General features: G+C 40.9%; 1 protein-coding gene across 2 annotated transcripts; it reads right to left on the bottom strand.

Moving 5' to 3' along the window:
• Positions 1 to 1,111: 1,111 nt before the first annotated feature.
• Positions 1,112 to 38,186, bottom strand: MMP2 (matrix metallopeptidase 2). Of its 2 annotated transcripts, none has more exons than XM_074157825.1 (13): positions 37,891 to 38,186; positions 33,283 to 33,509; positions 31,639 to 31,787; positions 29,379 to 29,507; positions 27,609 to 27,782; positions 21,099 to 21,272; positions 18,130 to 18,303; positions 16,823 to 16,978; positions 14,889 to 15,042; positions 8,991 to 9,127; positions 6,988 to 7,147; positions 3,295 to 3,404; positions 1,112 to 2,130 (listed from the first exon to the last, which is right to left on the bottom strand). In XM_074157825.1, the coding sequence occupies exons 1-13, from the start codon at positions 38,032 to 38,034 to the stop codon at positions 2,027 to 2,029; spliced, it is 1,992 nt and encodes a 663-aa protein (XP_074013926.1). In that variant the 5' UTR covers positions 38,035 to 38,186; the 3' UTR covers positions 1,112 to 2,026. The 2 variants fall into 2 exon arrangements, with proteins under 2 accessions (XP_074013926.1, XP_074013927.1); XM_074157826.1 differs by having other exon boundaries at positions 14,889 to 15,012; positions 37,891 to 37,953.
• Positions 38,187 to 72,089: the final 33,903 nt, after the last annotated feature.

Here is a 72,089-nt window from a genome sequence, read left to right on the forward strand (position 1 = left end):
ATTGCAACACTCAAAAGGAGTTCCTGGCAGTCATTAAAGCTACAGAATATTTTTCAACTAGAATATTTTCAATGCTAGTATAGGAAGATGTTTATGGTCAGGACAGACCATACATCGCTGCAATGGCTCAATAGATCCTGCAATCCTGAGGAGGTTGCCAGGTGTCTGTAAAAACCAGAACACTAACATTTTGCAATTACAACTACATTGTTATGTACCTTATTTTGTTGATTCTGGTACAGGACTAATTGGGAAGGTGATTAGTGATTCCTGAAGAGAATGGGGGTGCTCAGGAGACAGCCATCTTTTCTTTTGGCGTAGGTGAAAATAGCACTGGCTCATCCAGGTGAGAATTGTCTGTAGTAACCAAAAGCTTCCCAAAGCGGGAGTTATATCTGGATAGCGTGCAATGGAAAAGTCAGTTGGCAAATGCAGCCACTTCGGAAGCGGTGTCTTTTCAGAATACCAGTAAAAAACCTCTGCCTAGAACAGGAAAGCACTGAGTGTAAACTTGAAGTTGTAGAGAACATGAGAAGAAACCCGTTGATCATTAGTTCAGGTGTTAGTTGGTCACTAGCCAGTTCTGTGAATCATGAACCCAATGTGAGAGATGTATTGAGGAGGATCTGGGTTGACCACTCACGTGATGCAGTCCATTGACTCTCGTAAAGAATTTCACCTTAATGAAGCTGGGTGAGATCCTCGGCCGGATGGTGTCTGATCTCAAGGACAGGGGGAAGGTTTTACATCTCTGTTTCTCAACTGTACACTCCCTACAGGATAAATATACTGCTGTGTCTGTGCTGACTCCTCCTGTCTGGGTTGTGATGAGGAGGATGATGAGGAAAAGGAGGGTGGAAAATAGGCATGTAAACTGTTCTGAGAAGGCAGTGGGCTTTGTGGACGCATGGGACCATACCATCTCTTTGATATTAATTGCTGCAGTCACATCTTAGAGCTAACAGAGAAAGTAAGCTAGGCTTCTAAATCAATCCAGTATGCAGTTATATACTGGGTAATATTGTCTTTCCTGTGACAGGTATTTCACTGTAACATGCTACTGAATTTCTAATTTCAAATGATAGGAGGAAGCCTGGCCATGAGAAGTGTTGACAGTGTAATTTGATTTTATTCATATTGTTGGCACTTCGTGTGTGGGACATTCTTTTCTGTTTTATTTTTTTAATGGGAAACATTCCATCAGATTGTGAAAAGAACATTTTCTGTTGCTCAATAGATAAGCAAAAAACCTAACCGAACAAACCCCCAATATTATAAAGAACAGAAAAATAAAACAAGTTAAACAATAGTACTTGACTTTTATGTATAACGCGTTGACTTCAAAAATCTGAGTCATTCCATCCATATAAACAAGTTGTATAGTAGTAACAAAGTGCATGAAGCAAATTGCTAAATTTAACTAAGGTATTAAAATAAAAAGTACTTTAAAACAATACTTTAACACAGTTTCTTGCCATGATTCCATCATGCATTAACACAAATCAAATCCTGAGGCAACCTGTGCCTTTGACAGTCTTTCTGTAAATATGTAAATAAATGGATGTAATGATCAAACTCGCAAAAGGGTGAAAAACGCAAGACAAATCATCTATTTATAACAGAGTTGTATTTAAAAATAAAAAAAAAAAATAAATCAAAGTGCACTGCTGGTACATCTCATTTGAGCCTATTTGGGATGTGTATAACACAGGGGCATGATCCAGTCTCCAATGGTTTCAATGGTTTCAATGCCTTGTTTAAGCACCAGGGGAATAAAGAATGATGGATGTTCTATTACTATGACTAGCATGAAAACTGAAAACTTGTACCAGAATATATACGTAAACATCTTTTGTGTACTGAGGAGGCAAACGCTCTTAAATTATCTGATGTGTACAGTACTGGTACTTAATGTTTTGGTGCCAGTACCAGACTGGTCCAGTAATTAGCATTCAGATCTATTTCTAATTACAGATAAGGCATATAACAAAAAAGTAAATATTTGGTTATTAATATCTCGTACAGTTTAGCAACCCAACCAGTCAGAATTTATCTTGCCAATTTTAACAATCTTCAAACTCTTGTCTTCCATTTGTAGATAGTACTGATCTTTGAAAAAGTAGGTGTATCCTGTGAAGGCAAATAAGAAAGCATACTCAGATTATGTGGCATGTCATTCTCGAGCAAAGCTTTTTTTTGTCTGTTTGATTTCATAAAGCTTAATGAACTGAAAGACTCATTTTCTGAAATATTTATACACAATGAAAAAAGATTTATTTAAAAAATACATAAAAAATCCTATCCTGGAGAAGAGAGATCTTCTTAAATGGAGCCTGAAGTCAGGTTACTATTTTGTGAGCCAAAATTTTCTGGGAAGAAATATTTGCTGGCAAAATAGATGTTGAAAATGTAATCAAGTCGAGGCTCATGTGATATCAGTGGTGCTTCCAGACATTTATGCATATCTGTGCAAAATATGAGGTTGCTTAAAACTATGGGCCAGGCTTTCAGCTGCAGTGGGTAAGAGGTTAAATAAAAGGGCAAAATACAACCTATTTGTGCCTGTGATCAAGGAGGTTATCGCACTCAAGTTCTGGCTGTGCTAGAGCAGGATGATGCTGAAATGATGCTGCGGCCGCATCCTGGTACCGAGGAACCTATGGAGCTGTCAAGAAGTTGGGAAATTTCCAAGCCCCAGGGACTGGCCCAATCAAGCCTCCTCCTGTGCGTCAGGCATTGGGTGGCAGGAGTCGCTTTAGTCTGTCTCAGACTACGCTAGAAAGACACTAGAAACACTAGACTACATGAGAAAGCTCCACAGAGCTAATTTAAAAACAAAACAAAACAAAACAAAACAAAAACAAAAACAAGAAAAAAAGCAAGGAGAAAAGTGGGAAGATTCTAATAAAAGCTGTTTCTTGCCTTGTTAAGCTTTGCAAAGTGTTCAACTTCAAGGAAGTAAATGATAAAGGATAGATAGAGATTGAGATTAAACAAGCTTCATGAAAAGGGAAATCAGCATAACTGTTATTTGCTTGGGTAAAAATATTCAGGAGAGGTCATATTTGCTAAATGTTGCATTTTAGAAAGTTTAAACTGTGATTAGTAGGGTATTTATCAATGATATTTAAAGAGAAAATAGAGGAAAAAAAGTTTGTTTGAACCAATAGTTTGCAAAGCTGAATGGGAATTTGGCTCCTCCTCATGGACCACAAGAAATTAAAGTCTCCAGTAAGTTTCACAGCAGACAAATAAGAGACCGTTTGAGTGATTTAGGTCAGAATTGCAGCTTACCACTGTCAACAAGACCCAGGACAGCATCCAGGTTATCTGGAACTCCATTCCAAGAGTCAGCAATGAATTTAGGGGATGCAAGCTCCATTTTCTTCTTTTCTTCATTGTACCTGAAGAAAATGATATCCCTGCATTACAAATCTGTATTTAATGTTAAAATTTGATGTAATTTTTCAGGGAGTCTTCAGCAAATGTGACTACATAAAACAATCAAACAGAAACATAATAACAGAGATTGTGACATTGTCATTATAATTATTCCCCCACTCCATTAAAACTATGTGAAATTTTATATCTTTCCTTTAGGAAATGCAATTCTTGCTGAATTAAAAATGCACTTTCTAAGTAAAACCCCTTTCAGAAATGTGGCTTTAAAATTCCAAACATAATTCCAGGAAAGGTAACTTTTTTCAGGCAGCAGCTAGTATCTGAAGATAGCAGATTTTAATGTGGAATGCCTATCTTTTAAAAATCTTATTTGAAATATGCTTGTAGTCTATGTAATTGGTGGATTGCTATTAAATTACTTATTACTTTCCCTAGCATTTAATTAAAAAATCCTATTATTTTTCATGCAGTCCTGTCTCTCACTCAGTGGTGATCAGCAGATAAATGCCAAGTTAAAAATACATGCTTTTCTTTGGAGGGAGAAAAAAAAACAACCCCAAACCCCAATGGCTTTCACAGCCTGTGCTTTAAAGAGGAAAAGCTGTGCTGCTGTAAATCCACCAAACTCCATGGAAGTCAGATCTGGTTTGCAGTGGCCTTCAGATGGGAGTGGATCTGTCTGTATCCACCTCTGCGGATGATCAGTTCTCTCATTTACTCTTTCCGCTGTAGTATGCAAAGATGGATTTGTGCTAAGCCAGTTTTACTCTTCCACAAACAAGTAATCCAGGATCTTCCTTTCCATATATAGGGAATAAATGCCCCAGGGATGAAAGGTCCTTGAGAACGAAGATGGAAGGAGCAAGACTGTGGCCTCGTTTCCCCATTTTTTGGATTTCTAGATGGGAGTCAGTGCTGAGCAGGAGGAGTGGAGATGTCCTGGGGAGCATGTTTGGGAGACAGTTTGAACCAGGCTTCCAAAGCATGTGGGGCCTCGGTCCCCCCCAGCAGCACCCCTGCAGGAGCCGTGGGCTTCAGGGAGGTCGTCTGTGACTAGTACTGGAGGGAGGGAGGGAAGCATTTGTGTTCTTGATACTATTTCTCTATATCTATACGTGTCTTGAGTTACTTTTCCCCCGTTGCTATATGGAACTACTTGGATTGTGTCCAAAGTTACACCAGTACAAATGGTCAAAATCAATTATAATGACTAATGTAAATTACTTATTTTTTTTTTTCCTTGGATATTTAAAGAAAATCTAGTACCACAGCTTTAAAAGTTCAGCTGTGGAATCTGAGCCACCTCCTCTTCCTCTCCTTCACAGAACTTTGCTTTGCTTAATAATCTTGTTTTGACAACACTAAAATAGCTTGGGGCTGGAAAGAGGGAGAGGAGAAGGCTTCCAAAAAATCCATTTAAAGTGAGTGTGATAATGGCACAGGAAGGCCTATGGTATGTAACTATTTTGATTCCATGTGGCAGAGTCCTTGTATAAAATAAAACAGCCACGTACTTAAGGGTTATAGCGTCTGTGTTAGACGGAGGTGCGTTTTTTTCTGAAATATTTGTCAACTGCTTACTTCCTTCTTTACACAGACAGAAATCTCTTAAGCTTATTTTGATTCCTTAAGAATAAATTATGCATTCTGCGGTGACTGCAATTGATAAGGTACTTTGATAGAAATACTGTCTGTGATTAGAGCGATGAATTACTTGGAGGCCCTGGAGTACAGTTAATCAAAACAGTCATTGGTACAGAGGAGAGAAGCAGCTTTTTGCTAACTCATGGTCTATAGGGTTTGGTAGGAATCCCAAGTATTGCAGATGGCTGTATTGGAGCTCCTTGCAAACGTTTAAGATGGTCTCTGCAAAATGACATTAAAAAATTAATAGCATTCTTTAGCTTTTAAGTAGTTCTTTCTTTTTTTTTTTTTTTTTTTTTTTTTTTCCCAGGTAATGGAGAAGAGTATTGTCCTCAGAGTAATTGAAAGAAAGTTATGATCAAATGGCAATTGTGAAAGGGTATTTTATTTACTTACAGGAATCCACAGCCATTAGGATATAAAAAAGACACTCATGCAGTTTGATCATAACATTAAATTAATGTTCACATAAAATGGACTCAATTATGGAGCTTGGAGAATCTTTTAGATTTCTGGTGATTGTTTCTGATGTTTAACTTTCCTCTAAATTGTCAGTTAATGAATGGTTCAGCTTTCAGCTGTTGTTTAATGCCTGCATTCCTGACTTCAAGTCCTGTTCCTGGAAGAGACCTCTGATGGTGAAAGCAGGAGTCAGTGTCTCGGGTTTGTTCTCGTGCCATTCTGACAGGCAGCACGGAGGTAACTCACAAAGCTTCCCAAAGCATCAAAGTGTGTCTGCTTTTTAAGATGATCTTTTGTGCCAGATCTTCCTGCCAGTTATGATAACGAATTTCTATTAAATATAAGTAGCAGACTTTTCATCAGATGCAATGTAGGATAGTTATTTCTACCATAGTAATAGCCTTGAGACATTTTAAGGACATTCCTTCCTAATCTAAGAGTCCAAGATTGTTCCTGGACAGACCGTGGCAGCAAGTCACCTGAGTTTGGTTGCTTATGTTGCATCATATTTTGCTTCTCTACAGTCCTTCAAGCAGAACCTTAGTGCAAATACAGAGTTGCACGCATTTGTGGAATACCACATTTGTTGGTGTTCTTTGCACCAAAAACTTCTCTGAGCATTTACTGGAAACACGAAAAGGATCGTAGAGACGGTCAAAAGGAATTGAAGCTAAGATTTTTCCCAAAGCGCTAACAGATACACTTCTCGTGGTCGGTTCACATCTCCTCAGTGCCAACCCTGTTAGTAGAGCAAATGTGCTAGTGGCCGGTACATCAGCTGCTGAAAGGTTTTACAGCCATCCCCAGTGTGCTTTGCTGGTCACACTGCTCTTCCTTTCACATCCAGGGCCTCCAAACCTGATGGCTTAGTGAAAGAATTTCAAAGGCAGTCTGCTCAGTCTTTGGCTTCAAGAGATTGGAGATCAGCCCCTTTTTAAGGAATTCATAGATTCATAGATTGGTCCAGGCCGGAAGGGACCTCCAAAGGTCATCTAGTCCGACCTCCCCGCAGTCAGCAGGGACACCCCCAACTAGACCAGGTTGCCCAGGGCCTCGTCGAGCTTCACCTTGAATATCTCAAAAAAAAACTTCCTGTCAGAGTTTTCTCCCAGCAGTTGTGAGCTGGCAGTAGGGACAGCTTGCCCCTCTGAAGAGCCTGAGACTGATGTGGGGCAGTTCCTGGTATGTAGGGGTTGAGGGATGGGTTGTTAGTGGTGAGCAGCCTGAAAGAGACTCCCAGATATCCTCTTCCCTTGTAAGCTGTTTTCTCAAATAGGTGCTAGTTTCCTGCTGCTGCTGTACCAAATCCATACTCCCTGGTTCAGCATCCTTGCTCACCGCTGCTGTCAGCGTGGATTTTATATTCTCCAAAGATGAAACCCCCATGTTTGCTTCCTGCCTCCTGAAACTCAGAGGGCATTCAATCCTAGAGACACAGCTCGGCTGACAGCATCCCACCACCCCTTCAATGCATCTTACTTCCAGTATCTGTCTCCAGCAAAAATGTATGTCCTCTTGTTCCTGCCCCAGTTAAAAGCTGCATCAACACGTTGCACATCAGGGGGTAGTCCCAGGTTGGTGAGTTTCTTTGGATAGCCCCTGTCCAGGTTACTGGCTGAATAAACCCAGTACTCATTTCCTAGGTAGGGGAGAAAACAAAGCAAACAAAGACTGTGTATTAATCAGATACAGAGGAGGATTTCTTCTTTTATGCTTTGGTACGGGGCTTTTTATTGCACTAACTGTACTACTAGTCTTTCTGGTGTTATACCATCTGTGAAGCGCTAGATTAGACTGCAGCTGTAGTGTCATTACAATTGCTGCTGTTGCCTTTTAAATGTCTTAAATTGCTTCCTGGCAAAGGACATCACCTCACCATGCTCTTCCTTTCTCCTCAGCTGTCTCATCTTTGAGGCAGACACTTAGTACAGCTGGGGTTATGTTAAAACAGGTAGTTAATAGTGGCAAGTTTTTGTGTGATGAAGATGGTCTGAAACCAGGCAAGGGCACCTGAAGTTCAAATGCAGCAGCTTATGTTCACCCTCCATTGGTTTTTTTGAGTGATTTTTAAAAAAAAATATTTTTGGGGGGCAATTAATGGGAATTTTTTGCCCAGAGTTCCTATTTCTGTTATCTTTTGTCATATGAGATTTTCTAATGTCTCTTCAAATCTGTACTAGTGGAAGATGTACAAGTATTCTGTGTTCTTTACATGGAATTATAATTTACTTAGTAAACACCCTCACTGGATACACTGAAAGCCATGGAAAGATTCATTCATGAAAGGACATTTCTTTGATTCTGTGCTAGTGTGAAAGAAAGTCAGTCAAGTATTAATATGAGAAAAGTGTAAAGTGTAGCGCTTGAGTTCCTGAGAAGGCATTTCACTGTTCAGGAGCAAAGGGTGGGTCTCAGTACTAAGTATTTTAAGGTAGTTGGATTACAGGTGACTTTCAAACCCCTGTTTGTTTGATAGTTATTTTTGTTTTGTTTTATTTTTTTAAAAAGCAGGTTAGTTACATTTTCCTGGAAATTACAAAGACAGAGGGAGAGGTGTAGATGTAATAGTATTATAAAAAGTATACACAATATTTAAAGCATTTTGGCTTGGTTGAAATAAAACTTTTTTAAGCTTTATTTTTTTTCCTCCATGTAAACTAAAGCAAATGGCCTTTGAGACATGTGGAATAGATTATCGTTACTTTTACCCTCCTGTAAAAATGTACAGCAGCATTGGCCATATGTTTTTTACATGATTGGAGATGTTTAGTCATGTTTTTAGTAGATACTGGAGCCCGGTTTTTGCTGGCGCAGTTGTTCCTGGTGAGAAGAGCCTCCCAGCTCTGCTAATTTGGCCAGTACAGCTGAGCCATATGTGTGATTTAGGAGGGACAGAGGAAGGCTTCCTGTTACCCTCCTCGCTCACACGGCCGCCCGTATCCTCTGCCTGCGGAGCCGCCGAGGCAGACACTTGGAAGGCAGAGTGGAAGTCAGTCTTTGGCAAAAGAGGAAGACACAAGGAAAGGCACAGGGTGGGAAAAAAGGTCTAATCTTCTCAAGCAGCATTTACAGAGACAATAGCTTAAAGTGAGAGGAAACAGAAGAAAAACAGATCAGTGAGTGATGAAACAGAGCTCTCAATGTTGTTGCTTTTTGTTTTAAATAGCGTGTCTAGTTTAGTCTTGCTTATTGTTGTATATATCTTTCTATTATTATTTCTATTATTTCTATTCTAATGTTGTTTTTACATCTTTCTAGGGGTTCAGAGCTCCCCTTTGTTGTTATGGAGGCTGTTCAGAGTCTTTCAGATCCCGTCTTAAAATCCTCGGCACGGGATGTCTGAGATCTGTCACCCGTACCCTCTGGCTGTATTGGCTCTGAGGCAGGCCAGTCCCTGGCCCTCTTACAACTCGGAGGAAACCCAGCCCGAACATGACTTTTATGCAAATGCCTACTTTCATTTTAAAACTTAAACCCAATACCTGAAAAAAACACAGCCTTCTCATCCTGAGGGGCCTCGTAGACGGCATCAATTTTCTCTGGCAGATCAGGCCAGAACGTAGCAACAAGAAGAGGACCTGTGGGTTTTCCTCGGGGGTTTACAGTCCTCCACATGAATCTGAGCAGAACAGAAAATTGTACGAGATTTACAATGAACTAATTCACCAGCACATCTGTTTCTCGTCATTTCTGGCAAAGGCCGCGTGAGCGTGCGCATACACACATGCGCGCGCGCACACACACACACACTAGCAGCAACACACACTTGTGACTGTTTTCCTACAGTGACTGAAAAGCCAAATCGCTCATTTAGAAGCATGTTGCTAAAACAGTCACACAATAAGCTGCACGCTGGACTGCAGGTGAAATCGCTCGCACTGATTGCTTTGGAGTTCCTGTTGCTTTTTGCATCAGGGCAAAATGTGTCCCGTGCTGGGAGTATACAAATAAACTCATTTACAAGGCATTTAAACTATTAGAGCTCTCCTGCTGTTGTGTACGGAGCAGATGGATGAGTGGCTGACAAAAGCAGGGATTTGTATTCCGTGAATTGCTCTTGCAATTACTATTGTAGTGACTAAAAGTTCAAATTTAATAACGGTATATCAAACTGCTTGGAAGTGAGCTTGGCTGTAAAAGAAACTGCTAGCACTAAAAATATTCATTAGAGAAATGCAAAGGGTAATTTATTGCCTATTTTATGTAAAAGTAGGATCATCATTTGATTTAAGCTTTAAAAAGCTGTAATTATCTTTAAATGGCAGAGCTTTGTGCTGAGGGCTTTTGGTATTAAAAATGACACTGCTATTTCCTCCTTCATAGAACGAACAACTTTTTTCCACAACAGAACAAAAGTTTTGCCATGGTCATAAAATGCAAAATCAGCAGACTGGTGGAATCACTCTTGCACCAAGCTATAGCTATTAAATTCTCAGGTCAAACAGCTTTTACCATTATTATGTTGCTGAAGCTCAAGGCGCTACATTTTACTTTTGGCAGAGTATAAATAGTCATTACCCATTCCTACCCAGAGTAATTATACCTTTGAGAAAACCAGGATCTGCAATTGAATTTTGGTTTTGCCTAAAGCTTGGAGGAGCAGTTCGAAATTCATTTAATAAATTGCTGTATTTGTAGCAACAGAAGTTTGCATGCAGAGCTAGCTAGGACAAATAAAAGATTTTGAAATGCATTTGCAAGTATGATTAGTTGCTGCATACTGGATTATGATAATCTATCGTGTTTGATACGAGGAAGAGTACAACGGGCAAGTGCATTGGGTTTTTTGTCTCTTAATAAAAAATATGTATTAATTTAACCTGACATATTGTACTAATAATTAAGATAGTAATATGTTAACTTACTCTCATTTTGCGTACATATATGTATTTTTAACATGTACAAAAATATCTCTGGGCGTAGCTCATAATTTTCATTTAAAAGAGCATTTATAAAGCATTTAGCTAATTACTCTTGCTCTTGACACGTGAAGCTCTGTAAAAGGTAATAAGGTTTGTTTCATGCAGCTCTTCTTAGACAGAAAAGCAGATCCAATACGATGTGAAAAGGCAATCCATATAACAAATCTTTCTAACGCTGCATTCATAAAAGTAGCTTCTTTAAAAATCCAAGTTACAGAATTCTCAATCAAATTTGGACCTGATTTATGGCTGAGTCAGCACTAATAATTACTATATGCATGAATTCCAAACTTTCCAGAGCCAGTGGAGACTTGAACACTGGGTTTTTATTAAAGCACATATTTCAAGGGACTTGTTAAAATGGTGAGGTTTTCTCGTAGAAAGGGAAACTTTGTCAAAGCTGAGTTTTCTTTTGTTTTTGAATTGGGTAGGAGGTATTTTTATTTCTACTCATCTTATTGAGGAAATGGTGAAATTAGTTCTTTGGCTTTCTCATTTCACTCTGAACATGTTAAAATGTTTTGACTCATTCAGGTTAAATTTTAATATTACATTTACAGAGAGATTTAGTACTTTGTTACAGTACGTATTACATTATATTTTAACGTAATCAAGATTTTCTATTGTTGCTGTTGTTATTATTCCTATTACATGCCATTATGTAAAGGGTCTTTTTTAACGTGTTGGTAAACTTCAGAAGCTTGGATTTTTACTCACTTTCAGAACAGAAGCATCTGCATAAATACTGTACTCAGGCACACTTGTTGCTTGGAGGATTCTGTGCCCAGTGGCTCTATGGCCAGCAGCACCTCCAGTTAATTCCCTTTTATTTCCTTGGTTTGAGAGGGGAGGTAAAAATACTTTTTGGAAAGAATCTGATCTGACCTCCTTTTTGTTATTTAGTCCTTTTGCCTGTGTAATATGACAGTTGGATGCTATGGTCGTTTTCATGAATCATAAAAGTCACACAACACATGATAGACATCTGTTTTTTTGAATTCCTAAAGTGAGTCATAATGCTGCTTTGCCTGATATTTGGAAAGCTGCGAGACTGACAGGCAGAGCCATTCCAGAGCAAAACAATTCAACGATTGTCTGCCTTTGCTGCCTGTTAGATAAAGCATGAGTCAGTTTGAACAGATTGGTTTGGTATTTGCATAGTTCTTTGACCAACTGCATCTGAATGTGAAATACTTCTGTGTTGTTGGGATTATATAGAATACTGAATCGCTTTGCTGATTTAGGAGTAGATATTAAGCTGCTCCTTGTTGGATCAAGCCTTGCGCGGTTACCAGTTTACAAAAGCAGAAGCAAGGTGGAGGTCTGGCTGAAAACCGAGGCCCACAAGTGAGCAAAGAGGATGGGAATGCTGCGAATACTGTGGGAAGGGTTTTGTACTGCTGGGAGAATGCTTCTCCTTTTGGAGGCGCCGAGCTGAGGTGGACACCTCAGCTCCCTGATGGCTCTGCTAGCGAAAGCGGGCACTGGTTTTGGCAAGTTCGTTAGCCTGGGGCAGCGGGGTCTGCTCTGGGCAGCTTGTTGATGCAAGGGTCCAGTGCTGGCTTTTTGTGAGCCTGATCTGTTGGTGCTGTCAGGTCAACAGGCCGAGAAAGGGCTATTTCTTGCCATTAGGGATCACTGGACTGCAAGGAATCAGCCTGCCACTGAGGGGGCCGAGAGGAATAGCACAAAAGGTATCACAGGTATCCCCACGGACAGGCGGAATGAACCCTTTTTGCCCATAGCAGCTGTATTAGAAACGGGGAACGTTAGTTCTTACAACCAGGGTTTTTAATCCCAGTTTCTACATTGCTAAAACACAAAGCCTATGAAAGATGAAGTCAAACTTCAAACCCAAAGCACCGCTACCTGGGTGTCACACAGGTGGGAACTAGAAGGAAATGCACAGAAGGAATTGCTGTATACTATAGACTGTAAAATTACCTTCTTACCCATGACTTTTTGTTATGAAAAGCTGGTGAGTAGAGTCAAACTGGGCAGCGTAGCCATAAAGCCTTCACGTCTCCTTGCTGAGTATTTAAATCTGGAGGACATGGCTGGTCTTCACACCACAGCAGATACAGATAACTATTAAATTGGTGTTTTGTGAGGGGGGGTCTGGTTTGTTGGTTCTTGCTCCCTTTTAAATTTCAGCTCTGACATCTGGAGCAACAAACAGCTGCTATATAATACTTCTGTCAGCTTCAGATGCTTGTGGTCTTCTTATCTGATAGGAGACGGTGTTTGATTTGGGCACACGCAATGAACTTATGTGGGCCTAGATCTTCAACGGCTTTGGGAGAATGTTCAGGGTAACTGGGGATAAACGATTTCAAATTGGGCGTTGATTTATGGAAGGGATAAAGGAGCTTTAGTGTCTCTCACCGTGCTGCTGCCAAGTCCCGTACTCCTTAGGAGATGCTCTTCATTGCTGAGCAGCTGGGTAATACGGGCCCTGGCAAAGGCAGTGGGAGCTGCAGCTGCGCAGCCACCTCATTTTATCAGGAATGTCTCTGCTCTTTCATCAAAAATGCCTTTGTGTGTCTTCTGCCTTGGAGCCCTTGCACACATGGAGCCTATCCCAGTCACCAGTGTCCTTGATGTGTTATTGCAGCAGCCACAAGTCACGTAATACTGTTATTTAATGATTTTGGATAAAACCTGGATTAAAGCACTCAGGGTTTAATCACGAGATTTTGCTCACAGATTTCCATAATTATGTCTTTACGAACACGGGAAGGGAGCAGATCCTCTTTGGACTAGGCCATCATAATGAAAGCTATGCTGAAACTGAAGATTTGCTGAAAGAATGTCTCCATGGTAGAAGAGGCATTTGAGATTATTGCCACTAACTTCGGATGAACTATTTTTTTTGGAGAGGTGTTTTCAGAAGCTGAGATTGGAAATTTTCCTGCAATCAGATTTGAAGTTTTACCCCAGAGTGCAGACTATATGAAATGAAATCAGGAAGGACAGTGACTCCGGAGCTCTACTTCACTGGAAGTGATGGGATTTCCATTGCTGAATTACTTGTAGGTTGCTGAAATCCTTGTACATTTTGCTACAAAAAGCATCCGAAAATATTTTATAGGGAATGAATCCTTCTTTGGCAGGCAGTAGACTGGCTAATGCATGTCTTCCATTGCTAATTTTGTGATTAACATTACAGATGGGTAAGTCTCTACAGATTTTGGGGGGTCATATCTGGTTTGCATAAGCATTTAGAACTTTGGATGTGTTGTGTTTGAGGTGTGTGTCACTTCACCCTTTTGAGCAACCCTTGTGTGACTCCACAGAAGCCAGTGGGGCTGACACCAGGGTTAATATTTTGCTATCAAATCTCTAAAATTGGGCAGAAAATATCATGAAGAGAGGCTTTTTTTGTGAGGTTTGTGGCATTTCCTTGTCCTGATTTTAGCTAGAACTACCACCAGCCCAGTCTGTCATAGCATCTTGGCATGTGCAATTCCAGTGTAGGCCAGAAACTAAAAACCACCACAAAACTGCCTAAAATAATGACTGAAGGTCAAAATTCCAGACTCTCAAAGTTTGAGAATAGCTCTAAGAAAAGATGAATTTATGGCATAATCATCTCACCTGTCTCTAATTACAGACAATCTTTTGGACGTGAAGGTGGTTGGGAGTAGTCAGCATGGATTCTCAAAGGGGATGTCAGGCTTGACCAACCTGACAACCTTCTGTGATGAAATGACTGGCTTGATAGATGAGGGGAGAGCAGGTCAGGAAGGTTTTTGACCCTGTTTCCAGTAAGATTCTCGTAGAGACACTGTTGAAGTATGGGTGAGGCAAGCAGACGGTGAGGTGGACAGAAAATTGGCTGACTGGCCAGGCCTAGAGGATGTGGTCAGTGGTATGAAGTCTAGCTGGAGGCCAGTAACTAGTGGTGTACCTCAGGTGTCAGTACTGGTTAGAAGACTGTTTAACAGCTTCAGTAATGATCTGGATGATGGGGCAGAGTGCAGCCTCAGCAAGTTTGCTGGTGACCTGGAACTGGGAGGAGTGGCTGATACAGCAGAGGGTTGTACTGTCATCCAGAGGCACCTACACCCGTGGAGAAATGGGATGACAGGGACATCACACAGTTCAGGAAAGGCCAGTTCAGGATCCAGCACCTGGGAGGAACAGCCCCAAACACCACTACATACTGTGGGCCAATGGGCTGGAAAACAGCTTTGTGAAAAAGGACCTAGGGGTCCTCGTGGAAACCAAGTTGACTATGAGCCAGCAGCGTAGCCTTGTGGCACCACATTATTTAACCATAAAACCAGAATTTGCCATCTCTTTCCCTTAGGAGTTTATTAGGACACTTTGCTGTCTCTGAACACACAAAAGAAAGGGCAGAGTTTGTGTCTGATAATAAATTTCTAGATTTTGAACAATAGGTCTGACAGATCCCTCCACTTGAGGCCCCATTCATAAGCACTTCATCTCACTTACCTATCTTTGAAGAAAAACGTTTCTCCCCTGATTTGTGCGACTCCATCAAAGACAATGTCGTGCTTGCAGAGCTCTGGAGTGACAGGTCCCAGGGTTGGACGTGGGCCTGGCCCCGGGCCTGGCCCTGGTCCGGGTTCGACATCGGTCGATACTTCTGTAATGGTGAACAGAAATATTCTGTTACCCTGAAATACGGTGCTGCAGAGTTAACACGGGGAACATGAAATATCAACTCGTAGAAGGGCAATAATTTGGAGACAGTGCTTGAAGGGGAAAAAAAAAGCCTTACAATAAAATAATTTCAGAAGAAGGGTGGTGGAGTACAGCTGAGAAGGCCTTAGCTTCCAGTCCTGCCTTTATCTGCTGTGTGGCCTCATTCAAGACACCGTGCCTGCATGAGTGCTGAGCTGCCTATTTAACTTTAAAGATATTCAGAAGTGATTAGACTGGGTTCGAATGTTAACATTACAATTTTTATTTCACTGGCTTCTGAAAAGAAGAGAAATGCATTTCAAAGTCCTTCTATTCAGAATTATCTGCATCTCCGCTGAGAGAGATGTCAAAGTGGATTTCTCTTCTTTCTAGAAGTGCCAATAGTTTGCAGGTTACAAAGATGCCTTTTGAGCCATTTGTATGATCTTCTTGCCCTCATCAATAATCCAAATGTGCTCTTCAGAATATGCACTTTCCCATCCGGTTTATTTTATTTTGTTTTATCGTTTGGCTGCTGCTGTGTTGCCTTATGAGGCCTTTGCCTTTTTTCTTACACGTCAGGTTTATTTACTGTATAAAACAAAGTGGAGTGTAGCTGATTTGAGATAATAATAATGGAAGAAAACAAAGGCTTTTTGGAATACTTGTTTTATATAGAGAACAGTTTGTAAAGGGTTCTATCAGGTATGGAGAGGCAAGAAAGATAGTTTTGTCTCAAGTTTTGAAGTGTGTCTTGAGAGAACTGGGTTAAATTCTGAGCTCTATCAAAGTTGTGCCATGCAAGCTCAGAAAATTCACTTAACCTTGCCCATGTCTCAATTCCCAGTCTTAATTAAAGCAGCTAAGAACAAGGAAAAAATGCAGATTCCAATCAGATTTTTGATAAAAAAGTGTCTCATGTGGTAATCATTTTGGTATATTCTCATTATAATTTCTACGGTGTTGAATGCTGTAGAATATAGTCACTTACAGTTAAGAAAATATCTCAGTAGAGAAGTGAAAAGAATAGAAAGAGAAATGGTATAGATTTTCTTCGATTGCTTAATTGACTGTGGTATGCTTGTGCCTCTACAGGGTAGAAAATATATGCATGGAAGGAACTTCAATTATAATAATACTTATGCATTTTACTAAGAGTGTCCGTGGAGAAAATAATAAATTTTAAAAATGCACCAACATAAAATACTTAAATCACTTTTTCTCCAGGAGCTTGCCAAATACATTTACATCGAAGTACCAGCTCCTACACACTCCCTGCAAATGTTATTGTGATGTATGGCTTGAATTGTGGGAAGCCCATGTGAACTGTTTCCAGGCTGCGACAGGAAACAATGAACTTTCCCTATTACAGAGAGTTACAATCTGGAAAGCTCAGACTGTTGTAGACAGTAACACCCAAACCCACCCACATCAGGTATTTCAAGCTAGAAAAAAGCACAGCATTTCATTGTCCCAGTAAAGGCATTAGAAATTTCCATCTAAAGGTTTCATTATGGGGAGTTTTGGGGCTTCTGTAAGTTCAGTGAATTTAGTGACCCCTCATCCTTACATTGTGATATTTGATTGAAGTAGGAGCCCTGGTAATAACATGAAGAAAGGAGAGAGAAAGGAAAGAGCATGGTTTTTGTGCAGTATGTAATTTACTGCAAGTTCTGAGTCCCAAATTTCAACCTGTGCTGCAAACTTTTCTGGTGAGTTCTGCTGACGAGGGAGGACTTTACCATAAAGCTCCTGGATCCCTTTAATGTCATCCTGAGAAAGCCGAAAGTTTTTGGTGTAGGTGTAGATCGGGGCCATAAGAGCTCCTGGATCCTCCGAGTGCTCTAATCCCATAGCATGGCCAAATTCGTGAGCAGCAACCAAGAAGAGACTGTATCCTAAATAACACAGCAAGATAGCGTTAGCCGCATACATCTAAATAGAAGTGTACCACATGGGTTATTCACAGCCGCCTCATCTCATTTTCCTTGCTACCCATCAAAAATCTCCCAATAATAAGTATCATAATTAGTATTTACAGCCTCCAATGGTGAATGTCATACATATTGCCAGAAATGACATTTCATTAGAGAGACTCTAAAACCTCTTCTGTAGCTGATGTTTGGTGCTCTCTCACATGCAAGTGACTTTGGTCACAGTCTTAATACTTCTGCAAAAAAAAAGGAAGTGTAGCAAATAAAATCAGATTTCTGTGCTTTTTTTAAGCACAGAAGAATTAAGCTTGTAATCTAGACCTCAAATCTTACTTTTCATCAGGAAATGACATGCAAGTGATAAACAGGTCTGTAGATCTGTGCATCTGTTAACAGAACCTGCATCAGTACTGTTGTACCAAACATTCTTAGGTTGAAAAAACTCTCTTATCATAGGATGACATTTTATCAATTACACCCAAAGTCTGAAATTTAGCAGTTATTTTCATCATAAAAGAAAAACCTGAATCTCGCATTTGTTTGTAAATGTGTAAAAAAGCCTTTTGCTACGTTTAATTTTACCCATTTTACAAATAAGGACAAAGATTAACCAAAATAGTTTTAAATACCAATATTCACTATACAAACATTATACTGTCTCTCAGTTTTTAAACATGCTTTTCTTCTTCAGCAATATCAGTCACAAATGTACTAATTTTTTACATTTAACATTTCTTCCTAATTCGGCCGATATCAGAGTATAATTATTACGTATTAGTGAAATACTATAGTATTTGTGGCTTTTAGCCTTGGAAAGTAAAACTGGTGATGAGCAAAACGTTTATTTATTTATTAAAGGGTTTGTATTTTGGCAAGATATAAATTGTAGAATATCTGAATGTTTCAGGCAGATGAGCTTTGGGACCAACTCCTTAAGTATAGCCTCACATTTAAATGTAGGGGTTTTGTGCAGATTTGGGGCTGGGGAGAAGTGCTGTAACCAGAATGGAGTGGTAAGTATGAGAACGAAACTCATCATTGTAACTGATGTCCTCGGTGTGGTCAATATTGTATTGTGGCTGGTACCGTTGTATTGCTCTGACAAACTGTGTTACCTTGATCTGGACAAAAGCCCCACTTGCGGTCATCATCATAGCTGCTGGTAGAAGCACACCACAGCTTGCCATCATTGCGACCTGCGCTCGTACAGGACTCGTATTTATTCCCAAGGAAGATGAAGGGGAACACACAAGGGGCTCCTTCTGAATTGCCGCCAACTGTTGACATGGCTGCGGAAAAGACAGAAAAACACAGTGAGAAGGGAATCCTTTTTGTGAGATTAAGATGATTAGGTTCAACAAGACCAAGTGCCGGGCCCTGCACTTGGTTCACACCAACCCCATGCAGCGCTACAGGCTTGGGGCAGAGTGGCTGGAGCTGCCAGGCAGAAAAGGACCTGGGGGTGTTGGTCGACTGTCGGCTGAACATGAGCCAGCAGTGTGCCCAGGTGGCCAAGAAGGCCAACAGCATCCTGGCCTGTATCAGGAACAGCGTGGTGAGTAGGACTTGGGAGGTGATCATCCCCCTGTACTTGGCACTGGTGAGACCTCACCTCGAGTGCTGTGTCCAGGTTTGGGTCCCTTCCCACAAAAAAGACATTGAGGTGCTGGAGCAGGTCCAGAGAAGGGCAACAGAGCTGGTGAGGGGTCTGGAGAATAAGTCTTATGAGGAGAGGCTGAGGGAGCTGGGGGTGTTCAGCCTGGAGAAAAGGAGGCTGAGGGGAGACCTTCTTGCTCTCTACAACTCCCTGAAAGGAGGGTGTAGCCAGGGGGGGTCGGTCTCTTCTCCCAAGGAACAGGCGATGGGACAAGAGGAAATGGCCTCAAGTTGAGCCAGGGGAGGTTCAGATTGGATATTAGGAACAATTTTGACATGGAAAGGGTTATTAAGCCTTGGAATGGGCTGCCCAGGGAAGGGGTTGAGGCACCATCCCTGGAGGTATTTAAAAGACGGGTTGACATAGTGCTTAGAGACATGGTTTGGTGATGGTTTTTTATCAGAGTTAGGTTGATGGTTGGACTGGATGATCTTAAAGGTCCCTTCCAACCTAGACAATTCTATGATTCTACGATGCATCTTCTCCTAAACTACACATTAAAAATACAAAGCAAGCAGAAAGTCTGTCATTCTCTTAAGAATGTGAGGATCAAGATTAAAAGTAATGTTTGAAAAGAAAATTGTCTGACAGGAAAAAAAATAAAAGGTCTAGGCATTGCCATTGCAATGAACTTGCTAATATTTTTGATGGGAATAAGAGTGAGCCCCGGACTCGTGCTCACAGCTCTGAGCAAGTAGCACTTAACAGTGTTTTGTGGGAGCTGATTGCGTAGCAAGTATCTTTGTATGGTCTTTCCTGGTGATGTTTTATAGTGTCTCAAATAGGTTGATGGTAGGTTTCGTGTCAGAAAATTTAAAGGGCTATTGAGTATCCACCTGGTTAGTAGGTGTCCCACTGAAGTATAAGCTTTGAAGTAGAAAAAAACCCCAAAAGTTCCAGAAGAGGAGTCATATCAAATGAATTGAGGAATTGTTTTATGCTGTCAGCAGGGTATAGTTTAAAAGCAGACGGTTAGACATTTTTTAAAGACAAGGATATCAAATGTAGATGACTGGGGTTTTTTTTTTTGTAACCAGTATTTTTGCAAAAGCTTGTAAATTTTTCCCTTAAGTGTCTTCTTATCTATGTAGTATATGGCAGTAATATATAGGAAATAACATTTATATCTGTGTGTACACGTATTTTCTAGAGTGAAGAGGGTGTAACTAGATTTAAAATTGCAGTTTAAAGTAGGTATCATAAACAGAATATGCAGATAATATAAAACTCATTTAAATTCATTTGCACTGCTACCTGACAATTACAGTTCCTTTCAAATTATGGTCAGTCTTCAGGGAAGGTACAGTAGAGCAAAACAGAGACAAAGCTGGTTGTGTCCCTAATCATTTGTTATTACTTATTTCTCATTTATTATTATTAATTAATAAGTCAGAAATAAAAAAAAATAAGGATCACAGTTACCTCAAGTAATAACCTTTTAGGCTGAAAAAAAGCTTAAACTAAGTGTATTTTTCGGTTCCAGTGATAAAGACTGTGTTACCTAGGGCCTAGGATATATTGATTCTCCATATTTTGGTTCTTTTGTTGAACTATCCTTTAGATTTTTCTCTTCCTAACTATGTAGCAAGTTATAGTGAATTTGATCCTTTCTTTTATTTATTTTTTTTTCAAACACCTGTAAGGTAAAATTGAAGGGTTACACCTGGGTATCAAAAATAACAGGAAGCCAAATACCACTCCATCAAACCCCTATTGCAAATGGTTAGGCCATTTTCAAAAGGCTCAAAACCCAGGGTGCCTGTAGGTTTGAATGTCGCTGCAGGGGGCAACGGGGTGAATGTCACTTCCCCTTCGCCCTGGTAAAAGCTTGAGATTTTAGCATAGCTAACATACAGTCTAAATACTTACGGCTCCTGAAATTGTACACCTGCCAAGCTATACAAGGCTATAAATTAATTTTCGTTCCTTTATGTAGTAAAACTCAAGTTAAAAAATATAAAAACGTGAAGAAAGCAGGAATCTGTTTTTCTGGCTAAACCATTTCACTTAGTTCTTTTGAATTGCTGAAAAGATCCATTAACTCAAGCTTAACCTATTAAACAGGATTTCTTTTGTCAAGTGTAAATGTTAAGTATTAAGCTAAAATATTATTCATGCTTTCTTCCATCACATAAGACTTCTCTTCCAGGGCCATTAACAAATTGTAATCTACAGGTAATTATCCTGCAGTGGTAGACATTTGGTCCTATGGTTCAATGACATTTGTGTATCCCTGATAGACTTGGTGTGCTGTGGCAAACCGTATTGTTTACATAGATCACTCCCTTTTTTGGCCACCTATGCTGAAATTGTGCCAAACTGATCAACTTTTGTGTGCTCTGCTGAAGGTGTAAAAAAATTGTTATTTAAAAAATTGTCATTTAAAACAATGACAAGTAAGACTGCTGCAAGCAGCATTCCTCCTACCGGTCTCCGGACAGAATCCATATTTCTTATCTCTATCGTAATCTTCGGTGGTTCCACACCATCGGTATCCATCTGTCCTGCCTTCTGTTGTGCACTGGTCATAGGATTGGCCTTGAAATTTAAAGGGGAATTTGCACGGCTGCCCGTCACCGTTGCCGCCCATTGTAAAAAGTGCTGTAGGGAGAATGAGAGAAAAAAAGTCCATACACAAGGCTCAATATCAACAAGGAATCATGGTGTGCCCGTAATAATGTGCAAAGGTCTTGACAGAGGTTGACAGCTGTCATGTGTGGTGCAGTTCACACTTAGAACCTCTATTTTATACCAACAGTGAAATGCTTTGGCAAGCCAGACCAGGGGTGTTCCAACCTCACAAGTGTATGGAAGGAATGACTGATTGATCTTTATAAATGAACTGGGAATGAGGAAAATTCTCTCAAGCTGTCTGAATGTGGTTTGAATTGTGTATATCCTTTATAGCCTAACTCATAACATTAATATCCCTTCTTGAAACAACATTTAGGAAGAGGATTCTGAGGAAGTCACTCATGTTCCTTAGTGCTCTGCTGGTTCATTTACCTTGCGTCAAAGCTGTTAGATAGAATGGCAAACTTTGTACAGAGCCACAGAGAAGCCAGATGGGTTTTTCCTAACGGCCATCTGTGTACATTTCCAGTTTCATTAAGATGCTGATGTACAGTAGAGTTGAAGTCCGATAATAACCTGTTGGCTTTTCCTCTAGACTTTGCTTCTCATTTTTGAGAAACCCTGCAGCTGGGCTCAGGCACTCAATAGAACAGCAAGAGAGGACAAATATGACTCCCCCAACAAAGCTGAACACTGGAGGCTTCTCCTGTCTCTTGCTTCGTTAATGTTCCTGAAGGTAGTGTGTTGGCCTTCTAGGGGCTGCTCATTATCCATCCGCAAACAAGGCCTCTGGGCTCAATCCTGAGAACCAGAAATATCTCTCTTGGATGAAAGGGTACAGACTAAACTGAGTCAAGAGTTCTGGGATCTGTCTTAGGATTTTAGTAAACTTTCTGGAGTATCTAGAGGAAGCAGATAAAATCTCTCATGCTAGTATTTAAAAAAATGTATGTCCAAATTGAATTACGTGAAGATCCAGGTGGTGTGGACCATTTGAGATCCTGTGATTCTGCCTGTGTCTTCTCTTGGCTGCTACATCTGTGGGAATTCTTAATGGTAGGGCAGTGTCTGTGAGTGCCATGTGCTGGTGGGAGGCAACCACGAGAGCAACAAACTGGGCCGGGCTTTGCACTGAACAGGGGCAAAAAATCCTTCATGCAGCCATGTGCTAATTCCTCTTGAGATTTAAGAACAGCACCTCAGAATGCAACACGTCTGTTTGAATTTCCAGTGTAAAGTATGCATGATTTGGCCTTTTTTAAGGTGCCCAAGGGGACACTTTCTCCCTCTCCTTCCCCCAAGTTAAAGCTAAAACTCAAATGTGTGTGTGGGGAGGCTTGGTAGGTTATTTCTACTTTGCTGTTGTCGTTTTTGATGATCGAAATGCCATTGTAGCCTCATTGTGTGTGATTTGAGAGTTTTTGCTTTTGCTTAGTCTGATACATCGATGGGAAGAGAGACATTGTTTATGTGTACTTCACTTTTTAGAGTAGTAATAAATAAAAACCCAAGACCTTTTCTGGCTGAAGGGTGATCGGGAGGGGTTCTAATGATGGGGTATTGTGACATAGGTGATTCATTTTGCCTTTTCCACTTATATCAGTAATTGGTCACAGTATCAGGGGCATGAACCGGTAAGTTACTGAACCAAGTTCCAGTCTCACTTAGGAGAGGACTTGGAGCTTTGCAGGCCTGGCTCACACACACGAGTTCACTGCACTTCTGATCTGGCCCAGCTCTCATCTGTGTCCTTCTGCATCCTGGATGTGGAAGCAGCCACACAGAGGTCCTGTCTCTAGGCAAAAGATAACTCCAGCACACAGTGTGTCTCCCCAAAAGAGCAGGCTGCAACTGTTTGTATTTGTCTCAAATGCTGTAATAAGTTAGGAAATGCGCATTAACTAGGATTAACTAGGTTATCCTGATTGGAGAAAGACTTGATTTTTTTATAAAAAAAATGATAAAATTGGAAGGCAAAAATTAAATTAAACTGAGTTGTTTAGATGACTCATTTACCACATGAGCTGCTTCCAGCTCTAGATCTGGCAAACTCTGTGTTTTAATAGCCTTTTTTTTGTTGGTTTAAATGTGGCTAAGTTGCAAAAACCTTATGGAAAGTTAATCTCTTACTGCTTTGCATGGAGTCTTTCTGAGTCACAGACAAAATGCAGTTTTTCATTTTGCTTGAGGTAACATCATGTGATAGTTACAATAACAGTTTATTAAGTTTTCAAATCCTCCCCCAGCCTTAACTAGAACATTCTTTGCTTTAATGTAAATGAAAGTTAAAGGCAGAGACTAGGTCAGCTTCCCCCAAAACAAAACAAAAGCTTTATTTACTTGTAAGGGGATCTTAAAGGGCCTGACTCTTGTTCTGCATCATGGTAAGCTCAGAAATTTAAAAATCAGTGAAGATGTGCTGATGTGAGAGCAGATTAAGACTGTGGATGTTACTAATCTGTGAACTGCACTGCACTGTTAGCTCTTCCCAGAAAAATCAGCCAGTTGTGATGTGAGGAAGCCTCAGGCTGGAAGGCTGCTGAAACCCCTGTGGCAGAGACCCACGGTGGAGGTACCTGCAGCTCCAGGAGGGTTCTGCCTGGGAGAGCAGTCGAGCAGCAGCCTACAAGAACTGTGCCCGGTGTGAGCGAGCTACAGGCAGAGCACAGGTCTCTAGCATTAGATATCAGAGGACCAAAGTTAGGAGCCTAAACTCTCTGTAGTGTCGGTGGAGTTCGGTGAAGAGAGAGATTCAAGATCCCTTGATGCCATATGGGAAGGGAGAGGTTCAGCACACCTGCATAAGATTCGTGTAGTAGGTAGGTAACTTTCTGCTTTCCCTTCTTCTGCTTTGACAGTGGAATCAGTTTACAGAATTCCAGATCTGGGATTAACTTTAGAAGAGCCTAATACAACACTATAGCTTAAAAAATGTTCCCAAATATGCAGTGTGGCTCTGTAACAAGAAGAATTGAAACTAACTTCAGTGAATTAGACAGGGGAGAAACACTGACAACTAGGAATGTTGCCCCCAACACCGGCTCTATGATGTAAATCCTCCCCATCTGAAGATAGGGTTTTTTTAGCTGGGTTTTAGCAAATGGTGTCTTGGAGTAATGACCGAACAATGCAGCTGTGAATTTAATAAGAAACATCTGTGCATAACTTGAAGGATCTTGCAAAACAATTGCATCAGAAACAAAAGGCTGAAACCCTTCTGTTCCGTTTCAGAAACCTTGACACAAGCATTTCCAGGAACATCAACTTTCAGAACTATCTCTCCCTGAGAGTGCTTCACTGCTCACACTTTCGGTCTTGTATGACTTTGGGAATTTACAAAGGTATCACTCAGGGTATGTGGATCTCGGTTTGTCCGGCTACCTATAATCCAGGCTTTGTTCTGACTCTATCTGAGCACTTGGAGTATCCTAAAGCAATAAGCCTAATTTCACTCTTTTACAGCTGGAAGGATTAACCTGAGGGTGAAGAGATCTGGGGAAAGGTGGGGAATGAAGGAGATGGCAAAGTTTTAGGAAAAAATGACTGTGCGGGTATGTGTGTGTGCATGCTTATATCTATTGAAGTAAACTTTAGGCTAAAGAAGCTAGTTCTAAAAGTCATGTAACTAACAATAACTGGTTTTTTAAATTAACTGAAGTCTGTTAAAAGTTCGCACTCCCGCATGTTCATTCCCTATAGTTGTATAAATTGCTGTCACCATGGTAGGGTGGTGGGACCTATATTGGGTAATTGGGGCTTTGGAAATAAAAGAATACTTTTTTTAATCCCATTAGGGCTAGAAGACTGATATGTTCTACAACAGATTATCTTTGGAAACCCCTAGCATGCCAGTGCAGAAAATTTGTAATCTTCCATGGGGTGGGGAGGGACTCCTTCTCAGGGAGTGTAGCCATAGGACGAGGGGTAATGGTTTTAAACTGAAAGAAAGCAGATTTAAACCAGATTTCAGGAAGAAATTCTTTCCTCTGAGGGTGGTGAGACCCTGGTCCAGGTTGCCCAGAGAAGCTGTGGCTGCCCCGTCCCTGGAGGGGTTCAAGGCCAGGCTGGATGGGGCTTGGAGCAACCTGGTCTGGTGGGAGGTGTCCCTGCCCAGGGCAGGGGTTTGGAACTCGATGATCTTTAAGGTCCCTTCCCACTCAAACCATTTTGTGATTCCATGATTCTATGATATTGGAAATTCTATGGTCTTGCAAATGAACTTGAGAAATCCCCAAAATTTGTCAAGCAGGAATCCATTTAGTGTTTGGCTACAATAGGATACCAGAGACGTTTTGAGGACAAGGTATCTGAACTTTTTCTACAAACACTTCAGTGATCTTTTGAAAAATTACATGTACTTGATGCCTACTTATTAACGCATGCACACGTGTGTTTACAGTACTCATTGAGGCTTGCCTGGGACGTGTTGGGTGGTGCTTGTGCATTCTCGGTCTGGCAAACTGTGATCGTGTCTTGTTTTGTTAGCTTTGCATCTTAAGCATCACTAATTTTCTTTCAGCAGTTGGCACTCCCTTTCCTTGTACTGACTGCAGGTAGCCATAACTTTATGAATAAGTTTAGTACTATTGTTCGAGGAGGATTAGCATGAGTCCAACAAAAGCTCTGTTATTTTCCTTTTCGTTCCTTTTCATAACTCTGTTTTTATTTATTATGACAGAGCAGTAGCCGGCAGGAGTTTCAGCGACCCTGTGGGTCCATTGCTCAGGAAGTAAGGTAACAAGAGTGATGAAACACTCCCTGCTGCCAAAAGCTTGTAGCAGTCGGTGATGTACAAAGGGAAAAAAGTGAATGTGGGAAACTGCGGTACTGGGAGTGTTGGCCAATATAGGTGCCAGCACTGGAGCTGGCAAACAGGAGATGGAGCAAGTGGCTAAAAGCCCCTTACCTTCTCTACTCTTATCACTGCTCATAAATTAGCACAGTAGGCTACAGTCAATTATACTTAATTGCTTCTCTAAAGGTTTCGTGATGTGTGATATACAGGAGATCAAATTAACACTCATATAATAATAATTGTCCAGAATCTTATATCCAGTAGGCTCATCAAGATTTTCGAGCATATAAATGCATCTTCCCAATGTTTAACTGGAAACATATTGTCATAATTTCATTTGAAAGGTAATCATATCGTGTGTATTTTTAAAAGTTATGGCTACCTGAAAGCATTATACACATCGTCTAATCTGTAAATGAGTGTTTCCAAATATGAAATAAATTGCTTGTGAAATGGAGGATTCTGTTCACATTCCAAAGAGTTAGCAATTAGGTACTATCATTGCTTTTCTAGACCCTCTAACAGTGTTGTACAGATACTGATACAGAGTTATGGTTTCTGAAATATAGTGTCACTCCTGTATCTAAAGAGAGCTGCTGGAACTGCTTCATGAGTAAGAATCCAAAGATCTGTGTTAAAAATAAAAACCTGAATTGAATTGAATTTACTGAATTTTTTTAGAGTTGGAAGGGACCATATAGATCATCTAGTCCAACTCCCCTGCTGAAGCAGGATTGCTTAGAGAATGCTACTCAGGGCTGCATCCAGGTGGGTCTTGAAAATCTCCAAAGAAGGGGACTCCACACCCTCCCTGGGCAGCCTGTTCCAGGGCTCTGGCACCCTCACCTAAATTCTAAAAATGTGAGTGCTCTCCTGGCTAGCAATTTGCAATGCACCAACATATAAATAACTTTGTACCACCATAGATACTCACTTGAAATTCAATCATTTTTATTTTGAAAAGCAGTATGAGCTCATTTGAAGGGTGATCTGTGACAGTAATAGTGTCACGTTGCACCAAAAGGGCTCCCAGGCTCAGAGGACCTGGACAGCCAGTTGGTAAAATTGGTGTGCAAACTCATAGAGGTTTGGCTTAATGGGTTTCATCCTTAACTGCTAGTTTTTGTCACTGCTCTTGAAGGAGATGCAATTGCAATTGTTAGTGGAATAGCCTGAATCTTAGGGAGAGATTTCTGTCATTTAGTGTGCACCATCTCCAAATTTGGCCCTATTCTTACTCTGAAAGGTGGTTGTCTTTCCTGGATCATGAAACCGAACCTGAACTGGTTTTGATGTGTATTTGGGGCCGACATTGCTTCCAACATATCTTCAATGTGTCCTTGTTTTTAGAGAAATGCCTCTGCCTGGGTCATCGTTAGTTACAAACTCTCCTACACCAAGGGAGCCTACAGGGAGTTTTGTCTGCTTAGATACTGAGGAGATACTAAAACCAGTAAAACTAAATTTGCCGGGAAGGAAGTGGAAAAAGTACAAGGCAAAGTAGATGGGCAAAATAAGTAGGGAACAGTCTACCAGGAGAAAAAAAGTAGAAACAATGATCTACTTACACTCATGGGGACAAAAGCCATATTTGCCATCTGCATCAAAGTCTTTGGTTGTGGAACACCAGAGGAATCCATCACTGCGTCCTGCGTCTGTGCAGCTGTTGTATTCCTTGCCATTGAACCAGAAGGGAAATTTGCAGTATTCACCATCTGCATTTCCATACTTCACTCTAACCACTACAAAGAGAGCAAACGTAGGGATAAATTAGCCACCAACTGATATAAAAAAATACAGTTTCTGGAAATCTTCTTTTCCTGGAGGACATTGGTATAGAAATGCAGTCTGAATTTCCACTTTGAAATTCAATATGCTGTTGGTCTCTCTATTGGCAAGATGATCATAGCTGAAATAATAACTGGTAATTTTGAAAGAATTACATGGATATTACTCATGGTGAAGTGTTAGAGTGAACAGTCCTTAGAATCAGCCCAGAAAAATATATATGTTATTGTTGCTATGGCAATGCAAACCTATAAACATGCTTTTAATACATTTAGTAACTTAGTTTCTTTGGTAATATGGTCTAAAATGTTCAGTATAGTTCGAAAGCTTCCAGGCAGCAGTTGAGCATGAGCTGAACATGCCTTGTGCCTCATAAACCACTTTGGTATTTCCAGTTTGACTTTAATGAGATCTACTGTGGCACTGGGGGAACCGGGTGGTAACACAGACACACCCAGGTCCTGGGTTTATTTCACTTTGTCACATGTAGTCCTAAAACTACAGTGCTGGTGCTGTAAGATATATTAATATATCGCTAATTCACTTATCCATAGCATTTCTCTTGATGGCAGTAACTAACTGGATGCTTGTGCAGTACTCCCACGAGTATGGAAAACAGTTTCCTCCTATTCATTGTTAGTCAGAGGCAGGGATCCACTCCAGTTGCTACATATACTGGTCAGTGCTTCTGTTGAAGTTAAAAGAAAGCCAAACAGAAGGAACTTGACTATTTTGGTATTAAAGTCCAACTATTTTTTCAATGGGAGGACAGCTGAGAAAACTAGAATTTGAAATGAAAGGCGAACATGAGTTTGAATTCTTATTCTAAGTTTTCCAAATTATTTTACAGTGGAAGAATTATAATTAGAAATATATGATTGTGGCAAAGCCCAGACAGAAAAAAGAGGTCCCAGACTGCTAATACTTGGTCTTGTTTGTCTAGTTCAGATGATACTATCTTCACTTGCTCTCTTCTAAAGGGTACGGCAAACTGCCTGTTAAAGATTCTTGGAGATGGTCTTAATCCACTGTTTGATGTCGATTTTGTTTCAATTATCAGGTTTTATATTTGATTTGGTTTTGACATGAGTGTATAAATCCTTATTAAGGTGGATGGTTCCATTCTTAACAACCAGAGCCACAGCTTAAGTCATCTTAAAAGGGTACGCCAGCTGAACAGCACTGCCCAGTCTGCCTCTTACAAATGAACTGAAGGATGTTGTAGTTTGGGTACCTGAGAACCGATGCATTCAAAATCGTAGTTGTGGCTTTGTACTTTTCCCACAATTCACAAAGGTTGTGCAACATCAGGTCCATTATCCAGGTTTTCAAGGGGCAACAGTAGAAGAACAGAAAGGGTAATCCTAGGTAACACTTATTTAGGAATTCCATAAACATTTTGTAGAGAACAGTTTAAATTGTATCAATTAATTTTCATCCCCTAACATTTATTGAGATGTCAATGAAAATATTTCGTGCAGTGCCTGAAACAGCATTAAAACATAGCAGCCAGCAGGCCATATGTTCTGAAACATTAAAAAGTCTGGTACCTTGCCCCTCTCCAAGAGTCCACAGTTCATCATCATCAAAATGGGAGTCTCCTCCAATTCCTGGCCCCGGTGCAAAGGCGTGAGCCAGGAGACCGTCTTTGCCGTCAAATGGATAGCCATCACCATGTTCTGCAGGAGGAAACAGACAAAAAAGACTGGTTTCTAATGACCTTGACTCTGTCAGAGTCTGTACATGAGTGATGACTATCGTGTGTACTTTCCCATCCAAGACAGCAGCAGAACACTCCAGTGAGTGAGTTTATTGGTGTGGGTTGTGCTGGCAAGACTGAACCAGAAGAGAAGCCGCCAGTTCTTACAAAGAACATTAAGTTTCAGTACTGCAGTTGTCACAGTGTGTTATTTTATATCTCATAACTGTTGTGGAAAGGAATCAAAGACAGTGAAGAACAGTGAAATACTGTACATAAGATGTATGACACACTGCTGTTTCTCAATGGACACTGGTAGGAGCTATAAAATAAACATTGCAGATGAGGGATACCTTCAGATTATTTATATCAGTTTCCAACACAGAGATTGGAAAGCGAAGGCAGATTTCTTTTTGCAGGCTTCTCTTTTCTGCTGCATCTTGGACTGCTGTGCTCTTTGTGCAGGATACTAACAGCTTTAAGCAGGAAAGCAAATCAGCTGAGTGTCTCAGTAGTGGGTCCCTGGAAAGCCAGCTCTTATTCAGTGCTCTGAGGCCCATGAATGAGCCTATTCCTCCTCCACATCAACCACTCCGAGACTCAGACAGCTCACAGGGCAACAGCAGGTTAAGTAGCTCTCCTGTTATTACACTGTAGGCTTTTCTTGGAAGTACACCGCATGTGGGTAAGGCAGGCTGGCAAGGGCATAACCCTGTTATTCAGAGCTTTCCCACCACACTGACCGGTGCATCAAAGCTGGCTGCCAGCATCTCCAGTTGCATCATTTCAGGCCTTTTGGTTTGATGTCTTGCCATTTAACAGAAGCCCTAAATACACAGGCCCAATTCTCTACTCTGTTACACCGATTTCATGGTGTCACTCTCTTAATACTAGTTCAGTTCATTCATTTCAGTAGACTAGTGTGTCAGTTGTCAAGGAGAAGATTTTGACATATATTAGATGCTTTACTCCCATTTATTTCAAAGTAGATCCTGTGCTTAAGAGAAAGCTTAAAAATGAAAGACCTCGTGGATGTCCCAGCTCCCGTGAATCTGAAATTTAATAAAGTGATAAGAATGAATGAATGTGGAAGAAGCTGTTCTCCCACTGTTTCTGAACTGACTATAACCAGCAAGTGCTAAAATCAGCAGTAACACTTCTGCTTTTGTAAGACTTCTTTTTGCAAACCAAGCCAGCCTGGATGAGGATCTGAAGTTTTGAGTTCTGTACAAAATCTCTGAAGCTTTTGAGGTCAACTCATCAGTAGCTAAAGCAAAGAAAACCGGCTTGAAATGGAGGCTTTTACAAAGAGCTCAGTTATTCTTTGAACTGTTCACTTCGCTTCCAAAGCCTACCTCCCAAGTGATTGGCTGCACAAGTACCTTCATTAGTATTAAAAATTCTGTGACTGTCTGTAAGAAGTAGAAATGCTCCAGGTTTACACTGAAAAGCTATAAAATTTCTTTCATGGGAAACGAAAGTTAATTGAGAAGGCATGTACAATGAATACAAAACAAGTCACCTATCATCAGCTGGACTCAAAACATAATTCAGCTTAAAATCCATATTTTTAAATTCCTCAAGGCCAACGAATACATTGAAAGCCTGCATTCTGCTGTGCTGACACAGACCAGCTACGGAGTCAAACCTGAAAGTCACAAATCCATGTTTCAGCTCCAGTATGTTAGGACCTCCACCACTATCACTGGAAAACCAAGTACGGAACCATAAACAAACAGTATGATGGCATTCCATTCTCTTCTGTGGCGGGAAGCCAGCTCCCATCATCTGAAGATCTGTACCGATATTTCCCAGTTCTATTTCTGATTTGTAAATTTAAAAATAAAACGTTGCCCCTAGCGATTCTCATTTGGAAAGATAAATATAGTATAAGGATATTGTATAAATACTTCTCTCTCTCTCTCATGTATAAGAAAGAAAAAAGAATATCTCAGTGAAATTAGATCTTAGCTTGTATAAGCCAAGTGCAAGCTAGACAAGGTTTGCCAGAAAGGCTCAAGAGTACTACTTATTGAGGGTAGATCATTCCAATACTAAGGATTAACGAAAGGAACAAAACCAAAAACATATGTAAAAATAGAAAAATATACCCCATCGGCCAAAATTAATCATAATGTCTGCTTCTCCGTCGTTTATTCGATTAAATCTCAGCGGTGTGACATCACTCCAGACTTGAAAGGCTCGAGCAAAGGCATCATCTACCGTCTCAGGATCCAAATCCGGAGTATAGCCTATAATCCTTAGAGGTAAGAGGAAGAGTTAAATAACACATAAACCCCCTCCCTGTATTTGTTGTTTACTGATCAAAATGCCGAGCAGACTCAGTAGTGAAACCAGTCAAGAGGTAACGCTGCTCCACGTGAGAGCTAGGCACCTTCCTTTGGTTGAGATGTGGTTTTAGATGTGGCGCTTACTATTTATTTTCCTTCAGAACTGATGCAGCAGCATGAAGAAAATTATATAGCCAGAGGCTGGGGAGCCTGCGTGGCAATGGGCCTTGTGCAAAATATTCAGGGCTTTACATCAGTGCTGAGGTGCTGGCAAGACATCACCTTCTTTTGCTCCATTAGATTTGAGGTTTACATTTTTGTAGACTACTTAGCTTGATACCACATCTTGATATATAAGATTTATTTGCCAGAAAAAGAGGTAAATAATGTTCTGAAACTTTCAAGTGTGGGTTGTTTTGCTCTTTAATAACAAAACCCCAGCCCTTCTCCCTCACCTGTGTAGTGAGCTGTATATTGTTTCATGCCAGTTGAACGCTGATTCTTTACCAGTGTGTTGGTTATGTTGGCAATAGGATACGTGGGGAGACAGAAGGTTAAAGCATGTAAGATAGAGCCATAAGCCTGACATGGGGAAAGAACAAACTCTTAAGTGTGTTGCTTTCTTCTTTTTCGTATATTTTAATTGGACTTCTTAGTGCCCCCGTGTAAAGGCACGTTTCCAATTCTTTGCTGCTGTGCATAGTGAGGAAAATAACTTTAGGTCTAAGGAGAATGAGGAAGAATCAGAGGAAGCCCATCAGAAAGTGGAGGCTGTGAGAGCTGCCACGGGCTTTTTTTGGTGTTTATTAGGTTAGTTGCAGCATGAGGGATGCTTTGGGTCATAACTGTTGAGGAAGCAGCAGACCAAGCAGCTAAGACAGATCTGCTGCTTGTTCTCATCGGTGCTAAAAGTTTGTTCCTGGACCATCTAAGGTAATGGTGGGTTTTTTTATTACTGACTTCAATGAGAGGTGTATTAATCTCTAACTTTTCAGTGTAAGAAATGAAAACGTGCCAAAACTACTCCAAAAAACTTGCTTTAAATCATGTCTGTATATATCTGAAATACATTTGTTTTATTTTAAAGTTAAATGACTGCTGGACTCTCCTGGACTCCACGGACTCTGCAGTGAGTAAGTACTGTGGTCCCTACCGAGCAGATGAGCGAGTGAGATCTGCTCCCGTTCCCTTAGAATGCTTGCAGCAGAGCAAAGAGCAAACCCCAAATCTCTTTAGTCTCAACTAGAACCATAAAGTTGAGCTTTAGATGATTATGCCTGAAATTTTACAATTTGAAATTTCTGAGGTGGTTGCTAAAACATCTAGTAGTTATCCAAACACAAAAAGAGACAATTGAAGAAATCCTGTCCAGCCCTCTGAGCAGCTACTCCACTTCCAAGTGTCTTGTTCGATTGGTTCTTAAAAGGTTATGTATGAGCAAAACCCAACATCACCAGCCAGTACCTGTATGTTATATGATTCTTTTCCCATTTTGGCTTTCTTGGAAAGAAGTTGTAATTGGCTACATCTGGGTTACCACAGCGGGGTTTCTTCATTGTCTCAATAGTATTTTGATCCAAATCTCCAGTTTCAGGCAGCCCAAAAAATTTCTGCATTTTCTTCAAAGTGTCTTTCAGGACAAATAAATTGCAATTGTCTTTGGGGCACCCATAGTATTTATTCAGGTATTGCTTGAAAAGAAATCACAGAACAAAGACTTTAACATTCATAAAAGAAATAGTTAATCATTAAAAATAAATAGTGTAATTCCATGTTAGCTTCCCATCTGTAATTTGCAAGTTTTATTTTCAAAATTACTATTATTAGTAACTGAGAGACCAGCAGAATCTCCTTAATTGACACAAACCATCCTTGATCACACAACATTGCTAATTAAGCAATCATTTTCACTATTAGCTATCACCTTTAGTTAATGAATTGCTTTATTAATAAGTAGAGCATCGAGCTTTAATGTAGAACTACAAAGTAAAAATGGGTTTATCTTTTTTGGTTTCCTTATGATGTATAAATCTGCTTACAGTTTTAGATTTTGTGCCTTTTTTTTTTTTTTCCTGGAAGACTCTATGGATTATTGAAAAACTTGCCAAGGTATCAAAGCAACCTCACAAATGAGACCACATTAATTGAAAAGAAAAAAACTCCTATTGCTTATTCAAACTGCATAGAGTTATTTGAATGTTGTGTGTGTTCGCTTTTGACTTGACCGTTGCAAGGAGCTGAGGAAGGTGGACTTTGGGAACATCTCAGTTGCCTGGACACTGCAGCCAATCAATATCTGCATACCTAAAACTCCATCAAACACCCAGCAGATTATGGCTGGACTGATTTTTTTTTTTTGGTACAACCATGGTGGCAGATCACAAAATTATTTTTCCTAGAAAACGGTGGTCATCAAAAAAAAAAAGCCAGTGGTGCATCAAAAAGGCAGCACAAATCCATTCTTTTAATCTCTTATCTAAAATAATATCCACCCAAGCCTCCTCCACTTTCCATTTTGCTCAGTATGACCTAATTAGCAAGTGTAGTGCAGTTCAAAATAAAAATATCAGTCTGTTGTTTGCTGTTGCCTCTAATCCCAGAGGAGCAGTGGGTTAGTCTGTTCCCTGGCAAGTGCTCCAGGTAAGCTCCATGTCTTTCAGATGTTTTAAGAAGTTGCATATTTATGTTAAACTAAACTGTAGACAAACAGCTGTGGTCCTGATTAGCCATATGTGGCTCTCACCTTCTATGCAATACACGAGTGAGATCACACAAACAATTTAGTATTTAGTATTTTTTCCCTTAGGGTCAGTTTTGACTGGCAGAATAACTCTGAGCTTCTTGGGGTAGGGACGAACTCTGGTAGGATGCCTGGCAGTCTCCAGCACGTGGTGAAACCTGCCCTAAAAACTTAGTAAAATGAAAAAGGTTTACAAGGAGCAAATGAGAAAACTTTCAGCAACTGTATAAAATCCTTTACCAACTCTGTTCCTAACCGGAGACTGACAAACATGGCCTCAGAACAGGCTGCTGGCTAGTTAGGGGCTTTGGATTCAGTGTTTGGATCCAGATGGAATTTGAGAAAACCTGTAGCTCAAGCTGTGGCCTTAGCTTGGACTGCTGCACAGGTAGACTCAGTCATGCTGTTTAGATTACGTACAGCTTTAGATTGTTGAATTTAACTCCTCATCCAGGAGTAGATGAATGGATTACGATGAAGATGTTTGCTAGGATACTTCTGTAACAATAATAACCTAATTATTATCTAATATTATCTAATTCTTTTTCATTCACAGGTTCTAAACAGCTTGACTACACTATCCGGAGTTTATCCAGTAAAGTGAATCTCACGGTTCTCCTGCACAGAGATTTCAGGAACTCCACACTCAAGTCTGGGGTTCCACTATTTCATGCCTAGCTCTAGAAGAAAAGCTAGAGCCCTGTCAAATGGTAGGTGTTCCCACACTGATGTGTAGGCCACCCAAACTGATGCTTAGCATGACACAGAGCTGAGAGATGCCCTTGCCAATGATGCTGTTGGACAGGAAGGTTGCAGGTTGCTGGTCTTTCCAGTAAAACAGTCTGTAGCAGAGGAAGAAGCATCCTTCCAGCATTGTATCCAAAATGTTAACTACAAATCCAAGGTAGGGAAACACCCTCAATAAGGTAAAGGTGTATTTGCCAAAAATGTAAATATCAGGGAGAATTATTTCTAACAGAGGATTACAAGAAGCATGACAAAATGACTGCACATCTAAGTTCTTGTGCCTGGAAGTATTCCTGAGGGAAACCTTACTTTACATACCTAATTCATTGGCTGAAGTTCACTCAGGAGACTAGGGATAAGACCACTACATCAGAAAAATATAGCAAAGGATATTTTCTGATTGCAGTTGGTCAAGCCTGGATTTGACCACACTCCTCATTAAGTCCAGGCGTACCTCATCTACCCTGCATAGGAAATGGTTCAGAGATAACTCAGAAAAAGGATTTAATCAAGATGCTACACCATTTCCTTCAGAAGGTCCTCCATTCACCTACTGACTATGTGCAGACTATGTCTAATTTTTGTGATTTTTGTAACTTCTGATGTGGTATTTCTGCAGTGGAGACTGGCACTGGCAAATAATGGGTGCAGAATGGTTACACAGTGGTTTTGCTACCACCAAGTTTCTGTCTGCTTATAGTTAATGGGGCCTAGTGGAAATTACCTGAAATGCATTAAGAACATAATCAAACAAGCCAGTTTGGAGGATCTGTTCTGATCCCAGTTTTCATTTTAATGTAGTCTGATAGATTTTTCTTATGCTTCTGTTTGCATCTCCCAGTGAGGTACCGTGATATAATACAGACTATACATCAGAACTGAAGTTTGCTGAAGAAGCAGGATGCTGCTCTTGCCATTTTAGGTTTGGGAGTAAGATATACAACCAAAAATATAAAATGAGGCATGGTAAAGAATTGTACTTGCTAGGATTCTAAATAAAACGTGAACCCCTCTCAGTTTTTCCTAAAATGGAGATTTTACTGAAGATGAGAAATGAACATAACCAGCTGTTCTATGAGAAGAGAATCCTGAAGAAAATGTAGTGTCTGTGTAAACCACATCTTGGCCTGGGCTGCAAAATCCAGTTTCCCCAGAGTCAGCAGGGAGCTGTGGTGATCTGGAATTTTGATCCAGCCCATTAATGAAACAGGGTCCAGCTGCAACACAGCAATTTGTGTTCCGATGCTGAGTGTTGGGGCTGTTGAGACGGAGGGGGTGAGGGAAAGGCAGGCAGTTAGCATTACCCAAGAAATACTCCAGGAAAGACAAAGGAGAACTGCGGTGTTAAACCAGCTTGCAATTTTCCTCTGAGTACACATAATAAATAGGTTGTTCGAAAGTAACAGAGATGAGGGGAGATGTGGATTGCTGTTATTGAATAAAAGCCTGACTGTGTCTAAGAAAATAGATGATTTATGAGGAGTTAAATTACGATTAGACATGTGTGACCCCACTCTCCTCTCCCACATACACTGCCACCCCCTTCCCCCCACCTCTGCTGCTAAGGCAAAACCTTGGGTGAATTTGTTTTGTTAAAGGCTGAGGAGTGCCCTTTTTTGGGTCACTTTGTCTGTTTTTCCTAAACTTTCCACCACAGTTCCCATCTGGAAATTCTCTCTCTCCCCTCCCCCAGACCTTCTTTAACCTGGCAGGCTTTCCCAAGATGCACACCAACTCCTAAAGAAAAGTGACCAGCTTTCAAACTTCTGTGTCCTAAAATAAGAATAATTTATCTCAATCTTCCTTAAAAGGGACTTACTGCTGAAGAAGAGAAATGTCCATAATTTACATGCTAAAATAAGGATAATCCATCTCAATCTCCCCTTAAATGGACTTCCCCATAATGTCATTTTTATGAAGATCCACAGGGCTAAAATAAGGCTAGAATAAAATGCTGTAGAGTTATAGCTATAATTTGCTAATGTCACAGAAATACAAACTCCTTTTTTTGTTCCCGACTGAATTTGGAAAAAAATATTTCTATCCTCTGATGAGATTTTTTTTTTTTTTTTTTTTTCAGTCGAAACCAATGGCTTCTGAAACTCGAGGCAGCTTTGGATTGTAACTGTCCCTTAAAGCTGTGTTTATGCAACACACGGTAAGCAATCTGGAAAACAAACTTCTGAACGCTGTGATACAGACATGAAGTGAGTCTCGACAGCCCTTGCTTCTACTTGATCGAAGTAAAAACTTTATATGTCTCTTATTTGCCCTTCTCCCGCCTTACCGTTGCAATCTTTTGATTATAGTCAACGATGATTTAAGGAAATTATTTTGTATGTTCAAACTTAAGGAAAAAAAAAAAGAAACAGCTTTCTTTGTTGGCTTTAAAAATTTTAAGAGAGGAAACATAACTTGGCTCTAGTTTTAACTTTTGAAAGCTGATACCTTTGCTAGCTAGCGCTTCCAGAGACTCTGGGGAGAGAACGCTACAGTCATTCCTTAGCCTCAGCTGAAACAAGAAAGAAACATCTGCTTATGAAACAACAATATAAATCTGAAGCAAAGATGAAACCAACACTTACCACTGCTAGTTCTTTATCTGTTTTGGGAGTGCTGTCTCCAGGAAACTTAATGATTGGTGATGGTGCAGCTAAAGTTTTGTTCAAAAGATAAACTTGGATTAATAGCACTTTAAAAACGAAGCCACAGACAATGTGAGTCTTCATTCTGCCTTAAACTTGTGCTCTCCTCTTTGGAAAAAGGTTTTCCCGGTCTGCCTGTCAGTTCCTTTAGCTTCGGGATGCACCAGTTGCTTATCTGCACATCTTAACTCTCTGCACCGTGTTCTCTTTTGCTTGCTCTAGCAATTCCTTTGTATGTTTAAAACATCCAGATGCGCAGTCTCAAGCTACCACAAGAGGAAGTCTGAAAACTAGTGGAAACATGAGAAAAGGGCAGTTACCAGATGTGATTGCTGTGATTTTAAGGTAGCAACAGGCAGATACTTTTTACTGGTGAAAGAGGCCACCTTTCCACCTCATTTGCATACGTGAAAGCATTTAGTTATGCCAGAGAGCAGAAAAAACGAAAATCTGACTTAATCTTGAAGATTGTCCCCCACGTATATTTTGAATAAAGTAAATAAATAAATTCCTAGACATTATTTTCCTGACCAAGTATATTTGTTATTTTTCAGCCTGGTTGGGTTTGGTTTTTTTTTTTTTTTTTGCCACAGACATAATCAACTGCTTCAGTCATTTGTGGTTACGCTCCTTCCCGGTGCCTTACAGTAAACATTTTGCTTATGGATTCTGAGGCAGCCCCTGCCCGGGCCAGCGCAGGGGAGTGGGGCTTCTCATCCCGCTCCGGCTCGGGCTCCACAAACGGCAGGTCTGTGTGCAGGGGGCTCACCCCCACTTGGCGCAGGCGTCGCTCCCTCCCTGCTCTGGGCAGAACGTGCAGAGCTCTGAATAAGATTCTTGTGGCTCCTTTGGGTTTAGAACCAGCTTGAGGCTTTGCCACCAACAGGCACGGCGCAGCACCTTAATCTATTGGGTAAGGGCTCATCAGGCAGATTTAGCGATAGGAATTATCCTCAATAATTGACATCAGGGGAGTTGTAGAAAATTCAGAGTTTGCTTGTGCTGGGGGTTTGTTCCGCTGGTGCAGCTGCCTTAGTCTGAAATTGTGTTGTAAATATAGCCATTGTTGTGGACGTTTTTTTTATTGTGTCATTCATGATATTGCCAGCTTTGAGATGTTATTACAAGCGGAATATTTTTTTTTTAGTGGAATATCCCTGATCTAGGGGCTTGGCTCATGATTTTTTAAGATGGGAGGCTGGCAATTCTGCATGAATGCAAACTGTGTTCTGGCCGGCCAAGTGTCACAGAACAGTTTCTATTAAACATGAGTCCAGCCGTCACGGTTCCTCTGAGCTGGATGTCACCATAAGGGTTGTCACGGCTTTCCGCTGAACGTTACATGAAAGTTTTCCAGATAGGACTCTCCTATTACCAAATAGGGCTGTCAATGAAAAGGAAATACTTTGCTGTGTTTGGTACTTACTCCTAATATTTTGATATTTGATTGTGAACAGGTAAAATAGACACTTCTTGGATTTATGCTAATATCAAACTATTTTGCTGACTGTACCCCGTCATCCATGAACTGACTAGTCTTATATAAAGGCAGGGGTTCCAAAGGGTGGGCTGAGGGATTCAGAGATAAAATGTTCACAGGAGCTTTTGCTCCTGCCCATGCAGGTCCACTGACAGCCCAACACAACCGTTGTACGCGCGGCCGCTGGCCCAATCGGCCATGGGAAGCAGCACTTAACGCTCAAGAGTGTTCACTCTTGGGATGTTCATTGTACATAAATGGAGCTTTCTTTGTAAACAAGTAGCTTTGTATTTGTGCCCTCTCATCCTTTGATGTGTGATTCCAGCGGCACTTGAGTTACAGTGAACAACTTTCCTCTAATGGTTCAGCTTTGAAATGACGTCTTCTTTTTTAGCTTTCCCCTATCAGTAAAAGCCTTTGTCATATCTAAGAGTTGCCTTAATAAACAGCAGTTCTGAAAATATGATCCAGTTTTTCCACAGCCTCACGTTAGGTTGTGAGGAGTGACTTTCCTGCTTTGTTTGTGATGACAGCTCATATTTGCGTCCGGCCACGTGAAACTGTGAGAAAAAAAAGGCTAAGAAAGCCTTCACTAGATGTGCCAAACTACTCTTAACTTACCCTTAATTAACCAAGTAAAAGGTATTATGTGTTGTGTTGCAAGATTCTGCAGTTATCGCTGTGCTCTGCAGTAGGTCAAGGGTTGCTGTAAATCTTAAAGCATAAGAACCACCTCATTTTCATAAGAATTTTAATGTAATTTATGATGGTTTAGTACCTTTCATTTAGGAGGGTACTGCAGTGAAGCCATTTAAAGCCAAATGTGTCCTGGCACATTCCTGATGCACTCATAAGCCTCATTGAAGTCTAATGAATGCTCAACTCTCAGTGTGTCTTAATGAACCTTGAATCAGAAATGGATGAGGAAAATTTTGAATGAGCTGTGTGGGCCGTGCAGTTGGAAAATCTCACTGGATTTTGTTTCTTATCTTTCCTGGCAGTGAGAGTAGGTGGAGGTTGCTTTCTAAATACATTTCCTCAAAAAAAATTTCCTCAAAAAAAAGTAAGAAAAACCATTCAGACCTGCAGTGGAGCATTTTTTCTCACCTTTGACTGCTGTTTTGCTGGTAAACTGCTTTGCTGGTACTGCTTCAGCTAGTGAGCAGTTAAGCAACTTACGTGCAACTAGGAAAAATAAAACATAATGGAAAACTGGATTTATGGGTACTGGGTGAACCCATATATTGAGTTTCTGACCATTCAGTAGGAGGCGTTCTCTGCCATTCGCACATGAGGTCAGTAGCAGGTTATGAGATCCTACCTGAGGTGCCCTCTTTCAGATAAGCAAAGCAAAATAAATGCCAATGACACTTCTTTGCAAGAGTAGAAGTCCTATTGTATTACAACTAAATTTGGGGTAAAACGTTTCTTATCTCCTTATATTTCTCTTTAAGCTCCATGGGATCATCCTGTTCTCAGTGTGCTACAGAGGTGCTGTTTTTTTGGGCTAGGAATGCAGTGGTGCTAAATCCTGAAAGCTGGGAAAATCTGGTGCTGGCAGGTCTCTGCTTTGAGCCAGAGGTTGGGCTGGATGACTTCCTGAGGTCTCTTACAGCCCAAACTACCCCATGGTCCTACCACTCTTGCTGAATTTGAAAAGACACTGTATGATGTGTTTTCTGTTCTCAGACTAGATAAGCTTAAAATCAGGGAGGCAGACTCTGAAACATTTGAACTGATGTATTTTGACATTGACAGATTGACGGTTTAACTGCTATTAAAGTTTAGTGCATAAACATTCCTCGATGCTCCATACTTTGAAGAGATTACCTCTAACATTAATTAGTGACTTCTGAATGGATTCCTGGCAGTTAAAAATTAAGGAAAGAAGCAATAAAAAATGGAGAGAAAGAGGAAGAAGCACTCTTGAAAAGCAACATAAGGCCACCTACCAACTTCATGGAAGAGCAGAAAGAGTAACTTAGATCTCCTTTCTCTTATATTAATACTCACTCGACAAGATACTTTGTCCGTCTACGTAGATGCTACCTCTGGATTAGCTACAGAAAATTAACACAGTTCTATCTACAACTACAGCCTTTATGTATTTGAGGAAAAAAATAATGTCAATGTTGCATATAACTTCCATATTAGGTAAGCTATTTATTTGATATATATATTAATTTATCTCTCCTGAGTCATAAAAAGCTCCTCTGTAGTTACTGTGTGTGTTTCGGGTTAGAACTGTTCCACACTAAAAAATTTAAACCACCTACTTTATAAGTAAGCTGCCAGATTTGATTGTTAAATGCCTACTTTCATGCTTTAATAGAAACTGCATGGCAGAAACCACACAGTCTGAGATGGCAAATGCCTCTTTTGAGGACGTACTTAAGTAATAACAGTAAAAAGGGAATCATGATGTCTTGTGAGCTATAAGCTGCATATCTCAGTAGATCTGACTATGATGAGAGACACATGAGTGTGTATGAACATGCTGTTTTTATCAAAGGATTTTTCTGTTTTCAGAAAATTATTTTTGAAATGATTCAGGAGCACTCAGCAGTTTCAGGATTAGACTTCAGATGGTGTCCTGGGTAATTTGCTGACAGAGTAGTCATCCCTCCAGAAACTCACTGTAGCAATTCCTACTGTCACTAGTTCCAAAATTTTACCAAAAGCTGATGACTTCCTGTTGGTTCCAGGGGGATACATTAGGCAGTGTGTCAGTGAGCACGGTCCACGGGAGAATGATGGATTTATTCTTAGTGGGGTTTCATGTTTTAAGTTGAAACCTGTTGCTAGGCTGGAGAAATAAATAATCATCAGGACAGTTAAGATCTCAAGAAAGCAGCTGATCATCTGATTACAGAGTCAGCTGGCTGTAAGTGGGTGCACTGGGATGTTTGCCTCCAAGTAAACTATTGTGGTACATGTGTGTAACCTCTTCTTGTATTTACTATTTCTTCCAGGTTCTGCACTGTCGGTGTAGAGCTTCACATTTAGGAAGCAAAGCAACAGTTTGATTAATGTAGATGGCCTTGCATTGATTTTAGCAGGGTTCTTCAAAAAGAAATAACAGATTAAAATTATCAGAAAGAGCCAATGTGTTGTTCTCAGCGTGTCTCATTCAGAACTTCTATGCAACTGGGAAACCTGAGGTGATGAAGAAGTGTGCCTGGGCTTCAGGAAGGGTGCCCATGTGACTATCCCAGGTCCAGTCTCTCCAGGCCTTTGGCTCCTTCTCAGTTTGCCAGGGTTGCCTTGTGACTCGTTCTCCTTTGCACAGACTCCGTTCTGTAATTTCTCCTGGATCATCATTCCAGTGCCGTCTTTCTTCCTGTCTGAGGAAGAGGAGTTTATAAGAACCAGGAAACCAAAGAGCTTACAGAAGAAAGCACGGAGCTGGACTAAGCTAAAGGAGGGATTTTGGTATGTTTTGCCCCGTGTCTGGCTTGTAGGGCACTGCAGTAGAAACTAGCAAAGGTACCAGCTTGGTGCCAGACTGAAGCCCCGCTGAACCCGAGGTGCTTATGTATCATTTGTCTACTCAACACTTTTTCTCAGTAGTAGTAGCTCTGCTGAAGATGGGCTATCTATGCAAACAGTGGTATTAATATACTAAGGGACTACATTCTTCCTGGTGTTCAGCACTGGCAAGACACTAAGCTCTAAGTACCCGCCATTCGGTGGCTATAACACAAATAGCAGGTGTCTGCTGTGGCTGACTGATGGATACGTGTGCCCCTGTAGGAACAGAGAAAGGCATAATATTAGCAGTTTATCTGTTTTAGTAAAGTTGTCTCCAGGAAGCAATGATTAGTCACAGCAGTCCCTGTTTGAGTTTAAAAGGATTAATAACTTCAGCGAGAAGTCATTTATATCGCAGGGGAGTGAGATCATCTGAGACATGTAAGTTGAAGGGTTGATCCTAACAGAACGTAAGCCTTAAACATCCACATCATTTATTTTCTGGATGTCCTCCCTGCCTCCTCAGCGGCTGGCTCAGACTCCAGTGATCTAATTCACCAGGTCTGACCACCACATGAGGGAGTCTTTAAACTGCTGGAAATCCCTGTGTGTGGGGGTGCGTGCGTGGAGGGGTGAGAGCGGGACAATGTACGAAGGGTCAACAGTTGGTACCAGATGTGATTTTCAGCATTTAAGGTAGCAATTGTATTTTTGCTTTTGTTTCTCTCATCCCTTCTCTTTTGGGAAGTTAGTTCCTAAGGATGTGAAGTTCTCTTGACACATGGATTTCATTTGTTAGCTTGCTACTAAATTACAAATTAATTTTAAGTAAATCTGTTACTCTCAACAAAGCATTTTCCATTGCATTTGTTCATTATGCTTCTGCCTGAACCAGAAATTCCTCCTTGTGTCCTCAGCTGGTATTAATTGGCATTGCAAAGCTTCTGTTGGGTGAATTAGTTCAGCAGAAATACACAGAACTATTTTGAGGAAAACCCCAGGCCAAGATTATGCGTATCACCAGGACAAACTTCTTTCTGCCTTCTTAACACTGCCAGATAGTCAGAGAAGGCTTAAAGTGCAGACTCCGTTGCTAAATTTATCTCTTGTCCCTACATGTTTCCCCAAAGTAACTCAAGTATCTGGTAGGATAAAGTGACATCTGGTGAGTTACTGTAACTTGAATTTGGGGCGTTCTTATTACTTATTGCTCTTTACCATTCTTCTAGATAGTTCAGAAATCAGAAAGCCTTTGGGAATTTAGTTAGAAGTATGGTTTGAAGTTGGTCATTGCCTGCTTGTCAGCCCTGAATTTCAGACAGAAAATAGATATAATAAAAAAATATGTTCTAGGTATGTGCATTTAGGGACTGATTATAGTAAGTAGCATATACCTGACCTGTTAAACTGTTAGGGTCACTAATTGAAATGTGTCTTCAGTGAAAATTATGCCAGTAAAATGGAAAGCACAGTGCTTTCGCTAAAAATGATGTAGTTTAATAATTCGAGGGCTGTGAATGGAGAAATATTCCTAAATTGCCATAAATGGAGCACAATATAAGGCAATTCCTTATGGTGAAACTGTGAAAATACTCAGAGAAATAGTTTCTATACAAGAACAATTAAACAAATAGACATCATAAAATTGGACAACTAGTGTGGAATATTGTGAAAGCGTGTATTGCTAATGTTTTTCAGAATGAGTCTGAAGAACTCCCTTTTAGCTTACAGGGCTGTTGAACTTAAAGGAAATGGGGTTTGTCTGTTGGTCGAGATAAGCTGCTCGAGGAGGACAAAGCTGGGGTCAGGAGGTGGCTCTGGGTTCCTTGAGGGCCGGGCTTGTCCCCGCCAGGGCTGGCTGCCCACACCGCCTGCGGTCTGGAGGGAGAAAACAGAGTTCAAACTGCTCCTTGGCGGGGAGGAGAGAAAAAGGTTTTAGCGTCAAGCTTTCACCTGCAGAGGAGTAAGAGGAAACCTTTATTTTGGAAAATGGGTCAAGCTGATTTTGAGTAAGGATTTTTTAGTTTGGAGTTATGAGGATTCTCCGAGGACAGTGCATCTGTAAAGGGCACAGAAAACCTGAGTTGCTTCCGATGTAAACCCCAACACACTGCTTAAAACATGCAGTGCATCAGTTTGTATTATTTCAAAGAAAAACATCATGACTATTAGTATCTGATTTCATACTTACCCTTTTTCTCCCTTTTCACATATTGACTCTTTCCTGTATTTTCAAGCATCCAATTCCATGGTGATTTACAAATGAGGTTGTCACTTACTGTTACAGTTTGCCCAGTTGGTTGCCGCGTATGAAAACCACCTAGCTATTGTGTGTTCATTCGTATTTCACTTCAAGTGTCATCTGGCCAATGGCTTCTCTCTGTGAAAATGAATTGGATCTTGTGGATGAAATGCGCAGAACCAATTTGCCTTTAAAAGGAACTCCAGATGACTGGTGGCTTGGCAGAAGAATGAAGTCTTGATGCTTCTGTATTTGCTTAAGCTTGGTGAACTCAGCGTGATCCAAACTCGCGCTGGGGACAGGTCCTGCCATCCAAATTGATGGCAGCTTGTGTCGTATTTTTTCAGTGAGCTTGGTCATCTTGAAGAGGCACCTTGCAGTGAAAGATGAGAGTAAGCGTGATGGGATCTAGCCCTTCACCAGTACGGTAGCCACTACTACACATATAGTGAGAGCAAGAGCCGGGTTGAGGTGATCGCATGTTCAGCTCCTAAACGCTGTACCGCAGAGCTGTGGAATTTCTGCTTGTCAAAGTTCAGAGGCAGACCCTAAGGAGTACCTCGCCGAGCGACCCGTGTCTCAGATTGTGGGAGGAGGCACGTTACTCACAAATAGTGCCGCAGCAAAGCTTGGCTACTCCCCTCCGCTCTTCTGTTTGTATTCATGGGAGAGCTCTTTGCTCTAACAATAGGCAAGTGCAATCCTGGACATGTCAGAATAATAGTTCTGCTTGCTTTGCTGCTGCTGCCCTGCCACCGCTTGTTGATAGGCACTGTACATCTCACTTGTCATTATGATGTTAACGTTCAGACACCGAGGGACCTTAATTAATGACTTTCAAGATCTGGTCTTTTATAATTCATGACAGAACTTTAATTAAAATAAAATATAAAGCAGTTGAACTAGCAAAGGATTTAAAGTGCACAGTCTTTGATGGAGAGAGTGATTCCCTCTGACCACTAGTGCTGTATGCTGAATGCAAATTCCATTTCATTCCAGCAGATTCAGAGAACAGAATGGGCTTTTTTTGAAACAGAGAGATCCCTGTTGTTATAGACTATGGAAAAGTGGTAAGGCCAAGGGGCCTGCAGGCATTCGATTCTCCCTCCTATCCCCTTTTTGCCTTCTAAAATCCTCATATATTTAAAATGCCTGTATTAGTAGGAAAAAAACCCCACAAAAGTACGTAAATTTGTACAATGCTTACCTACTTATTTATTATTTGTAGAGATGGGGTGTTAAAATGCAATGTACGGATCAGGTAGTTACTCCAGGACTCCTGTCAAGGCAGTAGGAGAATTCTTATTTCACATAAAGGGAAACTGAGGCAGTGCTTTCACTCAGACAACGTAGGGAAAATTCATGTATTATTGAAGAGTTCAGCCTGATGCAGTGATCGGTTACATCCCTTTCTGGCCTATGTTGTGTTAACTGCAAGTTAAGCAAATATGTAGCAGAATGTATTGCTGTAGATTAGATCTGTTGTGCCAGGGAACATGGTTTTCTTACGGCAGTTGAGTTTGTTTCGGTTTATTTGGTTGTCCTGTATACCTTGTTTCACCTGAACTTCTTATCAAATACGTTTTTTATCTAGGGGACTTATACTGCTATGCCATTACTGCAGTGACTTCCATGAAACTCTTTGAATGGACTTCACAGTCTTGGTGGTTACTCTGCCTTCTCAGGGTAAAAATTCAGAGGACATTTGTGGCTTTGATTTTACAGCTGTGGGTTGTATTGTAAGCTCTATCATCTGGTCTGGTCTACTAAGGCACAAGTCTTCCTTTCTATGGGATTAGTTGATTATTTGGGGTTGCTAAGTTTCCTCATGCTGTGTATGGAGGCCAATCTATGATCTTACCATTAGGAACAAACAAACAAAACCAACCAAGAAGAATAACTACCTGCTACATATAGAAAAGCTAATAAATTAAACAAAATTTACAATTTAATAGAGCTGAGGGAAATTGGTCAATAAGTCACATCAAGATCTTTCAAAAAAATTGCCTAGAGAGAGAGATGAATAATGGAAAAAATTGCATTTGAATAAATTAGTCACTGCAAGCTGGCAAAAATTCACAACTATCTTATTTACTAGCTATAGAAATGGTTTAACAGTAGGAAAATATGATTCACAAATTTTCAGCAGCTGCTGAAAAATGTGTTTGATAAATCTTGAGCATCATTCAGCCATCTGTAGTTACCATCTTTACCTTTACAGGGGCAATAATTTCTTAGTTATAAACATAAAAATATAAATATATCTTATAAATATAAAATAACTTCCCTGGAAAGGAGGCATTACTTGATTTCTTCAGTGCCTGCTCTTGGTAATGTTGCAAAAGTTTGTCATTTTTATATTACTAACTTTTCACATAGTACTTCAACCAACTTTTAAAACTTCCATTTGTAAACTGTTAACATTGATTTCCTGTGCGCAATCATGGGGGAGTTTTATCTGGAGTTCTTTCTTTTGTTTTTGTTGTCAATTTGCTACAGTAAACTGTTACTCGTATTTGATGATTTAAGGCTGTTTGGCCGGCAGAGACATTTGTATATTTGCCTTAATAGCACTGGGCTGTTACTGCACGTCCAGCCATTGTCAGGGCAGCTGGGTTGTGTTTGAAATGTTAAACCAAACTAAATGTCACCTACTTGCAGACTCTCCTGTAGTCGAACAGTATTTTGTGGCATCGTACTGGCAAAGCTTTGGATTATTTTCAAGCTCAGATGTGCAGAAGTATGTTCAGTGTCTGTCCCAAGGCTGTTCAGGCAGTTACTGTGCTGCTGGTGGAGCAGGAGCTGTTTGAGCCGGCTGTAAAGTAAATCAGGCTCGTGGCTTTTATTTAGTGACTTCCTTTCTTGTATAATTAAGTATCGAGGTCAGCTTCTTTTCCTTTAACGAGTCATACTAGGTCATTGGTCCGTCATGGAGATCTCAGGAACAGAATCATAACCTCAAAGATGCCAAAAAGGAGAAAAATCTCAGGGCACCCCAGGCATCCCAAAGGGGAGTCTCCTGGCCCCCATGGGTCGGCGGGAGGTATTGAGTTCAAAGGGAAACCTCCATTAGAGTGAAACCCTGAACCAGCGGCACCACCTGCCTGTCCTTCAGCGCCCTGTGTTCCTTCTTAATGGGGATGACTGAATAAAGGCAGCATTTTTATAGCCAGAGTGAATGTTTCTATAAAGGGATTAAATTCCAACTTTTTGTCTTTCAACATTTTTATTACACTTCCTATGCTTTTTATGAGCCGTTAATTTCTTTCATACTTGACCATTATTAATACAGGGCAAATAAATGGCTAAACTACTTCCAGAGACAACTTGATGGGCCATACAATATGTCTACATTTTCCTCTCAGGGAGACTGATTCTAGGGTCATTGGCACAAGTTTTATACTGTTTTTTGTTCCTGATTTTAAGATAATATTAAATAATATTACTACTGCTGCACACAAAATCTGGATCACTTTTTTTTTTCTTTGTTTCAAAGAATAAAGTGCTTAAGGTTTTACACTGAAATCTGAATGGAGATTTACTTTGGTTTTATTTCTGTATTTCCTTTTCTCCCCTCTGCTGTGATGTAATAGAGAAAGATTTGACTTAGGAATTACGATCATAAAGAAATCAATGCATGTTTTTTTGATGACAGTAAAATAAGCAGTGGGAACCTCTGTGTACGATGGTGGATTAAAAGGCATTACTGAAAATATGCCTTCCTCTATGGTGCAGCAGCATCTGTATGGTATTACTGCTTCCTTTATTTCATTTTTTTAGCGTTACCATCTGTGATGGAGTCATCTTCCTATTCCAGGAAGGGTTACGCTTTAAAATGTGGCGAGTCCTCTTGGTTTCAGCTCTTCACACTGAGAGTCTTTGCAACCTCAACATTCATAGTTAATTATTTTTTTCTGCTTAAACTCCTGAGTAGTTTTGGGAACGGCAGTGCACGTGGCACCTGAGACAGACGTGATGCTTTGCCCAGAACACCGGTCACATTCTGGACACTGCGCTACTGAGCTTTTGTCCACTCCTCTGGTGCTTGTGCTGCAGCCCACAAACCTCTCTCAGGTAATTTGCAAATGAGAAATCTGTAACCTTAAAAAAACCAACTTTTCTGTGTTCTCAAGGCGGAGGTAGGACATTTAGGCTTCTTTGGGGAATGAAATAAGTGATTTACCATTCATTTTGATATACAGAGATCTCATAAATTAAGACAAGAAGATTTTTCACACTCTTGGTGCAAAACCCAGTCCTCCATCTTCACCGCTTTCTGAGCAGGGTGATGCTTGGCATTTGCTACTGCCAATTGTAAATTAATCATCACTGTATTTCTAAAAGAACTGGCCAATACCTTTCTTGATGACAGAATTTAGAGTTTAGGTTTCGCTTACTTTAATAATACCTGAATTTGGGGAAAGGAGGGTGTCCTGTGTTGAGAGACACAGGACTAACTTTTCTTCTAATGCTGGGGAAAATTGCACTTTTAGAAGACTCTAGTGTCTGAATTTGTGAAAATATTTACTTTATAGCCAGCCAGGCTCTGTGGGATTCAAGGTTTTAGTGTTTTCGAGCCTTGCCAGGTGCAGGGACAAGGAGGAGCAAGGCCTGGGCATTTGACCCAGGCTGGCCAACAGGAGTATTTCATACCATGAACGTTACATCCAATATAAATTAGAAAAGTTTGCTGCGTAGCGGGCTCTCTCCCTTGATGGCGGCGGGTCCAGACAGCTCCTTGCCCCGGTGCCGGAGCCCTGAGGCCTTCCCTTCCTCCTGAAGCCATTGCGCTCGCGGTGTCCGCCATTTGCTGTCCCTGCTGGGAGTGCACAGCTTCCTGCTGAGAGAACTGGCTGAGTATAATTCCTGTATATCTTATTTCAGTGTCGGCATTAATACTGGTTCTTTAGTATTATTGTTAATTATTTAGCCTTAGTCTATTAATTCTATTTATATTTCAACCCTTGTGTCTCTTTGTGTTCCCCGATTCCCCTTTCCGGGTGGGGAGGGGTCATCGGGTGATAGAATAATTGTCTAACAACAATAGATTGTTACGGGTTTTCTCAAACCATAACAGAGGGCTCTTTAGATGTCCCAGGTACTCAAATGCTTTATTAGGTTTTGCATCGTGTGTCCATTGGAGTTTTTTACACATTACTCTTCCAGTTTTCTGCTGCAGACAGAACAGGCCCTGATTTCCCTTCCAGAATTCAGCATTTCAAGGAATACTTGTGTGCATGTTGCTCTTTAAATCATAGTAAGACTGAATTATCTGTAGACTCTGCTGTACTAGGCTGTTTCATATTTACATTAGCTTGTATGCACAGAAACTTCCATTTCATTTGTTTCACTTAAGTTCATCAGGCTCTTTTAAGTTCCCTGATACTGAGTGTAGAACTGGGGCTATGATTGCTTGGCTTGTCATATCTCAAGATTTCAAAGTTTTGGTACAGGGAGGGTAAAAGAAAGGCCATCCTCAGCCTTCTCGATCTAATTATGATCAAGGAAACCTATTTATTATATTGAAGTCAGATGAAATCCTAATAATTTGTAATGATGCAGATTACAAACTGCAGCCCTCGTCACCTAATACGATGTCTCAGGAAAACCAGTTTAAGTGAGCACTGTTTGTATTACTTTCTGGATTAATTTTTTGATTGTGTAAGAAATATAACTACTACTGAAGTGTAAAACAGGAGGACGTTGTTGGTATATTAGATTCTCATAGCTTTAGGAAACGCACCACACTTGATATAATTGCAAAAGAAAACCCAGTCCCTGTAAGGACGGTGAAGGGAAGAATCTGTCTCTTCCCTCAAACTTCTTAGACCTGCATTTAGTGCTGCTTTCCCCTCCAAAGTCAGAGTGAGATGTCACAGGGGATATTGCAGCTCTAGAGGAACAGTCAAAACTATGATGGGAAAATTGTGGGGGGGTTTGTTGTGTGTGTGTTTTTGTTTTTTTAAAAAAACTCTGTGTGTACAGATACTACACCATGTCCATTTTTCCTGGGATGGCAACGAAATTATTGATAGTTTCTTCAAGATTTGGAAGAGACCTTTTTTCAAATTACAGGGTTGAACTGCCAATTGCTGCTTACTCTTGCAGAAACTCTTATGGCCTCAATTTGACAAAGCACTTGAGCACTTGTTTTTACTCAATAGTCATGTGAAACAAAAGAGATTAGTCCTGTGCTTAAACGCTGAATTGGAATGTATTTGCTTGAAGAAAATTAAATGCATTTATCATTGCAAAGAATGTAAATTCCATACTGTCAAGTTCTAATGGGCTGAAGTTCAGTCAAAAGAACAGCACTACTCATAAACAGTACGAAGAGGAAAGCAGGCATAAGAGCAAGAAGAATATTTAATACTTCTAAAGCACCTTTCGCCCAGTGAGTTCACATTGCTGTGTGCATAAAAATGATCAACATTTCAACACCTCTGCGAACTAAGCTGAATATCTCCTCTCTCAGATGGGAAAGTCAAAGCACAAAGACTTGGAATGATTTATCTGCATGAATTGGTAGCAGAGCTAAGAATCAAATCTTGGCTTGACTCAATCTGCCATGGTATTATTGCTCACCCCAACTATTCAGTCATTTATACTACACAGAAGAGACAAGCTCTGTCATTCAGCTGCATAAAAATAATTTTAAAATATGATTTCAGTACAGCTTTTACTCACTGGTCTCCAACTTCCTTTTATAAGAAGTAGTGCCTTTTTCTCTCCCATGACACCAAGGCTTGGATTTAAATTTTACTGCATTTGTTCTGCTTTTCGCTTCCGCCAAGCAGTAAGTTTGGGCCGGCCGAGTCAACTTGCCCAGTGTTAGTAGACTACTGTAATAGAAGCGTGAATAGTCAAGGCTATGTGGAAAAAAACATTCCCCTCTTACTCGCACATAATACTAATTGTGAAGTCTGTTACGTGCTTCTCATTCTGAGAGCTATGCAGCAAGGTATATTTAGAGGATGTGTACTGTACTCCCCTGAAGAACCTTTTCTCATACAACCCAGCAACGGTTCTCTATCCCCCAGCCCCTGCGGGCTAAAGGTGCTGCCTCTTTGCTCTCTCTGTTGTGAATCCTCTTTGGAGAAGAGGAGGCTTAGGGGGGACCTCATTGCCCTCTACAACTCCCTGAAAGGAGGGTGTAGAGAGGTGGGTGTTGGCCTCTTTTCCCAAGGGAATAATGACAGGAGCAGAGGAAATGGTCTGAAGCTGGGGCAGGGGAGGTTTAGATTAGATATTAGGAAGAATGACTTTACTGAGAGGGTGGTCAGGCACTGGAACAGCCTGCCCAGGGAGGTGGTGGAGTTGCCATCCCTGGAGGTATTTAAGGAACGTGTAGACGTGGCACTTCAGGGCATGCTCTAGTGCCCGAGATTGTAGGAGTGTTTTGCGTGTGTGTGGTTGGACTCACTGATCTCAGAGGTCCTTTCCAACCATGATGATTCTGTGATTCTGTGAATCGCGAGAATGGAATATTTTTTTTACAGTCTTTTTTGTATAGAATATACTGCTAAAAATAATCCTGTTCTCATTATGTAGTAAACTAGAATTTCTAGATCCTAAGGAAAATTGTGTAACTAAGAACTTTAACATTATGAGTTCTTTACAATAAAAACCTTTACGTTTTAACTGAGGATTTTTCAAGTGTAGTAAACCAAATAGCTGGTGGTTTACTCCTGAAAGTTTTGATGGTGGACTCTTCCTCTTGCAGACCTTGGAAGGTTGGGCATTCACGTCACGGGGGGAACAGGTCAGGGTTCCTTACTTTAAAGACCTTTAATTGCTTTAAGGTTTAAGATTTCTATTGTGTAGAAGCCAGATGCTTTTCTTAGTCCAGCTGTCTCACATGAGGCCCACATGCATATCCTACTTCTAGTTTACATGCTGCAAGTAACTTTTTAAATGCCATTACAGTGAGGGAAATGACTATAAAACAATGGCACTCGCCCCCTGGACCTGCTCCCCATATGCCTGACGTATCTGCTTACCGGAAATGAGCTTTTAGCATTGCTAACAATTAAGAGACAATATAGTTGTGGGAAAGTGAGCTGGTTTTCTGCTCTGTCTGGCACATTAACAGCATCACTCTCAGGTAAATTTCAGTTACCAGATTTTTATTATTGGTGATGATACTTGAGCCCTTAGGATCAGACTTCTGATTCCAGGTTGCATTTGCAGAGCTGGCAGCATGGAAAAAAAAGGAGAAGAGAAAATCACTTGCTTTGTAAATTGAGTAGACTTAGCCTGGAAGACATTGAGAGACAGTAATGGTTCATTAAAGCACATTTTCATCATTTTTAAGTTCAAAATTTGGAGGTGGAAAAAAAGAGTTGTTAATGGTCTTTGTAGGAAAAAATATGTCAAGGTATGAGAGATATCATGATGGATTGTGGGTCTTTCTTTTAAATAGGTGTAACATGCTTTTACTCCGTTACCTGTTTTATGATGTGTTTCTCTCCAGGTCTTCAGCCTCACCCCATCGTCTGGTTGCAGACACCCACTTTTCTGTCTGCCCCTCCAGCACCCTTTCCAGAGGCACAGCTTGCACTCAGCATTCGGTGTAAAACACACTGCGATGGCGTTTCTGACTTCCATCGTGGTCATGCTGTTTCTACTTCTGGTTACTTTACTGCAAGAAACTTCTGTGACCAGCACTTTTTTAAGCCCAGTTTTTTATTGTTGTCAAGGTCATAGTACAAAATAATTCAGAGATTAATTAGTTGCTTCTGCCAATTTGGTCAGAATGCTTAGCACCAGCTGTAATAATGAAATCCAAGCTGTTGTGGTTTAACCACTGGGTTGTTGGTGATTCAAGTCAAAGACACTTGCTAAATGGTTAAGGTGAGTGAGGGGCCTCCCATCCCATGATTTAGCCACATCCCAGACTTCTAAGCAATGTGCACCCACTGTTTCATTCATATGCGACATTTCCAAAATTACCTCTCTTCTTCCTCAAATGTGTATGTTCTTTGGAGGCTCCAGCCCGTGGGAAGCAGACACTGCTGCGTGCTTTGCAAAATACCTGTCCTAAGTCTGAAAACATGGGATCAAATGAACTTTGAGGGAGCTGAGCCATTCCTAGATTCTGGATATGTCAGGAAATATCTGCCATGTCTTTGCTCTTCAGCACAACTTTAACATACAGGGCTATAGCTGGAAGGTTTGGGTTTTGCTTTTTTTGCCGCCTGGAAATGCAAAACAATTGTCAGTGCCATTTAACCAGCAAGTTCAGCTGAAATTATGGTGGCAGAGAAGCCGAGCCTGGTGCAATCTGTCCCAGAGTGTAATACTCGCATCCTAATTTGTGCCTATAATATCAACATTACGGGAAATATTGCATATTTTACTGGAGATTGCTGTCTATATTCTTTCCTGCACTTTCAGTAGTTGTGTGAATGAGACATGGGAATGACTGTAATGTGACAGGCAGCAACGGCAGGTTGGGAAGTGACCCCAGCTATGTGTGTGTAGATATGAACAAGAGAGAGTAGAATGCGAAAACCCACATTTTTTAACCTACCCATAACAATAATAAAGGAAAAAAACCCACAAACAATGGTCCTGGATGTTTCAAAACCAACCCAGCATGGTTGGGGTGTCATGAGGGTAACATCAGGTGCCTTTTCATTTGGTCTTACTGGCAATATTTGGGAAAAAACTAAATATTTTGTCAATAGGATGATAAAATATCCTCTGTACTCACATGGCTTGTTTGACTTGCAAGAGGAGATTTTCTCTCCCTTTGTAAACTGGGGAGCTACCAGCTGTGTGGAGTGGTGAGAGCTGGTAATGTCTCAGGAGGTTGCTAGTGCCTCTCAAACTGGACATTGCGGAGGTGCAGTTGTCCCCCTAAGATCACGATTTTATGGATTCTGAGACTTGAATGTGTTGCTGTATCCTCACTGTGGTAGGCAAAAAGCAAGAAAATAGGCAGGTCCCTTCCACGACTGTCTTCTGGGCGACCCACGATCAACAGCACAAAGCTGTGTGTCCTTCCGATTCTCACCACGCACCAGGAGCCCCAGCACTTCTCCTACGGCTGCTGATGCCTCCTTGCCATTTGAGAGCAGTGTTGAGAGGTCCCGCTGCCACCTCCTGTTCTTTGACATCACCCTTTTAAGGCTTTCTCTTCAGAGGTCCCCAAAATGTTTATAACTGGAAAGCTGTTATGTGTATGTTTGTCTGAGGATGCCTGTGGGAACATAGTGGATGTGTCATTAATCCCAGAGGAAGTTTGAAATGCAGCTCTGACTCCCAGTAAAGGCGTATTGGATTGGACAGCATTAGGTTATATGTCAGTGGAATAGAGAGCACCGCGGCAAAACACTTTTTGAAGAGTGCAAAAAGAAAGTTGTCACTGTTTGTGCTTTTATTTCTCCTCTAGGAAGTTCATGTGTTGCTGAAAGGGCTCTACCATCTGGGTTTGCTCATTAAATAGTGTCTTCTGTTCCTTTGCAATGGAGTTACAAGCAAAACCTGAACCCTGGTGTCTTCTCTCTAATGCGTGATATTCAGGAAAAACTACAGTACCCTACTAGTTAGCCTGGGGTCTGTAGCAGCTTCAGGTATAAGGCAGCTGACAAAATGTTATTTGATACAATAACGGGTAGTTTCTGGTGGACTACCAACTCTTTGCTAAGTACCAAAATTCTACCTTTAATGAGACATGAGGTTACTGAGTTTATGGCTTGTTTTGTCATCAGTATTAGAATACTGCCTCGCTTCCTTTATGAGTATTTGTGTAAATCAACACATCTCATTCTTTACCAGAATGTACAACGTTAAGATCTTAACTTCGGCTAGAGTTGCTTCTTTCCTCATATTTTATGGAGCACTTGGACTTGATTTTTAAATTTTTAATTCTAACACGTCTTATTAAACGTGCAGGCATAGAGAAGCACCACCAGTCAAAGACATCATTATTATATGCATGGAGGGTTATCTTCTGCCTTTCTACCCTCATCATTCATTAATGATGCACAGAGGCTTGTCATTTGTCTTTTCAATTCTTTGACTTTATTTTATTGCTCATATTTTATGACACATGGAGAGCTCTGTAGCAAGCATTCATCATCAGCCTTACATATCTATGGAAATATCATCTCTGTTAGGCCAGAAAAAACACCTTTTGTTCTCTTTGTGTTTTGCTTATGAACTTAGTCTGACATCACTTTTTTATTGATGCTGTTTCTTTCAGTCTTCAATTTTCTAAGAAAACTACTAACACAGCTCTGCTGTATGCTGGAAAAGCAGCTAAGCCGTACAGCCTCCCCTTTCTCTCATTTCATAGCAGCTCATATACCCCACCGCACACCAGGTACGTTCATTTGAACCTCGGTTGGAACTCAGTTTACCATTCAGCCAGTGACCTTAGATGTAATTAAGATGCTGCTTAGTCTTTGTAAAACTGCCAGACAGAAATCTCTTCTGCCAACGATGTTGGGTGTGTGTCTTTGCAAGGCAAGCTGTGGTCCACTGGGAACAGTGAGGAGACTATTAAAGCAGTTCTGACTTCTACATGTCACTTTGGAAAGCCCCCCAAGATACTCTGATCATAGAGTGTTCGGAGCGTTTTAAGTTTTTCAAGTTCAGTTTAAAGAGCTTAATCAAACTTTCTGACACAACTGGCACACATTAACATTTTTCAGCTGTAAACACACAAAACCAGGAATTTCTAATTGCCAATAATTAAAGTGTGTGGTTGGTTTTGAAATGTTTTCCTATTTTGAAGAAGTCTGAAGTGGTACAGCTCCCCAGTGACGTTCCCAAGGAGACGGAGGCCTGCCTGAGGCTGCCTCTCCAAAGGTAATAGGGGAAAAACTGGGCTGTGTACTCATCTTGCATAAACATTCGAGCTGGGGCTACTGTTGTGTGTGTTCGTAGCAAAAATTTAGTTGGATGACTCCTTTTTATTAAAAAATTAGCTCACCATGCAAAATATCACCTACTGCCTGATGTGACATTTAAAAGGGTCCTGGTGGGCATCAGGCTTTTGCTGAAATGGTTTGAGAGCTCAGAAGCACAAACCCGTACTGTCCCAGCAGAATGTGGGTGACTCCCATTGCTTTATTAAAAACATTTACAAATGAAATGTTCTTTGGACTAGAGCTAACCCTGAATTACTCTGAAAGGATCCAGAGACCTACCAGATATGGGCCAAGTTATGTGCGTTTCCTCTGAGCTCGTTGGAGCCCAGGGGGAGGCAGTCCTTCTCCAGTGCTTAGGGCTTCATCCAACTGCTGACTATGGGAAACAGCCGGGAAAGGTCTCCTGGGGGTTATGATATACTAGAACCGTCTCAGCATCCTCCGGAGCATCTGGGGCTAATGACTGCTAAGAGGAACATGATAGGGGGCATAGCCTAATCTAATATGGTAATTCCTAGATTTTCATGATAGCTTGATGCTTGACAAAAGCCATTGCTGCTTTTCCCTGGCCATGCACTCACAGAAGGTTCTTGCATAATCTAGCTTGAAAAAAGAGCAGAGCTGCTGAGCCAGGGCTCAGCAGCCCATTCTCTAGGGATGCGCTTGCAAGTATTTTTGCTTCTGAGAGTGGTATTTCTGGTGGCCACATCACAATTCAGTTTTCAAGCGCTTGTCTTTTATTATCTCTCACAGGGTTTCTTGATCTTCGTGGCTCTTCTTGTCAGTTCAGAAATATGGTAAGAGCAGCCTTTATTGTGGTATTCTGGCACTTCTGTTTTCAGTTTCAGCTACAGTGAGGAAGCCCAGAAGGAAAAATGCCATTTTTTTTTTTTTCTTTGGAAGAGGTTAACTGTTAGGAGCCTGAATTGGTTCAACAAATACTGAATGGGGTGATGTTTCTTACTGTAGCTGAAGATTCAAATTGAAAAATCTAATCTAAAGTTTCTGCACTTACACCAACATTAAACAAATTGAAAAGATTTAATATTTAGGTCATTAAAATGTGTTCCATTGCAGTGCTAGCCATCCATTTACACAAGCAGGACCTTCTTTTACAGGTTGACTAGTCAATAAGTGCACACCCCTTTGGATTAGCGTCCTGCCTGTGCGGAGAGTGGGTGCAACCATGAGAAAATGTTAGGCAAGGGGCACTATGGAGCCACCTGAATTTGATTCCTTCTCTGCCATCTTTTATTTCTGCTTCTGCTCCAGGCCAAAGAATTATACTTGTGATACAGCAGAAGTGCTATAGTTAACGTGTGTACTAGGACTATGATTGCTTTCACTGGAAATGTCGTGTTTCCTGTGGATACGTATCTGTGCCAGTGAAATGAGTAAATATATTAAAAACCGATCTGACTTCCTGACAAATGGAAGAGAGAGTAGTTTACCAAGAAGATTGGGTTTATAACTAAGTACTTACAGGGAAAGTATGTTGGGGATCAAATTAAAACAGTTAAATTCCAGTCACTTCATTACTCTAAGACATACAGTGAGTATGTGTTCTCCAGAGTGTCCGTTTCCTGCTGGCTATGCAGAGTCACCTATCAAGAGGAAAGACATTAAACTGAGTGCGTTTCCATGCAGCACGGATTGGAAAAGAACAAAAATCAGAAGCTTAACAAAGCATTTATTGCCTAGTAAGAAGAAACGATGCACAACTCTTATGTTATTGATTTGTATTTTATATTGTGTTCTTCAAACAAGGGAGCCAGGGGTTACAGGTTTTTGACAATACAGGGTCAGCTCTGCTCGTGGGGAGCACTCATTCTGCAGTACTTTGGGTCACTGTGATAAAATGACTCAGGTGTTAGCAATTCTGCTGCTTCCTCTGGAAGACTGTTTCACAGCTGAATAAACATTACTCCAGGAGTTCTTCCTGCAGTGCTTTCATTCAGAGGACAAGTGGAAAGGATCGTGGTCCCCCTCATTCTGTAGGGCAGAATCACTGGGATCTTTGGGAAACAGCACGAAGGGGCCTGGAGGGGAAAGGAGAAAGTCTAAATGCACGCGAGAGAGAATGTGTACTAAGGATTTATGCTTTTAAAACTCAACCAGACAGTAGCAGAATGAAAGTAAAATGTCCGTTCTAATGAAGGCAGCTGTAGAATACCACACAGATGGCAATTAGGCAATGGTGATGTTTTCATTTATACTTTTGCTTCCAGAAGAACCCACTTGTAGGCAGAAGCCATTGAGCGGCAACGCTAAATACTCAGGCACTAATCCTCCACTTGCAGTCAAGAAAATTGCTTTTTAAAGAATAAAATCTTGCAAGACCAGGGCTCTAAATGTCCTGCTTAGAGCTTTTCCATGGCATTTTTCAGATTCCAACTCTGACACTTCATAGTCCAGACCAGAGTTCCCCCATTAGACTTCCAGAAACCCAGGGAGTAATTTTGCAGGGATTTACTCAGGAAGCGGCCGCACATCTGCCCCAGCCCTGCACAGACAGGTTCTGGCTTCAGGGCTAGAAGCAAGTCCCTGTGAGTCAGAGCAAACTGCTGGAAACAGGGATTATGTGGCATTGGTAAAAGTTGCTTGCAACCAGTGTCCAGGGGGTGTCTGCCCTGTTTCTCTTCTATCCCAGGGTAATGAAAATTTTTCCACTTAAGAGTATTTTAATGAGCATAATTACACACACTTGCTGTATGTAGTTTGTAATGCTCTGACTTCTCATCTCATGTTTGCAAAGCCACAAATCAGCATGCTATTTTTAGACGGAGACACTGTCTTGGATTCATACCCAGTATAAATATTTATAAGAATATAGAGCCCAAATAATTCAAGAATGTTAAATTCATCTAAATACTTCCAACACATGGGTGAAGTTAGTTGGCAAGTAAAAAAGGTGAAAGTTAATTTCTCCGTTCTCTTACAACAGAATTTGCTGAAGTTACAGTTAATATATATTTTCCAGACTTGTGTTTACTTAAAGATCATCTATACTAATGGCAGAAAAAGAGACATTCTAAAGATCTGGCATTCTAATCCTTTTTGTGTCGTCTGCGTCAAGCAATGCAGGAGAGCTTTCTCTCTGCAGGCAGCAAGCGCGAATGAAAGCATCACAAATATCTGAAGTGATACTAAGATCTGTCAAAGTGTGTTACAGCCAACTGTGGGTGTCTTTCAAACGCTCGCAGAGTGCACACCACCTGGAACCATGTGTTATTGAGAAACGTTAATGCTTCCACCCAGGAGGCATCTGAGTCAGGTTTTCTTCTGAAAAGGTTCCTTGCTGAAGCGTCAGTGTTATCAGACTGGATAAGTATGCGTGGGATTGTGACACAATGAAATAGGGTGAAAGAAGGAAATTGCAACTTACGTTCCTTGTTCCAAACTTTAAATTAATCCAAGACAAACAAGACCTTTACTCCACTTACGCTGACAGCAGAAATACTTACAGAAGTCCCATACATGTGCTGTACACAGTGAAGGGAACACATTTGGAGGGCAGGTAGTGCTACCCCTCTGTTTTGCAAGCTCTCTTGTGATCCAAATGCTACATTGGTACCTCTGTGCTTCCTTTGACTGCGTGTGGCGACTGCCAAATACCACACCACTCAGCCATGAGAAGAAGATCCAAGAGTGATGGCTGTTTATAACTGCCATGTAGGCTGTGTTCTCTCAGGTGCTTAAGTTGCTCATTAAGAGCACGTGGCAGTGGTGAAAACTCTTATGCTACAGGTCTGTGAGCTCTTACAAGCAAGAAAGATTATGAACTACCTCAAAATATGGGTGTCAAGGTGAGCTGGCTAACTATGTATCGTTCACTTGCATTAAGCAGTGAAATACAGCTTCTGCAGTTGGTGTTCACGGCCCACAGATGAGGTGGGAAATACCAATGTCAATTAACATACATACAGTCATAGTGAGTAATGCCAGATCTGATCCTAGTACTAAACTTACTGAGTTCGGACTAAACTTACCAAGTTCGCAGATCAATCAGTTGTTGTCAGAGTGGTCTAAAGGCATCCTCCAGCTCTGGCAGCCCCTGAACCACTGACTCTTACAAGCTTGTAAAGTTTATACAAGGAAAAATCATGCACTTCTTGTCCCTTATGTTCTTCTCTAGACGTACTCCTGTCCACCAGGGACAGCCGCAATAGAGCTAGATAGCTTCTTTGAACTATTGTGGCCTTTCTTATGTTCTTAAGCTAAATGCATCCACTAAACTTAACTTTAGGTCCAAGAAGCGATACGAATGCAAGGGTTGAGAAGCAGGAAATGCCTCTTGGCATGAACTTGGGAACATTTTTGTGTGTGTCCCAGAGAATTTCATTAGGAGTGACACCACTTTGGAGAGAGATTTGGTTTCTCAGGCTTAGCAGAAACCCACTGCACTAGTCCTTTTAGATCATTTTCTGCTGTGCCAATCAGTAAATTGGAAGCAGACCTGAAAGGATGGGTATTCAATACTATATTGGTTCTAGAGACGCATTCTGCTCTAAGTGGGCCCTTCAGGCTGGCTTACAATGTGAGATTTCCAGTCTGTAGAGCTTCCTTGGTCGCACTGCCGTAGGGTGATGTTGTACAGCATCTGCACCCAGCCCTCCTGCATTCACTGGGGCAGGTCAGAGGGGCAATAAAAGAGATCAACTCTTAGTCTTTGGACGTGCCAACAGTTGTTAAGAGGGATCTTTTTGTTCTAGGGAAATGTAAAGGACAGCCCAACATCGCCCTGAACAGCTGGCCAAAATGTAATGTTTGGATTTTGAGCTCCTTAAAGCATGGACTTTATGTCTGCATTTATCTGCAAAATGCCTTTCAGCACCCTTTGTAAAAATGTAAACATTTATAACCTCTAGCCGTTCTGTTTGTGCTTGTTAAAATGAACCATGAACAGAACATTCCTCTCTCATCCCTGACTCTTATCCTTACTCTGATCCTCTCTCAACTTGTTCTTCAGACATGGAGGATCGATGGTCTTTTCAGGTCTTCTGTGGTAAGAAATGTTCTTTTGAACTCTTCTATTCTGCTATATAAGCTTAGTGAAATTAATGGAGAGAGCCACATATCTTGGGTGATAAATTAATGAAAGAAAGGCCTGGCTTCTTGCTTGTAACTGGCTGTGAGAGAAAAGCAAGCAGATGAACACTAGGTACGCTGCAGAAAGATGATCCCACTAGGTATTCTGCTGTTGGGTACTATCTGGGATGCAACATCAAAGAGAAAAAGGAGCAGTCACCACAAACAGATGATTATAAAGTTGTTTTATAGCTGCCTAGCACAGCTTTTAGTAAATTAGTGAGAGATCCTTTTCTTTAATGCTTGGTGACACATGTATAAAACCCCCAGCACATCTGATTTCTAAGGCTTCAAATGATGGTGTGTATTTCTCTGCCACCCAGAACATAAATAAATCTGAAAATGCCTCTTTATCTAGTACTGATTATGGTCTCAGTTCTGAGCAGTATGGAGGAGATTAAAGCCTGATGCTTCTGTGTACAGCCTAAGGCACTCTCACAGTGGGAGGACGGCGGTCCCCTTGTTCCATGTACTGTTCCAAATTCCATCAATGTCTCTGTCGCTGCTGTCACCTGCTACCATGTAAAGATCAGTCTAGTTCTCTGCATCAACTTTGCTAAGTGCTTGTTCTTATTAGCCTGAACAGTGACAATTTGTTATTGCAGGCTGCCCTGGGACGTTTCCCTCTCCAGTAGTACGTTGTTTGCCAAATCTACATGTTATTGCATTTGTCTGTGCAGTGCAGACTGCTTGTGAGGATAAAGCTAGATTTTTAAACTTGAACACTTCGTAGCTGTAGGCAAATTCTGTTCTCAGTTACATCGGATCAGATCAAAGCGAGCTTTTAGCCATGTCATACAAATACCCCCACTCCTTTATTTGCATCAGGATAATTGAAGGCAGAATTGATCACGCAGCCTTGGATGGATTTTGTTTATTGAAATGTAGCAAAACAACTTTCCTGTAAGTTTTATTTGTAGAGTTTCATATAAACATTAAAACCATCTAAGTGTTTTGAGCATTGTTAATGTCCCTTAAGAAAACAATGAAGTTATTTTGCAGGTAAAGGATAGCAGGGCGCTTTGATGGAGCAAACCAAATGCTTCCGGAGTCACTTCTGTCATAGGCAGCCTAGGGCAGCTGCATTCCTGCAATGAGTTTGTCTGGATGGATGAAACTGGACCAGTGAACCTCACAGAGGCGTACGGAGGCTTTATGTCCCCAAGGGCACTCTGTTGTGGTGTCTGCTACGCACCCTTAGTGATCAGCATGGGACGGAGATGTACTTAAAACCCGTGCCTTCTTTTGCTACCCTGTTCTCTGGAGAGACAGAACAATTCTGTTATGAAGCAACAAAGCATTGATTTTTAAGCAAGACATTTGTAAACCAAATGTGACCAAGAACTGAAACTGCGCAAGTGACTTGGGTTCCTGGCCATCCCTGTGGTGGCTGACAGGCTCCTGGCTCCCAGCTGGGCATCCTCCCAGGCAAGGCCAGCTCTCCCTGAATGGTTGGGAGAGGTCTCCAAAAGTATCTACAGGGATGTCCTCAGCTGGTGTAAGTCAGAATGAGCCCCATTAAAGTCAAAGGGAATTGAAATCGCTTGAGCTACCTAGATTTGCAGCAGCTGAAAAGCTAAGTGATAATCTGTATTTCAAAGAGAGCTAAGGGTTCTTTTCCCCGAGTCCTGAAAGGTTGCTTTCACCTGGGAGGAGTTAGTCTTTATGAATGCTTGAGTGCATCACAGTCTTTGTTGAAATTATCTGTTACAAAGTAAGTTTTACTCAATGGGGACTATTTTTTAGTGTCAGTTTTCCTGTGTGTCTCAAAGACAACATGAGTAAGGTAGAATTTTTCAGAGTGGCTTTATTCTCCTCATTCTTTTCTCCCATTAGAGAACAAAAGACTCTTACAAATCTCTCATAAAATCTCATTTCAAACAAAAATATTCTCTGCTTTCTGCTTGAAATATGTAGCTAGTTCTTCTGTTCAGCTGCTAATTGAAAAGAAGTTTCTCCTGTGCTAGTTTATGGTAGTTAAAATTTCAGTCTCAAACGTGTGTAGCAAGCACAGAAACCAAGTAACTGGACGTCTTTCTTAAAATGGGATGTATTAAGCTTTATGGATCAACATTATAAAACTAGTGGCCAGTTAGTTATGAGTTTCAGGCTCCTGAATAATAAACTGCGTTTGGGACTCAAAAGGAACTCCATAACAATTTTCTCGCTCAAAAGAAGTGGGTTTTTGTGGGTCAGGTTTGTAGATATCTCATATCTTTCTCTTACCTAACAGGTCATAGACAAAGCTGAAATGCAAGAGAAGAGGTGAGAAACTGGGTGTTTCTGGGCCTGTGGGCTTTTGGGATGTCACAGTGATAAATTGATCTGACCATTTGGCAACCTCAAACGAACTCAGAAGGTAAAGCTAAACTTCTGACATGACAACTTGAAAAATTGCAGGTTTTTTTCATTAGGTTAATTGAATCTTTTGAGGTGTGCAAGTCTGGCTAAAGATAAATCGTGATTGTGGCATTTCTATAACACGCTTATGTTTGAGTCTGGGCTGATTATTATTATAATATACTGCAGTTTTGGCAGGAGACCCTGGAGGTACTGCAGGCACTGCATCTGGACTTCTCAACACTGGAGAAGAAAAGAAAACAAATGTGTGGGATGGACTGTTTCCTAATGAAATACAGTGTCTCAACTATCTTGTTCCTGTTTAAAAATTGTGTCTTGTAGTGGGGACTGATGTGATCTCAACCTGAAGAAGTGCAGACTTTAGTCAAAGCAGCCGATTCTGAACCCATGTGTTTTGATTAGCAATTATTCCTCGTTTCCTCTAAGCAGTTTATTTGTGTTACTTCTAATTACGAAGAGTATCAACACTAGGCTGCTTATGCAGGCAACATAAGAGGTACTATGATGAGGGCTTCTTTTTTATTTGTTTTGTTGGGTTTTTTCACTGCTTTAATGTAAGCCTTAATGTAGACTCCTCTGCCTTCAGCCCATGGGGCCTTTAGGGGAACCAGTTTGGCTTTCCAGACCCTGTCAGTCACTGTGGATTGTTGTGGAGCTGAAAGGAGTATTTTTTGTCAGGTCAGATTGAAAACCAGAAAGTCTTGAGAGTACTCTGGTATTGCCTTGGAAATAGTCTTGAAAATTATTGTTACTATTACATTTGCAATTTACAGTGTGTGAGCATTAATCTCTGCTAAACTTGGGGCGCAGACTTCTATGCAGGTGTGGAATGTTGCTCGGTTGAACTGTGAATGAATTGGGGAGTATTTTCTGCGTAGTTTGGCAGTGGATGCGACGTGCATTAATAGGACTGGGATGTGAGGTGCTGCTCATTCATTTACACTACCGATTCAATTGGTTTCACCTGAATCCAGAAGTTATGAAACTTGGTTGATGGAGAGGGAGAGAATCCAGGAATTGGAATTTTCCAAGTTCTGAAAGTTGACAGTTGCAAATGGTTCTCCAAGTCTGAAGAAAATTCTTTAATTTTGATCTTTTGAGGCAATAAAAGATCCAGTCTTGTAGCTGTGGAGATAATCAGTAGATTCTGATTGTTTCATGAGGTTTTTTTTCCCAACTCTTCTATAATACTTTGCTATATATAGATTATTTATTTTTTTTTATTATTTATTTTAGAACGTTAATTGTGGCCTTTTGGGAATACAGATGAATGCCAGTACAGTTTGAGAAAGTTAACCCACTCAGTCCATCAAAGCACTTGACATGACCTTTGGGATTTTTTGCATCTTTTATTGCTGTTGCTGGGCCAGTAACAGTTGCTTTTTCAGCTTTTATGTACTAGTCTGTGCAGTTTCTGTTGTCTGTATTGTAGCTTACCATGTGAATCCATTTAGATTTGCACGTAAATGACTCTGCTGTTGGGCATTATAGTGCAGTTTTATGCACTATAGATTTTATAGTTTTATAGATCTGCATGTTAGAAAAGCTTAAATGGCTGTGACAGGTCTTGTAGATTATTAATATTTATCTTTTTTTAAAAAAGGAAGATCGTATATTCAAAAAGGAAAAGGGAAGGAGAGGGAAAGAAGGGTTAATTTGTCAAGTGGCCATATCCATTAACAAAGTTTGGGCACTTCTTTGCAAGTGAAACGAAACTCTAGGTTATAGCTGCCCACATACACAATCAGAGGAAGGGAAGGCAATAAAGTAATTTGACCCAAATAGTTCACAAGAAAATTAAACCCCTCTGAGTGCAGAACATGGAGATGTCCTCCAGGCTGTGGTTGATGCAGGCGATCACTGTGCCACGGCCTGAGAAGCAGTTTCTGGCCTCGCACCAGGGTGGTTCCAAGGTGACAGCCCTTCTCCCCTGCATTTAAGCTTCGCTTTTTGGGGAGGGAGGAGGCGTAAGACAGTATTTCATTGGGAAGGAATGTGCTGGTGGGAAGCAGCTTTCAGGCAATGTGTGACAAACATCTAGCTAAATAAATTGCTGTGCGCTTGCCAAAATGGCAAAGCAACGTAATGCACCTCTGCAAAGCCGGGAAAGTGTTAAAAGTTTGTATTATCAACCGCAACCAAAAAAAAAAAGTGTGAAGAAAATTAAGTGGCACTTTTCCATGACTGTTCACATGTGAAGGGGATAGAGAAATTGAGATGTCTTGTAATACCTGTATATTTTCAGTAATTGGCCAGTACAACTACCCTTCGCGCTGCTCTGAAATTTAGGTCAGTGCCCGACGGTTCAGGTTCCTGTAATGGACACCCTAAACCTTGGCTCTGTTTAACATCAAATCCAAATGCTGTGATTTAGGCCCGTCTTTGGGCTTCTGGAGTTTGTTATTTCAGCCCATCAGACAATTCAAGTCAGATGGGACTTTTTCTGGTGTAAAACTAGTATGGGATACAGGCATTTAGTTTATCTGCAGGATTATTTATATGTAGCCTTGACTTTAAAGACAGGCCATCTTTAAATATTTTACTACAATGCAGTGGGAAATAATTGGCACAGTGCTTGAAATGGAAGTCAGACCCTAGAGGACTCTGTACCTGAATGTTGTCTTGTTACTTACAGCAGTTGATGCCACTTTTGTGCCTCTGTTTTCAAAAAACTGTTAAAGCAGATATGAGGGCATTTTAAACTTAAGGTACTTTATACCATAAAACTGGGCATCTCGGAAAGGGATGCTGCTGAGCGTGAAGCAGCACTGCAGAGTGCGATGCTCACCGCGGGAACCAGTGCTTTGAAATCCCAGGCTGAAGGACGTTATATAGCCACAGAGTTGTTCTAGTGAATATTTATGAATCAAAGTTGTTTTCTGTTTGGGTATTTTCCTGAGACCTCCAAAGAGCCTTTCTGTGTATTTATTTTCTCTTTAAAAGTAAAAAGCCTTTGTGTGTGTATTTGGTTTTTTGTTTAAAAGGGAAAAAATAAAAAGCAAAGTAAAGCATGTTTGAAATGCTGTAATGCAGCAGCTTCTCCCTTGCTCTTGTCATGACGGTTTCTGTTCCATAAGCCTCTTGATAGCAAATGCAGGCAGGCGGGTAAGTGCTGAATGAGGGGAAGGCGTAGTGCTCGGGCTTTGCTGTCTGACTTGGAATTCCCGCTGGCGTGGCACGGAGAAACCAGGGCTTGGCAGGTCTGTGCAGTGTTATTTAGCACATCGTAAATGCTCCAAAGCACCCTTCCGAAGGTCAGATATCTGCAGTCAACTCCAGGGTGATATTTCACAAACATTCTGAAAGAATGAGTGTGAAAAAACAAAGACTGTTTTTGAAAGTGCCTTAGTAGCCCCAATTAGTGGTAACTCCTGATAACTGTGACGCAGTATTGCTTTGGGGCTGGATTAGCTCTGGGTATGAGCAGCTCTCCCAGTTTTCCCATTGCCAGCTGGCTACAGCTGATAGAAACGTTCATGGATCTTGCACTAAGTCCTGGTTTGGATGTTGCATTTTAAGTCGTGTCTGATCCTTTCTGTACTTAGCATGTGGCCGTAAGATCTGGGCTCCCTGAGAGAGTGGTACTGCCCTGTGTGTGGCTGGGAGGCTGGCAGGATGGAGTCCTGCTCTACGGGCACAGTCCCGGCCCCGAGAACGAGAGGAAAACCCTTCTGCAAGTAGCCTGCTCTCACTTTCCCACTCTTATCTTCAAGCTTCACCAATAACTGTAAATAGCATGACTAGAAAACTAGCAGAGTTCCAGGAAGACTTTTGATCCCAAGTCTGAATGCAGTCACATCACCCCACGATGCCTAAGAGAGTAGTTCAACTTTTGCTTGATGTCAGTAGGATTTCACTTCTTACCTGATTCAGGATTTGTAGTGTGAATGTCTCATTCCTCAAATCATCTCCATGCGAGATACCTGACTCCCCAGCATAAAAAAAAATAATAAAATTGTTCAATGGCACCGTGATATTGTCGTGAGGGTCGGTATTGATACTCCAGAGCCACACGTCCCATCGGTGAGCAGGGGGCATAGAGGGAGTGACCTGGGAGTCCTGGTGGGCAACAGGATGCCCATGAGCCAGCAATGTGCCCTTGTGGCCAAGAAGGCCAATGGCATCCTGGGGTGCATCAGGAAGAGTGTGACCAGCAGGTCGAGGGAAGTTATTCTCCCCCTCTGCTCTGCCCTGGTCAGGTCCCATCTGGAGCACTGGGTCCAGTTCTGGGCTCCCCAGTTCAAGAAGGACAGAGAACTGCTGGAGAGGATACAGCAAAAGGCTACAAAGATGATTAAGGGCCTGGAGCATCTCTCTTATGAGGCAAGGCTGAGGGACTTGGGTCTTTTTAGTCTGGAGAAAAGAAGACTGAGGGGGGATCTGATCAACACCTATAAATACTTAAAGGATGGGTGTCAAGAAGATGGGGCCAGTCTTTTTTCAGTGGTGCCCAGGGACAGGACAAGAGGTACTGGGCACAAACTTGAACATAAGAAGTTCCACCTGAACATGAGGAGGAACTTCTTCACTTTGAGGGTGGCAGAGCCCTGGAACAGGCTGCCCAGGGAGGTGGTGGAGTCTCCATCTCTGGAGACATTCAAAACCCACCTGGACAAATTCCTGTGCAATCTGCTCTGGGTGGACCCGCTTTGGCAGGGAGTTGGACTAGATGGTCTCCAGAGATCCCTTCCAACCCCATATCATTCTGTGATTCAAAGCCCAGTGATACACAGTCGAGGAGCACCACAATGCTGATGTGCTTGGGCAAAATTGTTGCCAGAGGTGCTCCATTATGTTGAGTTGGCTCCGTATGGCTGGCACTTGTAACCCTTAACTTTGTACGTTTCTTCTTACCACGGCAAACATCTCTGCTAGATGCTCCCACGCGTGGGGAGAATGTCAATAATGTGCTTCCCTTCCTCTTTATCAGGCTCATGCTTTATCCTTAATTACCTGAACTATGCTGAAGGCTTCATTACCATTTGACAGATCCGCTTTATCCTGAATGGAAATGAAGGGAAAAAGAGGTGGCTTCCCACCAGTTCTCAAAATGTGTGTGTCTGCATGGGAAAGATGTTATAAAGAAAGGGGGAGAAAACTGCTTTAAAATATTTCCTAAGTTGGTCTTCCTGTGGAATATTGCCAAATTGATTCCTACCACAAAGGAGTGACTGGTCAGGGCATCCGTGAGTTAGTAAATGAGATTTTTTTGGTATTCAGAGGATTCTCAACTGAAATGACATCATGTAAAACTGTGATGTGCCAGGGCTAAAAGACAAGGGTGGGTGGAACTTTGCCCTTTTTATAGATTAAAGAAATCAAGGTCATCTAAATGAATTCAGGGAATTTATTATAACAAAGAGAGACATCAAAGCATGGCATAACTTTGTCTTCACAACATTTGTAAAATTCAATATTGAAGTCATTCATCTTAAGGAATAAAATTTGAAGTGTGCACTTGTCAAGTGCTGTAATTCCTCAATCAACCTCATAAAACTGAGCTTTTTCAGCATTTGATCAAAGGTTAACTGTGCAGGTTTCACTGTTTTTTATATTAACCCATTTTCTTATTTGCATGTCCTCTGGGGCTTCCACTAACAAAATTTTTCAAAGTATTTAACAAACCTTCACATAAATAAATGGTCTCAATCTGACAGATCTGGTCAACCTCTAGAAAGAAGTTTTAAGAGGGTAAAGACTGTACTGCCCCCGTGTTTTATTTTATGACCTTCAGAGGAGAAGAAAATATTTGGGAATCTTTAAGGGATATTTTTAGGGTTGTTTCTGCTGCTTCTATTGGGAATAAGTTGCATTTTCTTTTGAGAGTCGAAATTTGGCTCCTAAATGCAGCTGGAAAAAGAAGAGGCATAGGATCCATAGGCAGAAAATGCTGAAATAGTTAGAAATCAAAATAATCTGGGAACAAGGAAGAAGTTTGGCCTCAATGCTGCTTGTGCTGGCTTGTGGGGGCTTTTCTGTCCAGAAATTCATCCTAACTGGAGGTTGCCATGTGTAGGTGTGTAGTAGTTGTGTTCCACAGCAGGATTATAAAAGGATTTGTGGGCACAGGGGAACTAGATTGGGGTCCAGCTCGTTTAAGAGTTCACACACTGTGCTCCACCGAATTGTAGGACTGGTTTGTTCCTGAACTGTTCCCTTTTGGAAGTGCTATTTTTACACTTGAAAGAAGTACTTCAGGCCTCCTGGGGAATACAAACTACTGATTCCATAAATCTGAAGGAGAAAAGCAACCCTAGAGTACTGGTCCTATGCCCTACTTCTTCTAGCCTCATACTACTGAACTCCCAATTTCTTTCCTGTTGCTTACTGACTTGCATCTGATAGTGCTTTTTTTTTTTCTTTTCTTTCTATTTTTTTCTTTACTATTTTGATTTTGTTTTTTATCCCCCCTCCTTGTCAAGACAGTTCTAACCTTTTTCTCTCTGATGTTGTCAAGAAGCATGATTCAGAGCCTGTAATAGAGAGAGGATGGAACCAATCTTGCAGGAGACTCTAGAGCATCTTTCTATATCCCACCACTATGTATAAGACATGAGTGTTGTAAAAAAGCTAATAACTTTAGGGATTTTATTACATTACATTTTCAAGGAATAAAATCAACTAGACTTATCAGTTAGCATAATTGGGTCACATCAGAGGAATCACTGCAGACTCAGAAGAACATGTATGGGACTGATCCCTTTTGGTCTACTGACTCCTCTCCCAAAAGTGTGACTTCAGTCTGCAGTGCATAAATTATTTTACCCCTGGGTACAATATAGAAGCAATCACTTACTTACCAAACCAAGCTATCATTGCTCTGAAACTAGGAATCATTTGGCAGCACAGTTTATCAGGAGGTCAAACGTCACATGAAACCTTTATTACTTCCAGTATTTATATCACTAAATCGATTTTTATTCTTCCTTGATTTCCTTCTGAAAGTTAAGGATTTAGTAATTTACATGTTCAGCTTAAATAACCATAATGAGATCACAAATGTATCTGCAAAGCTAGTCACAGTGTGGTCTAGGGTTTTTGTTTTGTTTAAAGGATTAATCTTTTGCAAAGTGTTCGTCTATTGGGATATTTTGTTTTCTGTAGTGACAGGTGAATATCAGATTTGGAGGTGTAACAAGCTTTTGGCTTTCTTCTTTGAAATGCACCAATATCTTTGATCTTCTAGAGCAATCTGGCAATTTTCTGAAGACAGCCCTGATATTTTTATTTATAGTTAGCCACAACCAGGAACAGAAATTGAAGACAGTAGCTGGCTAGACAATTTGAACTGCAAATAAGGTCTGGTTCAAATTTGGACCAAAATTTTTAGACTTTTTATCTCTGCTCTCTTTTTGTTGAGGTGATGGGAAATGGTTAGCTTCAAAAGCCTGCTTCCTTTGAAGAAGTAGATTTAACTGACTAGAGATTAGAGTGTGACCTAAAGCTTTTAGAGCAAGGTCACAGCCACCGGTGTGTATCATAGAAACAGGGCGAGGGTTCCTCAAGTATCTACCCAATTTATTTATTTTTTGTTAAAAGTACTAACAGAAATGCAGAAATTGAAAGAGTTGAATGTAGTATGCCCTTCAGACAAAGCTGCAGAGAGTCTCCTACCACA

Source organism: Numenius arquata, chromosome 13 (genome assembly GCF_964106895.1).
Source record: "Numenius arquata chromosome 13, bNumArq3.hap1.1, whole genome shotgun sequence".
In the NCBI taxonomy this organism is placed as follows: Eukaryota; Metazoa; Chordata; class Aves; order Charadriiformes; family Scolopacidae; genus Numenius; species Numenius arquata.

Coding starts and splice junctions, on each gene's coding strand:
- MMP2 (XM_074157825.1), bottom strand. CDS start 38,034: ATGAAGACTCACATTGTCTGTGGCTTCGTTTTTAAAGTGCTATTAATC. Junction 33,510..37,890: donor CAGATAAAGAACTAGCAGTG/GTAAGTGTTGGT, acceptor TTTCTTTTCAAG/CAATACCTGAATAAATACTA. Junction 31,788..33,282: donor AAGAATCATATAACATACAG/GTACTGGCTGGT, acceptor CTTACCTCTAAG/GATTATAGGCTATACTCCGG.